The sequence below is a fragment of the Pinus tabuliformis genome, chromosome 3_1, assembly GCF_031772625.1.
Source record: "Pinus tabuliformis cultivar Carrire ecotype Pingquan chromosome 3_1, CPIR1, whole genome shotgun sequence".
NCBI lineage: Eukaryota > Viridiplantae > Streptophyta > Pinopsida > Pinales > Pinaceae > Pinus > Pinus tabuliformis.
In genome coordinates, this window is record NC_142301.1 from 113,920,340 (window position 1) to 113,992,428 (window position 72,089).

Here is a 72,089-nt window from a genome sequence, read left to right on the forward strand (position 1 = left end):
CATTCCCCATTTATGTGGATCATTAATGTGAGATTGGCGGCAGTTAGCCCCAAATCTAGTTCTGACTTCGTATCTTAATTGCCCACCGCCCGCTCCTTGTTTCTTTAAATGGAACATCTTGTCATGAATAGTTCCACCAATAGTCACCTCCCAGCCTATTCACGTAGCAATGTAACCCCTTATGCGCGGCCGTGACCCCTGTGACGTCCCGATCCTACGCGCAACCTCTGTTTCGCGCATCACTAATACAAACTCTTTTATAGTCCCGTGCTCTCTTTCAACTGCTTTGAGTGTTGAGACTATGCTTTCTACGGCTAGTTAGGTGGTCACACCATCAGTGCGAGGCTTCAAGTTACCTGCTAGCCCAGTCTGTGGGCACCCCTCAATTACCCTCACATCTGTCAGTGCGACACATTCCTCCTTGTATAGTGCGCTACCCTGTTTACTTTGTCTAGTAAGGTGCGGTTGCAGCCATGGTACCAGAGCTAGAAATTCTCGGCGGCAATATTCTGGCGCAGTGGTATGGCTGCCCATATGTTGTCTTGTCCTTCTGTGGACGTGTATTTCTTATGCGATTTCAGTTTCTAGTTCTCTGATTTCCGCATCCATTATCATGCTTCTCTGCTTTAGTCGTACCCGATCTTCTTCAAATTCGCGAAGCTCAAGGTTCCCTCACTAAATGGCTTCTTGAATCTACATATGTTCGTCCTCGCACTACTACATAATATCTTCACTCTGGTCCTCACGTGCTATCCCAATTATGGGAGTTATTGCGTGAGGATTCTTTTTTAAAGCTACAGCCTTGACTTTGCTCGTCGTCTTCAGAATCATCCTTGTGCTCAGGTTCTTGTGCATGGCCCTATAGGCCCATTAGACCACTGGTACGTGTAGGTCCCAATCAGTTCGTTCTGCTTGGTAAACATTGTTCATGATTCCGCATAGCCTTTTGAATGCTCCGACGTGGAATATTTGTGGTGCACGTCACTTTTCCTGCTGCCGTGTCTGGTATCCTTAGTCTGGGATATGCTTGCACAACACACGTCTGCACCCATTGACATAGGTGGGCGCGCAAGCTACTTCGTCCTAGCTGCCTGGCTTTTGTTCGACGCCGGGGGCTTCCGAATCACAAGCACATCCTCTTTCTACATTCACGCCAGTTTATAATGGTCTTCTGATGTGTATTCCACCATCGTGCGAGTGTTGCGCGCAAAGCCCATTCCAGCGCACTGTACCGCTGTTGTTCTGGTACTGCGCTTTCAAACTTGCTCAAGTATTCATCCACTGTTGTTACCCCATCATAGGTTGGTATTTCCCTTGCTTTTGTTGTCATGCAATGCGGTGATCTAATCATCATGTTGCAATTTAGTGTTGTCACTTCGTGCAGCCGGTTCTGCCAACATTCTACTTCTTCATCTGAATCCAAAGTACAGGAACAGTCGTGCTCCCATAAGATTCTCCCATCTGCATTCGAGTTCACCCGATCCTGGTCTCACGTGGTTATCTAGTAAATATAATCCATCTCATCGTCATGCACAGGTTCGGTGTAGCGCGCTCCTTCAGCTAGGTCCAACGAAACTACTATGCATAGGGACTTTTTCTTGAATATCATCTTCTACTTCTTCAGGTTGATGACTCCATTCATATCAGTGGCCTAGTCTATTCCTAGCCACGCAGGATAAGGATTGTTGTCATTAACAATCTCTATTACTTCAAAGTCCTTATGTGTGCTTGTGCCTTCTGTTGAAAAGTTTGCAACAAGAAATGCTTGTTGAGAATGCAACAAGATGATGGAGCTTAGTGGAAAGGAGTCGCCTTCACTAAGTGGGCCCGCAGGCAATTTATGGCACAAAGTCTATTTTTGGATCACAGCAGGAGTGATCACAACAGGAGCGATCACAACAGGAGTGATCACAGTAGGAGTGATCATAGCAGGAGTGATCAGAGTCTATTTTTAGACTGCTAGTCAAAAATAGAAAAGTTAAATATTATTGTCTCATAATAATATTTAGACTATAAACTTTATCTTATCCTCTTGGAGCACTTCAGTTTGAGCTATAGATGTGGCACATGCAGCTGTTAGAAGAAAATAAATTTTCTTTATGAGTCGGTTGAGCTATTTCATGCAGGACATCAGTTAGAACTCATGTGGTTGAGTTCTGTGGAGTTGGATGAGCAATTAATGGAGTTGTTTTCAGTTTGACTTAGTTGAACTAGTTGTATTTAGTCTAACTGGCCAATAGACTAAGTGATGAGTTGTGTGAATTAGTTATAAATTAATTCACTAATTATTAACTCATAATGCAACTAAAGAATACATCAGTTAACTCAGTGCATGTACAGTTCAGTGGAGACAGGTGTTAGAGGTTGAGATTGTTATTAGTTGTGCATGAGATTTTGCACATGCATGGATTGAGTAATGCCAATGACAATTGCACAGTATGGGGCCAATACCAAGTGAATATAGCCTCTGCTCACGTGATTCCTAGTGTGGGTGATTCTCTTGAGGTAAAAACGAGTTTGGTTCAGCCATTCTCATTCATTCTCAGCAGGTATTGTGCAGTGGAGGCAGGAAAGCAGCGGAGGAGATTTGGAGATCAGATCTGAGCTGTATTGTGTGTAACAGGTGGAGATAGTACTGAGTACTTGTGAGGAGTATTGTACTATGTAATGTTACATGTTCTCAATCAATATAATATAAAGATAGTTGGGGTTTTTAGCGAGATGCTTTCCCCGGGAAAATACTGTGTTGATATGTGTGATTGATGCTTCTATGTGCGCATGTTATTGTTTCTGCTTCTTTAAATTGATGATCAAACATAGAGGAGCTTATGTATTGTGTATGTATTCCGAAATAGTACATGATCAGGATAATCTTTGTTGAATATGTGTTCATTATTCAAAATTCCAGGTAGAGCTTCAGCATCAGAGTATGTTCCTAGCCCAACAAAGTGGTCAGTTGGGAGTGTTTTTGTTCCAAGTGTTGTTGGAGCAAAGTGGACCGGGCGGATGTGTTGCATGTAGAACATTCCAGAGTTACAGGATCGGGTTTGAGAGGAAGCCTTTCTTGTTGAGAGGGAGTGTTAAAAAGTGTGCAACAAGAAATGTTTGTTGAGAATGCAACAAGATGATGGAGCTTAGTGGAAACGAGTCACCTTCACTAAGTGGTCCCGCAGGAAAGTTTTGGCGCAAAGTCTGTTTTTAGACTATGTCTATTTTTAGACATATGGATCATGGTCTATGTGTTGCAGTTTGCTGTTTATGGATGATTGGTCATGTTGGGAAAAAATAGATGGACTTCTATTTTTGGATCACAGCAGGAGTGATCAGAGTCTATTCTTAGACTGCTAGTCAAAAATAGAAAAGTCAAATATTATTGTCTCATAATAATATTTAGACTATAAACTTTATCTTATCCTCTTGGAGCACTTCAGTTTGTGCTACAGATGTGGCACATGCAGCTATCAGAAGGAAATACGCTTTCTTTGTGGGTCATTTGAGCTATTGCATGCAGGACATTAGTTAGAACTTATGTGGTTGAGTTTTGTGGAGTTCGATGAGCATTTAATGGAGTTGTGTTCAGTTTCACTTAGTTGAACTGGTTGTATTTAGTCTAACTGACCAATAGACTAAGTGATGAGTTGTGTGAATTAGTTATTACTTAATTCACTAATTATTAACTCATAAAGAAACTAAAGAATACATCAGTTAACTCAGTGCATGGACAGTTCAACAGAGACAGGTGTTAGAGGTAAGTGAAAGGGTGAGTTGTGACTATCAGTTGTGCATGACATTTTGCACATGCATGGATTGAGTAATGCCAATGAGGATTGCGTAGTGTGGGCCAATATCAAGGAATTATAGCTTGTGCTCACGTGATTTTGGATCAGCCAAGGTAAATAGGAGTTTGGATCAGCCATTCTCATTCATTATCAGCAGGTATTGTGCAGTGGAGGCAGGCAAGCAGCGAAGGAGATTTGGAGATCAAATCTGAGCTGTATTGTGTGTAACAGGTGGAGATAGTACTCCGTACTTGTGAGGAGTATTGTACTATGTTTGTTACATGTTCTCAATCAATACAATATACAAATAGTTGGGGTTTTTAGCGAGATGATTTCCCCGGGAAAATACTGTGTTGATATACTGTGTTAATATACATCAGAGTATGTTCTTTGTGGGTCATTTGAGCTATTGCATGCAGGACATCAGTTAGAACTCATGTGGTTGAGTTTTGTGGAGTTGGATGAGCAATTAATGGAGTTTTGTTCAGTTTGACTTAGTTGAACTGGTTGTATTTAGTCTAACTGGCCAATAGACTAAGTGATGAGTTGTGTGAATTAGTTATTACTTAATTCACTAATTATTAACTCATAAAGAAACTAAAGAATACATCAGTTAACTCAGTGCATGGACAGTTCAACAGAGACAGGTGTTAGAGGTAAGTGAAAGGGTGAGTTGCGACTATCAGTTGTGCATGAGATTTTGCACATGCATGGATTGAGTAATGCCAATGAGGACTGCGCAGTGTGGGCCAATATCAAGGAATTATAGCTTGTACTCACGTGATTTTGGATCAGCCAAGGTAAATAGGAGTTTGGATCAGCCATTCTCATTCATTCTCAGCAGGTATTGTGCAGTGGAGGCAGGCAAGCAGCGAAGGAGATTTGGAGATCAAATCTGAGCTGTATTGTGTGTAACAGGTGGAGATAGTACTGAGTACTTGTGAGGAGTATTGTACTATGTTTGTTACATGTTCTCAATCAATATAATATACAGATAGTTGGGGTTTTTAGCGAGATGCTTTCCCCACGAAAATACTGTGTTGATATACTATGTTAATATAGACCAGAGTATGTTCTTTGTGGGTCATTTGAGCTATTGCATACAGGACATCAGTTAGAACTCATGTGGTTGAGTTCTGTGGAGTTGGATGAGCAGTTAATGGAGTTGTGTTCAGTTTGACTTAGTTGAACTAGTTGTATTTAGTCTAACTAGCCAATAGACTAAGTGATGAGTTGCGTGAATTAGTTATTAATTAATTCACTAATTATTAACTAATAAAGAAACTAAAGAATACATCAGTTAACTCAGTGCATGTATAGTTCAGTGGAGACAGGTGTTAGAGGTTTAGATTGCTATCAGTTGTGCATGAGATTTTGCACATGCATGGATTGAGTAATGCCAATGACAATTGCACAGTATGGGGCCAATACCAAGTGAATATAGCCTCTGCTCACGTGATCCCAGTGTGGGTGATTCTCTTGAGGTAAAAACGAGTTTGGTTCAGCCATTCTCATTCATTCTCAGCAGGTATTGTGCAGTGGAGGCAGGCAAGCAGCGAAGGAGATTTGGAGATCAGATTTGAGTTGTATTGTGTGTAACAGGTGGAGATAATACTGAGTACTTGTGGATATGATGTTGTCTTCAGTGAGGGAAAGGCTTTCCTACACAACAAGACAACTGGAGAAACCTGGAAGATAGGGGTTCGAGTCAGGAACCTTTATCAGTTGCATGTAGATGCATGCAAAGCCTTGAGCAGCAAGGCAACTAATGGAGACTTGGTGGTTCAGAGGGAGGGTATATTACCTCTCAACATGCAGAGCCAGAAGAAGTCTCAGACGATTGTGGAGGAACCACGATTGGTGCAACAGCTTCAGGAGGTTGTGGAGCAACCACAACAAGGGAAGCTGAGAGGAGATCGAGTAGAGACATCTACTCATGCAGAGACCTCCAGTAGGGGGAAACTTTGAGCCAGGTGGGCAGAGGGATCACATGCAGCCATACCTACAGGTAGGAGGTGGGGCGATATAGAGTGATCGTCCCAAGGAGGAGGGGCAAGATCCTTGAGGTACCCAACCTCTTGGATGAGAGCTTGCTACGGGAGCCCCGATGTGTAGTAGCAGGAACTGACTGATTGGGTAGAGACAAATGCGGATGGAGCGGCAGAGAGAGTGACTGTTACACTAAAAAATGTCACCATGGCTATTTACAGTTGGTATGGCTCTATCAACAGTCATACTACCCTCTTAAGCAAGTCTTATGCCTCTGCTATCCATGTCAAACTCCAAGAAAGAGAGAAAGTCTTTATAAATATGTTTATCTCTGGGTACGCAGGTTCTCTCAACCTTGCCTGCGGGTACGCACCTAATGTTCATGATGTCTGCGTCCAAGGACGCTCTGTATCTAAAGGGTCAGGTGCGTCCCTCTGAAAAGGTTAAAATGCGCAAGTTTTATCTTCAAAAACTTACTTGTGGTCATTTCTAGAGCATTCTAGAAGGTTGTTTGACGTGTATGAAGCGCCTCCAGATGGTTCATGCACCCCTAGCAATGAGGAACTTATACCATCAATAAGGGAGCTATCCCACCCAAAGAGGGGATTATCCCATTGATGGTGGACCTGATTAACTTCCTCTTGAGCACTATAAATACAGGCATTGGGCCAGAAGGAGAGAGGTTGAAAGTTATACATTTCTAAGGGTAAATGCTGCAGGAATTAGGACTCCCATTTAGAAGCTTGTGAGGAGAGATTGCCATCTTTTCTTGTTCTATTTGGAAGTGGGTGAGCTTTGTCAAAGTAGAGGAAGACTCTTGTGGACCCTGGAAGGAGCTTGCACAACACCAAGGCTCAGGTTGTAATGGTTCCTTTTGATTACCTTTAATGCAAATTGGTCCATTCTTCTCAATAACTTGTTGTTTATGAGTTATTTCATGTACTCCTTGGTCTATATGTTGAATATGCTTTGTTTTATGTTATAATCAGGTGCTATTTAATTGTTTGACTGTTGGTGATTGCAGGTTTTGGAGAAAAGGAGGAGCTCATCCAGATCAACAAAGCTTGGACTTCTACAACAACGTTTGGACAAAGGTAAGAACGAAACACTTGATTTCTCATATCATAATGCATGTTTAGAGAAGGATAGCTCTAGTTTGTTTTGTTTGTCATTAGAATGTCTTAGACTTCTAGGAAGGTCGGTTGTGTCCGCACTTTTGACTGATTCCGTGTGACAAATTGGCGACCATACTGGGGATTCCATTGATGAGAAAGGTCTTTTCCTTTGTGTGAACTTTGCTTTGAGAAAATTGGTTTATTTTTCTGGTTTTGGCTCTGTGACTTTGTCTCTGGGTGGGTTAGCTTAGAATTAGTTTTATTTTGGTTTTTCTTGAGTTTTTCAGTAGGACGCACCCTCTGAGTGCTGCACAGTGCGTCCCTGGACGCACTTTTGCTGTGTGCACAGAGCGGGCCCGCACCTGTGCTAACGGGTTGCCTGCGTCCCCTGCTAAAATTTGAAAAAATTCCATTTTTTGCATTTTTTGCTCTTAGATTTTGTTTTTTCTTAGTTTTTTCTGCCCAGATTCATTAGTCCCTTGTCAAAAATCTTCACCTGAACTTGTTTCGATAGCATTGAGTGTTTTAGTGGATTTCATCGAAGTATAAGCCCTAGGGTTTGATTTTGAGTAGGTCTTGTAGTGACTTTGGCGGTAGGAGTTGTCAAGCCTTAGATCTCTCTGGTTTTGTCAGCATTCTAAGAAGTCAGACCTGTCATAAAGTCTACCTGTGAGAGTAACTTACCATTGAGTTGTCTCTTGGGCCAATTTCGAAGTGCTTGTTGTTTAAGTCTTGAATTCCATTTTACAAAAAGAACAAAAGATTTGAGTTTTGTTTTGACTAGTCTTTTGATTCTGCATTAGCTAGTCCTTGATTTGATGTAGATCAAGTAAAACAACCTAGAATAATCTTTGTGAGCTTTTGCCTTGTTAGATTGCTTAGAGTAATTTCTCTTTTGATTTGCTTGTGAGTCAAGTTTTCATAGATTTTATAGCTTTTGAGATTGTTTTTTGTTAAGATAGGTTTATATGCTTTATTTAAAAGAGAAAATACAAAAACATCTCCTTTGAAAAGTTTTGTTTCAAGTAGCTTTGAAAAGTTTTGAAAGAAAAAGAGTTTTTCGTGCAAGTAAAGAGTGGTTATGTTTGTGTGCTTGAAAAGAAAAAGAGAATTGTTTCTTTGATTGTCTTTTCTAAGGAAGTTGTTTTCTCTAAAATTTGCATTCTCTCAACTCTCTTAGTTAAGAATTTCATTGAAAAAGGAAAGTAGCGTAAATCATCTTAGGTGCATCTTTGTAGTGGTTGGAGTCGAGTCTACACACCATTGGTTTCACTTCCACTACCTTTTGTCTTTAAAGGAAAACCATAAAAGTAACGCTTAAAGTAAAATCGAAGTAGTAACTTTTATTTACTAGGGCTCTGAAACACCAATTTAGATCAGGCTAGTGTCTTGGAGTAGGTGAGTAATTAACTCTCCAAGACAACAAAACCAAACAAGTAGCTTATCTTGTGATAGAATAAATCCAATTGTCTCACTTGTACTCTGGGAAAGCTCCTCTTAAAGGAGAAGCACGAGCTCGTGTCCGAACCAGTGAGGGGATCAATCCCCCCTCGTTGGGAACGACGCCAGACACGCACGTATTACAAACGGTAAACCTCGGATTAACCATTGTCGAGGAGCCAGGGGTCACTTGTCGGTAAACCTTGGATTATTGTCAAGGAGCCGGTAAGGGGATTGAGCTTGCTACTCTGCCCTTGCGTGCTGTCGGAGTTTAGACTGTTCCCCCAGGTGCATTTGTTGCGGTTGGTAACCTTAGTGACCATTATCTTTAGGATTCTACCGAGGTGACGGTGGAGGGAAGATCCCACTGTACCTGGAGCAGACGTCGGCTAGACTCACTTGGATTTTCTGGGGGGTTCACTTCACTCGAGACGGTTAAAGTGGAGGAACTTGGTCTAGTCTATTCATTAAGCAGGTTGCCGGGGTAACTGTTCCACCCGCCACTTCTGTACTGAATCCAGCGAGGTTGGGCTTCATCACCAACTAGCGCTTTCGGTCTAGAAGGCTACTGTTTGTGTTTGGTTTGACGCCCTAGATTCTTTAGGCGAGTGCTTCAAATTTGTTTGGTTCTTTAGAGACTTTAGGTGGTTTGATTTGAAATTCTTACTTTGTTTTCGTGTGTAGTAGTTAAAAGTTTTTAGCTGTGGCGGAATTACCGAGACAGTCCCGTAGACTTCGGGGCCAGTCTCCTGAAGTTGTTTCTGTGGCCGAATTGTTGAGAAGATCCCGTAGACTTAGGGGTGAACCTCCTCGAGACGAGTCCAGTCATCTGGAAGGTTTGAAGGTCCTTGTAACTCCTCCTAGTGGCAGTAGAGTAGGTTCACCTGAAGAAGGAGAATCTTCCTTGGTAGTCCATTCAGATTACCAAGGCTTAGAGACAGGTTATAATCCCGAAGCTGTTACAGTTTCTGAGCTTGTTGGTAGTTTTTCGTCTAGTGATACAGGCGAAGAACCAGAAATATCTGAACCCGTTACTCCGACTTCTAGTGTTCCTGATTCACCGAGAATAGAAAGAATTATCACCGAAAATCTTCCTACTGGTTTGATTGCTATTGAAGAACTTGTTTTGGAGGAAGAAATAGGCGTCTCTGATCCTGAAGATCAACTTACCCTTGATCTAAGAGAGCGTGAATCTATCTCTTACAGTCCTCCTAGAAGTACTACTTGGTACCTTTTGTTAACCAATTATTTAGACAACTTTGGGCTAGGTTTTTCTACACCTCGTACTCCTTTTCCACCTGGAGGTATTCATACTCCTGTAGATATGTCTGGTCAGTCGTCCGTGTTTACACAAAGTCTTGAATCTTTTTTACATGGCGGTCCTTCTGTTCCTACTAGGTATCAATCTCTTTCTGGTACCTTTGCAGGAGCATCTCCTCAACCCGTTGATCATGGGTTATTAGTTGGAAATAGTGGTAATGTACCATTGGGTGTAGGAGACATTTACATGATGTCGGGTTCAGTTCCCGTTTCCCAACCTCAAGGTGGCCAATTACCGCCTGGGGGGCAACCTCAGTTAATGCCTGGGGGGCAACTTCAAGGTACTTCATTCGTGTCTGGGGGGCAACCTCAAGGTCAGTACGCTCCTATGGGGCAATACTTACCTTCAGGTCAACCCCAGCCTCAATATGTACCCCAAGGTCAACCTCAGTACCAATATCAACCTCAAGGATGGCAACCTCAAGGATGGCAACCCCAAGGGTATCAACCCCAAGGGTATCAACCTCAAAGGTACCAACCTCAAGGTCAAGGTCAACCCCAAGGGTATCAACCCCAAGGGTATCAACCTCAAGGGTACCAACCTCAAGGTCAAGGTCAACCCCAGTACCCGTATTTACCTCAAGGTTATCAACCTCAAGGTCAATACTCAGGTCAAGGTTATCAACCACCTCAAGGTCAATCATATGGTCAAGGTACGGGAACTCCACCTTACAGTTATCAATCCTATCCTCAATCCGGCTATGGGTCTCAGTATCCTCAACCTGTTATGGGTCAATACCCTGGAATGTTAGTGTGGGATCCGTCACAGGGTCAACAGGTGTTGCAGCCAAGTATACAGTCGGTACCTCAAGCCGGACAACCTGTAGTTTCTGGTCCACCCCAGCAACCGCAACCTGTCTAGTCAAGTGTTCAAACCTCTGTAACTTCGGTAGTTACTCAGCCGCCAATTGCACCTAGTACTCCATCTCAAACGGCTGCTGCAACTACCACCACATCTACCATACTTACTTCTGGAGTATCGACGGCTCCGGTTTCTACTGTCTCTGTAACCACTCCTCAGACATCTTTACCATTGTCTGGATCTACGATTCAAACCACGGTCCAGATGCCTGTAGGCCAGCCTGGTATAAGTACGGTTGTCACTACTCAACCTCAATTTGTTCAACCTCCATACCAGGGACAATACCAACCTGGGCAAGCTGTCCAACAACCAGTTTACCAGTATCAACCGTATCCTGGGTACACTTATCAACAACCTCAGCAACCCCAGTACGGTCCGGTTAATCCTGGTTTTCCAGGAGGATATAATATCCCAAATGCGACTCCTGTTCCTAGTTATCCTGGATATCCTCCTCCTGGGGCCGGTATTGTGACCCAGAGTTTTAGAGATCCTAACCGGCAGTTACCGTTTATCGCAACTTTAGATTTACCAGACTTGACGCGCCTAACGAATGATCCAATTCAATATCTTCCGTTCTGGCCGTCAATGCCAAATAAGTTGCCCAGCGATATACCCAAGTTCGAAGGTAAGTCTGGAGAGGATCCGTCCAATCACGTGATGACTTACCACCTCTGGTGTGCTTCAAATTCTATCTCGGATGATTCGATCCGCTTACGTCTTTTCCAGCGTACACTCATTGGTCTCGCGGCCAAGTGGTACATTGAGTTACCACGGGCCTCTTTTTACAATTTTAGCCAGTTAGCTACCTCGTTCTTAACTCACTTTCAGTTGCCAGTCAGATACGATAACGGCACGGAGTTATTAACTTCACTAAAACAATCAACCTCCACGTATATTTCCGATCACATTCATGAGTGGAGACGTCGAAGAAGGCTAGTGAAAGTTTTTATCCCGGACCAAATCTTAGCTGAATGGTTTGTTAAATCATTATTACCAAGAATTACTGAAGATGTAGCTAAGGCCGGAGTAGTTACTGAGGAGCAAGTCATTGCTCAGGCGCAATACCTTGACTTAGTTTACACTCAGTCGGGTACATTACACGAGAAGATTCAGGATCTTCCAAAGTCGAATCAAATCGCTGCTGCTCCTTCGGGATCTCATGCCGCTGATGTATGATTGGTATCGTGAATACAAAGAGCAAGAAGAAGTCTTCCAAGGCTTCGACTACTCCTATTATCACTTTGCCCGATTCCCCGACAGGAGAGTCTTCTCCTGAACTTACCGCCGATATTCACGCTGTAGAGTCATCTACGGCCAAATCAAAAAACGGCGGGAAGAAGAAAGGAAAGAAGAAGGCTAAAGCAGACAAGGCTCCGAAGGAGAAAACCGAAAAGTCAGAAACCAATGACGAAAAGCGCAAACCTCGATATCCTTGTCTTATTTGTGAAGAGGATCATTTTACAAGAGATTGCCCTCATCGGGCAGAGGTTGTGAAAATAGTCAAAGGTTCTCCCACTCCTGCTGTGTTAAAAAATCCATTTCCGGAGCAGGAGAATAAGATGATAGGTTCTTCCTCGAATGCCAGTGAAGAACCCATTTTGATGATGTCTCATGTAAGGATTGCGACTTGATCGCAAGATTATGGTAGTAAGAATCCTGTTGACGGTAAGGAAGCAGAATATTCTCACTCTAACCCGTCAACCTCAGCTCCTGGTTCCGATCCACTACAGATCGAGAAACCTAACCCGGACTTAGTAATTAAACCGCACGCCAAGGGTGTACTTCGAAGGTCTGCTTTCAATCCACATGCGAGAGCGGCCCAGAATTACAACATTGTTGAGGACTTAGCTGTTTCACCCTCCGCAATGTCGGCGTTAGAAGTGCTGCAATCATGCCCAGCACAACGAAAATTGCTTTTGTCGGCTATAGGAGCTGTTGATGTTCAGGACCCGAATCTAATAATCTTCGATCTAGAAAATAGTACACTGCGTCTCCCCCATCAAATGGCTTTCCAAATTCCAGTGATAGTCAAAAACAGGCCTATTCATAGGACTGTGATTGATGAGGGAGCTTCTACGTGTATTATGTCGATTCAATGTTGGAGATCCCTTGGTTCTCCTTCGTTGAACTAATCCCCCACCATCCTTAAGGCCTTTGATGGCTGTGGGTTCCGTCCGTTTGGTATTCTACAGGAATTTCCTATAGGGGTAGAAGGTAAAACCGTTAGTCTGGATGTGGAAGTGGTTGATGCCCCTCTAGACTACAACCTTCTTTTGGGTCGAAGTTGGTCATATGCTATGACAGCGGTCGTTTCATCGGTCTTCAGAGTAATTAAGTTTCCACATAACGGTAAGATCGTGACTATTGATCAGCTGACATACTTTTCGTCCGACCCAGCCTCTTCAGAGAGTATCCAGCATGTCGGTAAGACGACAATCCCTTATAGGGACGTTGGTGTAGGTTTAGTTAAGGATTCCGGTTTACTGGGAACTTTTCCTCTCCCTCCACTAAGCGTAGAACCTTCATTTGCAACAATTCATATGATTACATCAGAAAACATTATTTATGATGATCCTTGGATCGTCCCATCTGACTCTGAGATAGACTCATTCGGTGATGCTATGCCCTTGAGTCCATATGAAATTGCTTATGAAGCTCTCTTGTCTTTTACCGACTCTCATTCAACCGAGATCGACCAAATGAATGTGGTCAGTGAAGAATCACTTTTCACCTCAACCTTAGAATGGATAGCGTTTCCCGAAGTCGTGTCATCTCACGAACAACTTCGTGAAATCCTAAGTGTAGACGATCTACCATGGGAGGATCTCCATCACAGATCTTCGTTTTTACCCAAGGATGATGCATTTGAAAATGTTTTTTCATCTATCTTTACCGCTGAATATGTCAAAGACGCTCAGGATCCAACGAAACATTCTGATTCAGAGTTGAATTTAGGGAATATTTCTCGTACTATTCCCATTGATATTTCAGTGAAGCCCGGAATTGAGGAGAACATTCATATAGGTGCCGCATGTACAGAAGAAGAAATCCAAACTTACAAGGCCCTATTCCAAGAATTCCGCGATGTGTTTGCCTGGTCTTACGAGGAAATGCCGGGAATCGATCCTGCCATTGTTGTTCATGAAATAAAGACCTACCCGGATGCTAAACCCGTCCGACAACGGTTGCATCAGATTCACCCTCGAAAAGCGGCTGCGATTAAAGCAGAAGTCGAAAAGCTGTTGAAAGCAGGTTTCATTTATCCGATCCCGTTAACGGATTGGGTATCGAATATTGTTCCGGTCAATAAGAAACAAGGAACAATAAGAATCTGTATCGACTATAGGGATATCAATCGAGCTTGTCCAAATGACAACTATCCTACGCCTTATATCGATCCTAGAGCTATCCTTCTCTAAACATGCATTATGATATGAGAAATCAAGTGTTTCGTTCTTACCTAAGGATGATGCATTTGAAAATGTTTTTTCATCTATCTTTACTGCTGAATATGTCAAAGACGCTCAGGATCCAACGAAACATTCTGATTCAGAGTTGAATTTAGGGAATATTTCTCGTACTATTCCCATTGATATTTCAGTGAAGCCCGGAATTGAGGAGAACATTCATATAGGTGCCGCATGTACAGAAGAAGAAATCCAATTACAAGGCCCTATTCCAAGAATTCCGCGATGTGTTTGCCTGGTCTTACGAGGAAATGCCGGGAATCGATCCTGCCATTGTTGTTCATGAAATAAAGACCTACCCGGATGCTAAACCCGTCCGGCAACGGTTGCGTCAGATTCACCCTCGAAAAGCGGCTACGATTAAAGCAGAAGTCGAAAAGCTGTTGAAAGCAGGTTTCATTTATCCGATCCCGTTAACGGATTGGGTATCGAATATTGTTCCGGTCAATAAGAAACAAGGAACAATAAGAATCTGTATCGACTATAGGGATATCAATCGAGCTTGTCCAAAAGACAACTATCCTACGCCTTATATCGATCAAATTATTGATGATTGTGCCGGAAGTGAAATGTTTTCCTTCATGGATGGTTTTTCGGGCTATAATCAAATCAATATTCTACCTGCCGACCAACCAAAAACGGCATTCATTTGTCCATGGGGGACGTTTGCTTATTGCAAATTACCTTTTGTGCTTAAGAATGCCGGGGCCACTTTTCAACGGGCGATGTCTTACGCATTTCACGACATTAAGCACATTGTGCAACCGTATCTCGATGATTTGCCTGCTCATTCTTTACGTCGAGCTGATCACCTTGTCCACCTACGAGCAATCTTTATGAGGTGTAGGCATTATCGAATTCGGTTGAATCCCCACAAGTGTGTTTTCTGTATAGAAACAGGTCGATTGATGGGATTTGTTGTTTCAAAAGCCGGCATTCGCGTCGATCCCTCGAAAGTCGAGGCTATCATCAAATTGCCTCCTCCTTCGAGTTTGCGCCAACTCCAAAGTTTGCAAGGGAAAGCAAACTTTTTACGCCGATTCATCCCAAACTACGCCGAGGTCACTAAAGGTTTTACACGGTTGTTGAAACAGAACGTTCAATTCTTTTGGGACGAGATTGCCCAACAATCTTTCGATGCACTTAAACACGCGTTGACCCATGCACCGTTGTTACATCCTCCCAACTACAACCAGGATTACTTCTTATACCTCGCAGCTTCGCATTCCACCATTGGAATGGTGTTAGTTCAAGAAGATGAATTCGGAGCGGAGCATGTGATATATTATCTCAGTAGGACCTTAAATCCCACTGAGCTAAAATATTCGCATGTAGAGAAATTGGCCCTGGCAGCCGTTCAAGCTGTCCAGCGTTTTCGTCACTACATTCTTCTCCGTAAAACTACAGTTATTTCGGATTGCAACCCTATGATTTACATTTTGACAAAACAACTGCTAGGGGGCAAGTACTCTAAATGGATCGTTATCCTGCAAGAGTTCGACTTGGAGTTCGAGAAGTCCAAGTCTAAGAAATCCTTAGTTTTTGCGGAATTGATGTGTGACTTCCCGCGTACTGACACAGAGAATGTGGCGGAAGAGTCCATTGCGGACGAATCTTTGTTTCTTATCAGTACTTTAGATCCGTGGTACGGGGATATAATCATCTATCTCCAAACCCAAACCTTTCGGCCTGAAGCTTCAAAGGCGGAACGTCGAAAAATTCGGTTTCAATCCCAGCAATACAAAATTATTGGAGATACACTTTATCGCCGGGGGGCAGACTTAGTTTTTCGACGTTGTCTAACTCACGAAGAGGCTGAGAGGGTTTTGAATGATTGTCACTCTGGAGCATGTGGCGGTCATATGTCTGGGTATGCCACAGCTCAGAAGGTGTTGCGCGCTGGTTACTTCTGGCCATCTATGTTTAAGGATTGTATCATTGCAGTCAGGAAGTGCCACAACTGCCAAGTGTTTGATCGAAAGATGCGCGCACCGCCTGCTCCTCTCCACCCTATAATTGCCATTGGTCCATTCGCCAAATGGGGTATCGACTTTATTACTTGTAACCCTCACTCGGCCGGGGGGCATGCGTATATCATCCTCGCGGTTGATTATTTCACTAAATGGGCCGAGGCGATGCCTACATTCGACGCAAGCGGCAAAACAGCTGCAGTTTTCGTATTCAATCATATTATAACTAGGTTTGGTGTCCCACAAGCAATCATTACTGACCATGGGAGCCATTTTCGAAACATCATGATGACTGAGCTTACAAGCCAGCTTGGTTTGCGCCACGACAGCTCTACTCCTTATTATCCGCAAGCCAACGGTTTGGTTGAGTCTATCAACAAAGTTCTGGTTATCATGATCCGACGAACCATTGGTATTCATCGGTCGAATTGGCACAACATGTTATTTTCGGCGCTATGGGCATACCGAACCTCAGTAAAAACCTCAACAGGGTTCACTCCTTTCCAGCTAGTTTATGGTTTGGAAGCTGTGTTACCCATTGAATGCGAAATCCCATCACTTCAAATGGCTGTCGAATTACTCCCAGCTACTTCCGAAGAGGAGAAACGTTTATTGTACTTAGCTAAATTAGATGAGACTCGACGTGACGCTGCATTGGCAATCGAGACTCACGCAAAGCGAATGAAAGCTCAGTATGATAGAAATGTGACCCCTCGAAGTTTTTCGGAGGGAGACCTAGTGCTTTTATATGATCAAGCTAACGATAAGCTAGGTGCTGGAAAATTTGTTCCTATGTGGCATGGACCCTATATTGTAAAGCGAAAGCTAGCAAAAGGGGCTTATGAGTTGGTAGATTTTGATGGGGACTCTTTGGGTAAACCCAGAAATGGACTTTACTTAAAGAGGTATTATGCTTAAATGGTGGGTATGGAGGATTTTTAGTTAGGTTAGGTTTTCTTTCTAGCTAGTATGATTGTTAGTTAGTCAGTGTGCTTAGCTTAGCGAGTGTGTTTTTTCGTCATTATTCTGGCTTATCTTGGTTTTGCTCTTGATATTGCAGATGTCGACGCCTCTCCAAACATACATTGGATTTGCTGATGGTGCTTGTCGTAGTACACGGAATATTTCTTCCGCAGCTTGGGTTATCTATTCACCCTCTGACGAGTTAGTTTCTATGCATGGGGTAAGCCTCGGTCAAACAACGAATAACATTGCAGAATACAGTGCAGTGGTTGAATTATTATCCGAATCTATTTCATTTGGAATTCGACGTTTGATAGTGAGGTTAGATTCTGAATTTGTTGTATTACAGCTTAATAGAGTTTATGCCATTAGGAATCCTGTGTTATTAAGGTTGTTTTTGAGAGTGCGTCTCTTGGAACGTGAATTTGATTACATTGAATATCAGCATATTCCAAGGTCCTTAAATACATTAGCAGATGCAATTGCTTCTCGAGTGTTGGACAGACATTTACAATAATCATGCAAGTAAATTTAAAAACATTTCATCATACATGTTAAACAAGATAAGCCGGTAATAGTGATATATATATAGATAGGAGTGTGTCAAAAAATATACATCGTCTTCAATCATAGGTCGAAAAACACCTTATGATCGGCAAAAATGATAGAGTACAAAAAAGTCAAAAATGTCACATGTGTCTACAAAGTGACTAGCCAATCACTGGTGGTGCTCCCTGTACGACACCACTGCACGGGCTGCCTTGCGCAAAAATCTCCTAAACGGTCCAGGGACCGCGACTACATAGCGCTGAAGTCTGATAGGAATATCATCCATAGTAGTCTCAGGTATATCCGCCGTCAGACGCTGTAGATCATGCTCCAACTCAGCTAGTACCTCTGCAGCCGCCGCGTCCTGTGGGGCCGGTACCGGTGCAACTGGATGTCTCCTCTCAAAAGGTCGGAGGTTGGCTGGACGCTGTGGACCAACATCTGCATTTTGAAAATTTTACTGTCAGTTTTGAGACGATATATATAAAAAACAAAAAGATACATAATTTGAAAACTCGTGAAAAATAAAGTACCTCTGTCGTCCCATTGTTCTCCCTGTGGAAGAACCATGTCCGGATCACCTCGAAAATCTACTCCGGCATACGGAAAGTCCTGAATCGCAAACACCTGGTCCTCTAACCAGTGAAAATAACTGTCAGTAAATCGAACAACTGCCGCACCCTCGTCCGGATGCCGGGCCATCACCATAACCCATCGTATCAGCTTTGGCTCCTGAGGACCCAAAATATCAACAGTGAGATGCTGAGGGATCAGCATCGGAACTCTCTCTAAGGCAAAGCTCACGACTATAGGCCCATATCCAAAGGTCTTTAGTTTCCCGGTCTTTGCCCTGGTCAGTTGAGCTTTCAAGTTAGCCGACACCGCATCACACCAGTTGAAGATGGTGCCTTGGAGACAGTCAATTGCCATCCGCATTTGGGACCCAGTGGCAATATGTAAAGTGGCTGAGCCACAAATCCTGGTCACAGTGAAAGCTAAGACCATGAGTTCACGCCGAGAGATGTATTTGATCTCTATGCCTTTCGCATGGTGTCGATCAGGTAGGCACCAATCTGCTCGGAGACTATCAAGGGATTGGCCACCCGGCCTAGTCCCGGCTAGATTGAGTTGCTCGCCTCTATTCGGCAAGCCAGTGAGAAAGTAGATATCAGAGGGCTCTATCTCGAGCTGTTGCCCCCCGATATAAAAGCATTGCTCTTGAACGTTCCATCTCTCGACCAGCCACTCCAAGAATCTTACCTGAGACCTCATGCCAGGTATGGCCCAGTATTTGTATAATCCACATCCTCTTAGGGCATCGAGGGAAGGTTGATGATTGATTGCAGCTTCATCAACCTCCTCATGCTCTCTTTCTCTCCAATCCAGCATGATAAGTGCCCTACACATGAACAAACAGGCATTAGAATAAATTTTGGGTAAATTCAATGGTTAATTTGGGAGCTTGGGGTTTCAAAATCCGCGTTTTGCGGAGGACGCACCCCGTGTTTGGCACACAGTGCGCCAGGACGCAGGTGGCCTGAAGGTAGCCTGCGTCCCCCGAACTTTTCCCTGTGTAGGAAAAAGTCGAGGGACGTAAGCCAGCCTTTAGGGAACCAGCGTCCCCCGCGGAGCGGTTTTCAAAACCCAAAACCCCCCAAAAATAAAAAATGAAACCTAAAATAAATTTCTAAACGGATGAAATTGACAAGGAGGATGTTGTGAAATACCTGGAGGAGACGGCGTTCGATTCTGACGGTCGGATTTTCCGCAGCGACCACGGGAAGTTTTTTGCCAAAAGCCCTTTTCTCAACCTCAACAGTAAAATGGTAAAAATGATATTGTAAAAAGTCTTTTTATAGGTTTTTTGGATGAATTTCTTCATTTTTCACCATGAAAGGATGTTTTTCAATGAAATTTTGCCTATCTTAAACAGGTATGAGTAATGTGTCGTTTTTGTGCAGGACAAAGGGATTTAGAGGGAAAATTGTCATTTTTCACGAACAAAAATATCAGAGTCATCTTTTAAGCCCTTTTCTGACTCCTAAAAAATGAAAAGATTGCCGAGCGTTTCTTTTACACTCGTTAAAACGGAATTAAAAGACGGTCCCCTTATAACTCTTTTCTGACCGTAAAATCAGGAAAAGATTGTCGGGTTTTTGTCGTTTCAAACTCGATATGGAAATAAAACGACGTGTCCTTGATCGCTTTTTACTTTTCAGGTCAGTGGCACTAATCATGAAAGTACTCCTTGGTCGCAAGATCAAGCGGTTCCCCCAGGTATTATTTTATACTTTTTCGGGCTTGAGGGACACAAATCTACGAAAAAGTTCAACTTGGAGTCTTCTTAAGTTTTTCAGACTCTCTAAAATTGAAAAACGCGGAGTTTCTCCTATACTGGGCTTGTTAAACATTTCACAGTAAAGGACCTGTTCAATTACAAACAGGAACGAACCACTCCTTCCTAGGGTTCGAATCAAAACAAGGTTGGACTCATCCGAAGGATGAGCTTATAATCAAGCATATGTTATCCTCCTCAAGCTTGTTAAAAATAAAGAGGTACTTGCCAGAAATGGTGGGGGAAAAGAGAGAAGAATGAACCTATTTGTTACCTTTTGTCTCAGAAGAAGCTTTAATACCACTCTTGAACACGACACTTTTCATTCACCTGGGTTGGGAAATTCTTTACCTCACAGTTGATCAAACCACTTTGAAAGTCTTCAGCCGGGTTCTGGGGATTAACTTTGAGTTATTTAGCACCAAACCATCTGTCGTTTCGTTATGTGTTCAAGAGGTCTACAAACAAAACTTTCATCTGCAAAATACTTGTCATCCATTTGACCATCCCTGAGTCAGTCCTTACAGCAACATTTCTTCAACTTGAACAATGATTTCGTGTTGTGGGCTTGCCTGCAACGGGTCACTTTCTATCGACATCAGCACATTATCTAGAGAGATGACTTAGAAATCGTCAGTACCTTGAAGTCTGCATGCATCAATGGCAGGTTTCTCGCCTTTGACGTCAGTTTACATCATTGACTTTCGATCGAAGGATTCCGTGAAATGTTCGACGTCAACTCATTCATTCACATCTCATGGATTGTACTGGGTACTTTGAGAACCATTGACATTACTGGTGGTCTCTCTCACGCTTGTTAACAGTTTACATCATTGACTGGTAATCAAGTGGTTTCTACCATGCTCGACAACAACTCATTTATTCGCATGGTTAGGATCGTACCAATTCGGGAAGTAGAAATAAAGACCCTGGATCTAGTTTCCACCATCCAGGCTGCGAGGAGTTTTGTATTCATTATCTAAGTAGACTAATCATAAACAGATGGCTGCGCCCATACTGTGTCTACAAAAGTCTATGATTATGATGTACTACAAGATCATTCCTGTATCAGAGTAGTTAGTCTGTTAGTTAAAGTTTTGATCTGAGTATGGGGATGCCTACCTCAGTGATGATATAATCTTATACATGTATTTTGTGTTGAAAATTGCAGGTTCTGACCAGGCTCTCCACGAGATAATACTTGAAATGATAAAGCGCTTCACCCTTCCTAGATAATACAAAACCCTAATCTATTCCAGGCTTCGCACTTTAGGGGGAAATCTGTTACACTAAAAAATGTCACCATGGCTATTTACAGTTGGTATGGCTCTATCAACAGTCATACTACCCTCTTAAGCAAGTCTTATGCCTCTACTATCCATGTCAAACTCCAAGAAAGAGAGAAAGTCTTTATAAATATGTTTATCTCTGGGTACGCAGGTTCTCTCAACCTTGCCTGCGGGTACGCACCTAATGTTCATGATGTCTGCGTCCAAGGACGCTCTGTATCTAAAGGGTCAGGTGCGTCCCTCTGAAAAGGTTAAAATGCGCAAGTTTTATCTTCAAAAACTTACTTGTGGTCATTTCTAGAGCATTCTAGAAGGTTGTTTGACGTGTATGAAGCGCCTCCAGATGGTTCATGCACCCCTAGCAATGAGGAACTTATACCATCAATAAGGGAGCTATCCCACCCAAAGAGGGGATTATCCCATTGATGGTGGACCTGATTAACTTCCTCTTGAGCACTATAAATACAGGCATTGGGCCAGAAGGAGAGAAGTTGAAAGTTATACATTTCTAAGGGTAAATGCTGCAGGAATTAGGACTCCCATTTAGAAGCTTGTGAGGAGAGATTGCCATCTTTGCTTGTTCTATTTGGAAGTGGGTGAGCTTTGTCAAAGTAGAGGAAGACTCTTGTGGACCCTGGAAGGAGCTTGCACAACACCAAGGCTCAGGTTGTAATGGTTCCTTTTGATTACCTTTAATGCAAATTGGTCCATTCTTCTCAATAACTTGTTGTTTATGAGTTATTTCATGTACTCCTTGGTCTATATGTTGAATATGCTTTGTTTTATGTTATAATCAGGTGCTATTTAATTGTTTGACTGTTGGTGATTGCAGGTTTTGGAGAAAAGGAGGAGCTCATCCAGATCAACAAAGCTTGGACTTCTACAACAGCGTTTGGACAAAGGTAAGAACGAAACACTTGATTTCTCATATCATAATGCATGTTTAGAGAAGGATAGCTCTAGTTTGTTTTGTTTGTCATTAGAATGTCTTAGACTTCTAGGAAGGTCGGTTGTGTCCGCACTTTTGACTGATTCCGTGTGACAGTGACAATGCAGGGAATCCTAGGACAGCGTATAGCATGCAGGCTGCAGCAATGTGAGAGGCACAAGTGTTTTACACAGTGCTAGGTGGCACAGAGAGGTGTGCAATGGTGTGAGATGCATGAAAATGTTGCAATAGCGAAGATGTTAGAGAGGGAGCACTTGTTAGCAGCAGGTAGAGCTTCAACATCAGAGTATGTTCCTAGCCCAACAGAGTGGTCAGTTGGGAGTGTTTTTGTTCCAAGTGTGGTTGGAGCAAAGTGGACTGGGCAGATGTGTTGCATGCAGAACATTCCAGAGTTACAGGATCGGGTTTGAGAGGAAGCCTTTCTCGTTGAGAGGGAGTGTTGAAAAGTGTGTAACAAGAAATGCTTGTTGAGAATGCAACAAGATGATGGAGCTTAGTGGAAAGGAGTCATCTTCACTAAGTGGGCCCGCAGGCAAATTATGGCGCAAAGTCTATTTTTAGACATATGGATCATGTCTATGAGTTGCAGGATGTTGTTTATGGATGAATGGTCATGTTGGGAAAAATAGATGGACTTCTATTTTTGGATCACAGCAGGAGTGATCAGAGACTATTTTTAGACTGCTAGTCAAAAATAGAAAAGTCAAATATTATTGTCTCATAATAATGTTTAGACTATAAACATTATCTTATCCTCTTGGAGCACTTCAGTTTGAGCTACAGATGTGGCACATGTAGCTGTCAGAAGGAAATACACTTTTCTTATGAGTCAATTGAGCTATTGCATGCAGGACATCAGTTAGAAATCATGTGGTTGAGTTCTGTGGAGTTGGATGTGGAGTTGATGGAGTTGTGTTCAGTTTGACTTTGTTAAACTAGTTGTAATTAGTCTAACTGACCAATAGACTAAGTGATGAGTTGTGTGAATTAGTTATTAATTAATTCACTAATTATTAACTCATAATGCAACTGAAGAATACATCAGTTAACTCAGTGCATGTACAGTTCAGTGGAGACAGGTGTTAGAGGTTGAGATTGCTATCAGTTGTGACTATAGTTGTGCATGAGACTTTGCACAAGCAATTTATTGAGTATGCCCATGAGAATGCCCAGTAATATAGCCTGTGCTCACGTGATTTCCATTGTGAGTGATTTTTTCCAAGGTAAATAGAACTTGGAACGAGTTTGGATTCATTCATTCTCTTGCAGGATTGTGCAGTGGAGGCAGGCAAGCAGCGGAGGAGATTTGGAGATCAGATCTAAGCTGTATTATGTGTAACAGGTGGAGATAGTACTGAGTACTTGTGAGGAGTATTGTACTATGTAATGTTACATGTTCTCAATCATTAATATACAGATAGTGTGGGGTTTTCAGCTGTATGCTTTCCCCGGGTTACATACTGTGTTAATGTGTGCATGCGATTGATGTTTCATTGTTTTTAATGCGGCTAAATTGATGGTCAACATAGAGGAGATTATGTGTTGTGCATGTATTCCACAATAGTGTATAATCGGGATAATGTCTGTTGAATAAGTGTTTATTATTCAAAATTTCTACGAATCTTAGATCAGAGGCGGTTGAGTTGTTGAGCTGGTGGAATTCGAATTTGCAGCAGTATTTTCTTGGTGTCAAAGTTGAAATGTCTTTCAACGGATTGCGATTGGAGTATGCCCTTGAGGGCAACTCAAACTATATTGCATGGAAGGACAGGATGGAGGTGGTATTAGATGATAATGGGTTGAAGGAGTTCATAGATGAGGATGTCCCAAAACCTACTGATGCTATTCAAGTCGGGGATTGGCAAAAGAAGACATCAAAGTGTTGAAGGATTCTGTTGGAGGGCGTGAGGGATCACATTGTGTCCAGCCTCCATGGAAAGGCTTCTCCATATTTGATGTGGAAAACGTTGACAGAATTATTCCAAAGCAAGAGTGACCAGAGGAAGTTGGCGCTCAAGGATAAACTCAGAAACATTAGGTGTGAGAATGGAGACAGTATGCCCCAGTATCTCACGAAGTTCACCCAATGCCAGGATGAGCTGGGTAGTGTGGGGGTAGCTGTTGAGGATGAGGATATGGTGAGTCTAGCACTCCTTGGCCTTCCTAAGAGTTGGCATAGCTACCAGGACTCGGTGAATGGAAGGGAGAAATTGCCAGGATGGGAGAGATTTTGGTCGGATCTTGTGCAAGAGGAGATTAGACGGCGCACCAGAGACAATTCTTCATCTATGCATGATGAGGAGAACTGTGCCTTAGCAAGTAAGGTGAAGAAGGGGAAGGGGAAGGTTTCTCTTTCCGAATCCAGTTCTTCCAATGATGGGAAGAAGGTTGACAAGTCGAAGGTGCGATGCTTTCGTTGTCATGAGTTGGGCCATTATGCTACTAATTGCCCAAAGAAGAAGTCCAAGAAGGGATCCGGGGAAGTATCTGAAGGTGAGGCAGCCTCACTTGCTTCACAGTTTGAGTTGGACTTCACACTCTTTGCATGCATGGTTTCATTCATGGTGGGAAGTGGTTGGTTTCTTGACAGTGGAGCTTCTTTCCACATGACCGGTGACAAAAGTTTGTTCAGTACTTTGGAGGAGAAAGATCTCCAGATACTCATAGGGATGGGTAATGATGAGAAGTATAGTGTCTCAGGTGTAGGCATGGTTATTTTTAAGAGGGAGCATGGAGCTCACCTTACCTTGACCGATGTCAAGTATGTACCAGGACTGAAGAGAAACTTGGTGTCAATGACGATGCTGGAAGACAGAGGCTATGATGTAGTCTTCAGTAAGGGAAAGGTTTTCCTTAGACACATCATCACTAGACAGGTGAAGAAGATTGGTTAACGGGTCAAGAACCTGTATGATCTTGAGGTTCAAGATGCATGCAAAGCCTTGAGCAGCAAGGCAACTGATGGAGACTTGGTGGTTGAGAGGGAGCATATATTACCGCTCAACATGCAGAGCCAGAAGAAGTCTCAGACGATTGTGTAGGAGCCACGATTTGTGCAGCAACTTCAGGAGGTTGTGGAGAAGCCACAACAAGGGAAGCTGAGAGGAGATCGAGTAGAGACATCTACTCATGCAGAGACCTCCAGTAGGGGGAAAATTCGAGCCAAGTGGGCTGAGGGATCACATGCAACCATACCTCCAGGTAGGAGCTGGGGTGATGTAGATTGATTGTCCCAAGGAGGATGGGCAGGATCCTTGAGGTACCCAACCTCTTGGATGAGACCTTGCTATGGGAGCCCCGATGTGGAGTAGCAGGAACTGATTGATTGGGTAGAGACAGATGTGGATGGAGTGGCAGAAAGAGCGACAGTGCAGGGAATCCCAGGACAGCGCATAGCATGCAGGCTGCAACAATGCAAGAGGCACAAGTGTTTTTCATAGTGCTAGGTGGCATAGAGAGGTGTGCACTAATGCGAGATGCATGGAGATGTTGTAGTAGCGCAGATGTCAGAGAGGAAGCACTTGTTAGTAGCAGGTAGAGCTTTAGCATTAGAGTATGTTCCTAGCCCAACATAGTGGTCAGTTGGGAGTGCTTTTGTTCCAAGTGTTGTTGGAGCAAGTGGACCGGGCAGATGTGTTGCATGCAGAACATTCCAGAGTTACAGGATCGGGTTTGAGAGGAAGCCTTTCTTGTTGAGAGGGAGTGTTGAAAAGTGTGCAACAAGAAATGCTTATTGTGAATGCAACAAGATGATGGAGCTTAGTGGAAAGGAGTCACCTTCACTAAGTGGGCCCGCAGGAAATTTATAGCGCAAAGTCTATTTTTGGATCACAGCAGGAGCGATCACAACAGGAGTGATCACAGCAGGAGCGATCACAGCAGGAGTGAACATAGCAGAAGTGATCACAGCAGGAGTGGTCAGAGTCTATTTTTAGACTGCTAGTCAAAAATAGAAAAGTCAAATATTATTGTCTCATAATATTTAGACTATAAACTTTATCTTATCCTCTTGGAGCACTTCAGTTTGAGCTACAGATGTGGCACATGCAGCTGTCAGAAGGAAATACGTTTTATTTATGAGTCAGTTGAGCTATTGCATGCAGGACATCAGTTAGAACTCATGTGGTTGAGTTCTGTGGAGTTGGATGAGCAGTTAATGGAGTTGTGTTCAGTTTGACTTAGTTGAACTAGTTGTATTTAGTCTAACTGGCCAATAGACTAAGTGATGAGTTGTGTGAATTAGTTATAAATTAATTCACTAATTATTAACTCATAATGCAACTGAAGAATACATTAGTTAACTCAGTGCATGTACAGTTCAGTGGAGACAGGTGTTAGAGGTTGAGATTGCTATCAGTTGTGCGCGAGATTTTTCACATGCATGGATTGAGTAATGCCAATGACAATTGCACAATATTGGGCCAATACCAAGTGAATATAGCCTCTGCTCACGTGATTCCCAGTGTGGGTGATTCTCTTGAGGTAAAAACGAGTTTGGTTCAGCCATTCTCATTCATTCTCAGCAGGTATTGTGCAGTGGAGGTAGGCAAGCAACGGAGGAGATTTGGAGATCAGATCTGAGCTGTATTGTGTGTAACAGGTGGAGATAGTACTGAGTACTTGTGAGGAGTATTGTACTATTTTGTTACATGTTCTCAATCAATATAATATACAGATAGTTGGTGTTTTTAGCGAGATGCTTTCCCCGGGAAAATACTGTGTTGATATGTGTGATTGATGCTTCTATGTGCCCATGTTATTGTTTTTTCTTCTACAAATTGATGATCAACGTAGAGGAGGTTATGTATTATGCATGTATTCCACAATAGTGTATAATCAGGATAATCTCTGTTGAATATGTGCTTATTATTCAAAATTTCTACACCTTCGATATCAATTGTTACCCCTTGCAACCTCCCCATGGGCAAAATCTTTTGTTGGTTCACCATTTGTAATTGAATAGGGGACCACTGTAATGGGGGCCTGTCCATGCCTTCCCATGTCTACTTTGGCAATACATTCGCATCCAAACCCAGGTCTAGGATTACCTGATCCATTTCATATTCGCCAATCTAAGCCGTCAATCTCATTTCCCTCCCAGTGTGAAATGTATGCTTCCCCAATTTCTAGACTACGTGCGGTTCTCCCGACCTCGCACACTGAGTTATCAGATCTTGTAGTCCCTTCACTGCCTTGTTGTTGCGCAGCAGTTTCATGCATGTCTCCAGAAAGGTAGTAAGCATAGAAGGATCCATCCCCGGCTCTGGTTGATCCTTAGTACCTGAAGTGGAGGCTTCCACGAAGCTCTTCTTAGCTTCCATGAACATCTCCTTTGCGCGTTCTATGTCAAACTCAGGTTCCTTTGTAGGAGCCTTGCGAACCCATGTATCTTCCTCGGGCTGCTCCCCCTTATCCTCCCCTGTGGTCGCACCGCTTCTGAGCACCATGTTCACATTTGGGTCTTCTTCGCGTGGTTCAAACCAGTGTTGTTAAAAGCGCGATTAAATCGCGTTTTTTTCAAAAAAGCGCGCTTTTTTCCCTAAGCCGATTTAATCGCGCTTTTTATGGGAAAAAAGCGCCTAAAATTTTTTTGCCGCTTTTTTCGTAAAAAAGCTCGGGGGTCCGTGGCAGCACGATTTATAATGAAAATTTGGATTTATTAATTATTATTTCATGATCTTTGTACAGGTTGGAGTCCCAGCGACTTAATGACATGGTCTACGTCTACTACAATCTTCGATTGTGGGTGAGGCAACTTGAGAGGACACCTGATGTGGATGCCATCTCATTGGATGGGATTGACACCACTGCTGCATGGAGGGTTGAGGCCAAGAGGCCTCTCATGGATTCTACTGATGATTGGTTAGTGCAGGATGAGGGGGAGGAGGAGGAGGATGAGCAGGAGGAGGAGCAGGTGGAGGAGCAGGAGGAGCAGGAGGAGGAGGTGACACTGCCTACCCGGGCTACCACTAGGATCAGTAGAGGACGTGGTCTACCTCATGTAGCTCATACTTCTAGTTCTTCAGCTTCTAGAGCACATCAGACTCCATTTCCATTTCCACCAGCACAGGTACCAGCATCTACATCTAGAGGGAAAGAGAAAGCTGTGACATTTTCTCGCAAGAGGGGCAGAGGAAATCAATAGGATTAGACTTTCATTTTATTGTATATGAGTCTATGACATTATGACATGATGAGATACATTATCATATTTTTTGTTGATATTTTGAGGCTGAGCTGGGACTCAGGAGTCAGGACTCAGGACTTACTATTCAGGACATGATTCAATGTTATGTGTGATTTTAGCGCTAGAAATGATATTAAACATCTTATATATTAGTTTTCTTATCATATTTATGTGTCAATGTATTTATTTTATGTTGTATATGGTTTAGATATTAAAAAAAATGAAAAAAAATGAAAAAAAATGAATATTTTTGTACCAAACGTTTTTTTCCTGCTTTTTTCCACTTTTTTCCCGCTTTTTCCAATTTTTTCCGCTTCATTCCTGGCGCCGATTTAATCCCTCTCGCGCTTTTAACAACATTGGTTCAAACCTCATCATTTGAATATTTTGAGTCGGAGGAGGCTGGAGTACCTCTTTCTCACACATTTGTGCGATCACCGTCAGGAAATCTACCATTTCATGATCAAACTAAGCACAGTATGAACAGGATACCCTCGTCGGGTTGGTACAATCGTGGGCGTAGTGCCCAGGTCCTCTGCAATTGTAATAAATTAATTGTCCACGGCCCCTTCCTGGTCCCATTCCTCCTCGTTCTCGACCTCGCTCTTGAAATCCAGTGCACGCCATCCCTGCCGTTGGGTCGAGGGCTCACATCTCTGTCTACATCTGATAGGCTGGGGTTCAATCCATCATTAACTCGTGGCTACGACAAGTATGCTTGTCGTGGTACACTGACCTCCAAAAATTACAAAACAGTTGCTGGGGAATCTGTGTATACTTCTGAAACAAATGACAATTATCCGTTGTGTGCTTTCCTCCTATTTGACAGATCGTGCACCATAATGCAGGTGTCACACTCGGCCCTGCCTGTGCCTCTGGTCTCAATGGCATTGGCCCCCCTCCTACCAAGTAGTTCGCGAATACTGGACAGTGATCCTTGTCATGGCCCTAGCCCTTGCATTTTATGCACCATACTTCCTCGCACGCCTCTGGCCGTGGTGCCCTATCCTGCTTCAAGTTCTGCATTTCCAGGCAGAGATTCTATAGTTGCACATGGATTTGTTGAAATCCCAACCCCGGATCTTGTATCGGTGTCTCATGCAACCTCATCACCATTTCCAACTCTTTGGCCTGGGTAGAAAGTTTTTGTTGCGACAATGTCGTCGTCAGGTTCAGTGTCAAAGATGCCACAAACCAGGCACAATTTTGTGCATCCATGAGCGTCATATTAGCCTCATGGATTGTACTCTTCATTCATTGATCTAGATCCTAGGGGGTCTCGACTAGAAGCATCGCGATATCTTTAAACCCGATGATTGACTGTGTCTCTGATTTTGGCTAACTAAATTCTCTGTTCAGTGCATTCTAGATCTCTGTTATTCCTGCATTTGGGTGATCATTAGAGTTCTTGATATACCATGTCAACACGCGATCCTGTAGTGCGCTCACCAATGTAGCCTTCTTAATGTTGTCGTTCGTGACCCATTGCACTTCCCACACTGCTCTTACCATGAACCAGAACTGGTCTGGATCCTTGTTCCCTACTTCTCTGAATATGGGTAGCTTGATCACGCTCACCATGCTGAACTACGGGGTTGGTAGAGGTGGAGTGGGTGGAGATGGAGGTGAGGGAGATGAAATGGGTGGTGGCATTGGTGGGGTTGGTAACTTCAAAATGTGCTATCTTATCAAACTGACCGCACTTCATGGAGAGACCCAAGCGAGCTCTTCCTCGCTCTCTCGCGAAGGTGAAGTTAAGGGGTTGTTTCCTAATCCCTCGCTACCTTTGTAGATCTTTCCGCTCCGTGTCATTCCAAACATTAATGAATTTGCATAACCCACTTTTCACATAACAACATCTTAATCCAGCTATTCAGAGATTTAATGTACTTACCTCGTAGTCCCTTGAGAAAATGTCATTTTGCTTCGTTGTAGCTCAAGGTTGTGTCTATTGTGAACTCAGTGATAAACCCCTCTATTATCTGGTCGAGCCAATGGTCCACAACTCACGCGATATTATCTTTTGATGCCTCTAGTCTGCACACTAATTCCGGATTCCACATTATTGGTTGGTCAAGCTTACACCTTCCCTGGCTGTCGGCTAACCTTGCGATCCACTCATACAATTCAAAAGGAAAAGATGTGAAGAAGATCTTGTGGATTTCTGTATACACGTAGCAATCCAACCACCTCTTCTCGAATACATGTGGAGTTTTGTTTTCCCGTGTCACAAACTCGTGAATCTTCTTATCCAACCACTCTTCAATTTCCTTCTTTGTTGGTTTCTAGTGGCACGACATCAGGCATCCCTTAGGCAGATCCTAGTCTTGGCAATGGAACCATTTGTTGGCTTGTTGGGGCCTGACCCAGGTTCAGAAGTGATTTAGCCAAACAAATCCCAGTACTAATGGCCCTTTTGGAAATAGTCTGTGGAGCGCAGACTAAGGTCTCACCTAAAGTAGTATGGGAGGGTGCTAGAACCAGGTTTCCACATCCTTGGGATATCTGATATGAGTGACAGGTATGCGGTTCGACCTCCACACTTACCAGATTTCATGCACTAGCGGGATCTTCACGCAGATCTAGTCACAGTGCGATCAGTATTAGTTACCCCAGTCTTCCTTAATAAGAGTTTGTTCGTTAATTACTTAGAATATTTCCATTCATAAGCATACATACAAGTGCATGCATATAAATAAACAAATATTATCAACACATAACATTCAAATACATATCTATGGACCAGATGCACAATATGTCAAACCAACTTATCTTTATTAATGATTCCTTTCAAGATCAATTCAATACAGACTCGACTTCACCCTGCGCACTCAGCTGCAGGGGTCTACACACTCAGCTGCGGAATCTACTAGACCTCTATGCACTCAGCTGTAGAGCCTCCACCTATCACTATGACCCAATACACTTCAAATTCACTTCTATCTTCTAACCATGCCTTCACCTCTATCTATTACTTGTCAAAACTTAAGACTCTCTTTACACGTAGAGCCTCGCTCTATTTATACAATCCTATGGCCCGCAGACCATGGGTAGGCCGACACACTTTACATTAAATTACATTATCTTAGGGCGGAAAACCCTAGACTCTCGCGTTCCGCGCCCGCATTTCGCAGGGTCTTTATTTTACACTTGACGAAAATTCGGGCCTCAAGCCCCAAAAACATGCTATGGGGAGATCTGCTGCCCAACGGAATTGAAGAAATGAAGTAAAAAACATTGGGATTGATGGAGGGATGCATGTTAAGGAGTGGAGGAGATGAATATATGTGAGGCAGGGTTCCCTTTGGATCTTTTCTTTGCTCCTTTCTTGTCTTTCTCACCCACTTGCAAATAACAATTATGTTTTTTTTTATTTTGTTATTATATATATATTTTTATTTTTATTTTAGAAAACACCTAAGCTGTGTCAGAGAGGTTTTCACCCTAAATATCTGCCCTGGGTGCCTCAAGGAAGGTTTTCACCCATGGATCTTCTTATCCTTTTCATTTTTCTCATCCTTGGGCTGCCTCATGAGGTTTTCAACCCAAATATGGGACTCAGGTGCCTCATGGAGGTTTTCACATGAATCCTTATTCTTTTTTTCCTTTATCAGTGACCTTTTTTTTCCGGGGAAAAAAACACAACTTTTTATTATGATAATAAAAAGTTTACATACAATTGTTCTTAAGCCATGCTGGGCTCATTAGTACATTCACAGCTCAACCCTCAGAGAGCTTTTCTGCTGATTGTAACCTGTAGTAGTCTTCCTCCCGAGAGGAGGATTAAAATCCATAAATCAAAATAGCAAGTGTAAACCGGAGTCTCCTTCAGAGAAAGAAAAAACAATCCCGTACAGTCAAAAAAGTATGTCCACCAGCAATATTAATGTTCAAAAAATATTAAAAAGAGGTCTGTATACTATGATCTATCTGCCGAATGATAAAACTACTAAGGAAAAATATATACAAAATATGTAACAGTATATAGAGAAACTGTAAATGGTGTCGTCAAAAATGGAGCTGATCATATTCTGAAATTACTGTTGCTGATCATAAGGAGGCTGGTCTGTTTTGTAAGACTGCCCCTGATGTATCTCTTCTATCGCCCAGCTGCCCAGATCCTGTTGTAGACCAGCCTTAGATAGCTGATCTGCTTCTTCGTTCCTTTCCCTGTAGATATGGCATAATGAGAACCTGTTAAAGAATGTCTTCAGATATAAAATCTCTTCAACAATTGTCATCAAAATTTGATTTTGACAAGCAGCTAAACCATTGATCCAATTTATAACATTAAGAGAATCCCCAAATATCTGAATAGAGTTGATGTTTTTGTGTTGTAGCCAGCATAATAGGAGACGTAAGGAAGAAAGTTCTGCAAAATTATTTGTTCCTGTACCCAGCCCAACCGAGGCTTTTAGAGTATGTTCTGAATTGATATGTATGCACATGCCTGCACCAGCCCTATTGTTTTGTGAGGCTCCATCAAAGAAACCACAAGGGATATCCTCCTGTATAATGATGTTATTTTGGTTTGTTCTGGATTTTTTTTCCTCAGGAGGAGGCAGAGCAGAATAAATGGCTGTGATATTAGAGGCAATAACAGAAGTCGGTGTGTTTTGATCTTGGAACAGACTCTTATTTCTCGCAAGCCACACACCCCAGCAGAAGATAATAGACAAGTTCCTCATATTCCCTTCCGAATAAGTTTGCCACCATTTCCTCCAAGTATCGCCCAGCGGATCATTTCCCCACTGTGCTTTTACCTTGAGAAAACCAGTGACCTCCTCCCAAATCTTCCTCGAGAAAGAACAGGTGGTGAAAAGATGATTTGTAGTTTCCTCATCAGATTTGCACAGAGGACATCGCCCTGGACCAGCTAAAAACCTAGATTGTAGAATTTCCCATGTTGGAGCCTTCCTTTTTAAAATACACCAGAGAAAGAGCTTGGATTTGGCAGGGCTTTTGAGTTTCCATAAAACTTTGGACCACCATTCCGGAACTCCCCATCCTATCTTTCCCAATAGAAAAGAATATCCCTCTTTTGGAGAATACCCCCCAGATTTGCTGTGAGCCCACATTAACCTGTCAGGTTCCTCTCTTATCCTAACATTGGATCGTTTTAGTTCTTTGATGAAGCCTATCCATTCATTCTTCCATCTAGCATTTAGCCCTAACTCTTCATCATCCTTCCAAGCCTGTCCCCAAATAGTAGACTGCCCAACTCTTTCCACCTGATTTATTGAGGTGATACCTTTGGACTCAAGATGTCGAAGAAGCCCTGGCGATAAGGCATAAGCTTCATTACACCCAACCCAAGGGTCTCTGCCAATCCTGATTTGTCTGCCATCTCCCACTTTCCATGCTAACCCTTGCTCAATCACTGAGAATGCATCCACCGTGGCCTTCCAAATTACAGAAGAGTTTTTTGCCTTCTTATTCTGACTCCTAATCCAATCTTCCAAAGGCATTGGATCTATATACTTCCTTTTAACCACCCTTGTCCACAGGTTTTCTATAGTTATAAGCCTCCAACCTGACTTTGCTGCTAACGAAGTGCTGAACTCAGGAAGTCTTTTAATCCCCCAACCTCCCCACTCTTTTGGTCTGGCCACTTTGTCCCATGCCACCCATGGTAAACCGGAGGATTCCTTAGAGCCTGCCCATAAAAATCTGCAACAAATTCTTCTGATTTTCTCCATTACACCTTTAGGAATCCAAGTTAGGGCAGCCCAGTAAACTGGGATGGCTAAAAAGACTGATTTAATAAGAGTCAACCTACCTGCTCTGGACAACCATCTATAGCTCCAATGTGAGATTCTGGCTTCAATTTTTGCTATGATCCAGTTCCAGTCTTCTTTTCTGTAAGCAACTGGTTTTAACCAAAAACCCAGGTATTTGAAGGGAACATCCAGAGATTGGCTAGGAAAAGGAAAAAGATCGGCCAAATGATTTCTTTCCCTTCTATCCACATCTGCCAAACAAACTTGTGATTTCACAGAATTTATCTGCATTCCAGTTGCTTTTAGAAAAAGATAAAAAATGCATTTTATCTCCTTTAATTCGCTGTAATTACCATTAGTAAAAATCAATATATCATCAACGAAAAGAAGATGGGTGATGTAGAGATTTATTGCTACCTCAATACCTTTTACCTTATCCTCACTTCTGGCTTTATGTATCAGTCTACTAAGCCCTTCAGCCATAAGGAGAAACAGGAGAGGGGATAAAGGACACCCTTGTCTGAGGCCTCTCTGGCTAGTAAAAAAGGAAGAGGCAGCTCCATTGACCAAAACTGCAAAGCTGACATTTGTAATGCACCCCATGATCCAGCTGACAAATGGATAGCTGAATCCCACATGAGTTAGAAGCATTCGTAGATAGAGCCAGCTTATCCTATCATATGCTTTGGAAAGGTCAATTTTGAGAACAACACCCTTCTTTTTCTTCATTTTGACACTATGGATTACCTCCTGAGCGACCCCTATAGCTTCATGGATTTGTCTGCCATCCAGGAACCCAAATTGTTCCATAGATATGTTCCTTGACAAGATTGGAGCTAATCTGAGGGCTATAACCTTTGAAATAATCTTGTAAATGCAGTTACACAATGAAATTGGTCTGAAATCTTCAAAACTTTCCGGCTCATTCTTCTTTGGTATGAGAGCAATAAATGTTGAATTAAATGGTCTATAGATGTCTCCTTTCAGTCTTGACTCTTCAACTACTTCAGTTATCTCGTCTCCAATTTGATCAAAAAAATGGAGAAACAATTCTATTGTCCAGCCATCAGGGCCTGGGCTTTTGTCTTTGCCCATAAGCTTCATAGCTGCTTCAATCTCCGCCTTAGTGACCGGAATTGTAAGATCTTCAGATTCGTCTTCCTCAATGAATCTGGGAAAACATTGCACAGTTTTAAAGACTTCTGCAATAGTAGCCTCTCCCTGATCAGCAAAAATGTTTTGAAAATGTCTTTTCCCTAAACCAGAAAGCTCTGGAAAGGACCTGACATCTCTTCCTTCTTCATCTTTAAGGAGCCATATAGTGTTTATTGATTTCCTTCCTTTTGCAAAATTATGAAAAAATTTAGTGTTTTCATCCCCAGACTTTAGCCAAATTGCCCTGCTCTTTATTCTCCATTCTTCTTCCCTTTCCAAAAGAATTTTGGTTTGCTGCTTCTCCAAAAGAAGGATTCTATCCTTAGATTCTTGAGATGAGTATCCGTCTGAATCCAAACCCTCCATCTGTTTCAGCTCCTCCCTTATACAGATCAGCTCCTCATTTTGTTTCAATTTCCTATCCTTTGCCCATGAAATTGTAGCTGATTTCAATCTTTTTAAATTTTCCATGAACAAAAAGCTTTTCTCCTCGCCTGCATTGTGTTCAGGGTGAATCCAAGTTTTTTTAAACAGATTGCTGAACGTTGGATCTTGTAGCCAAGCAGGATTAAATTTGTAAGGGGCGGGGGGTTTGTGAGGAGGAGTAGATATGTCTAAGAAAATCGGGAAGTGATCTGAATTCCCTATTTCCTCAACCCACTGTCTGATCAAAGGAGCTTTGGAGGATAAAGAGTCCGACAACAGGAATCGATCTAATCTTTTGGCAATCCTGTCTGCTCCTACCCTTCGGTTCCTCCAAGTAGGCTTTAGCTTGATCGGGAGAGGGTCAATAAAGTTATTCTCTGTGATGAGATTATGGAAAAAATCTGTAAGAGGATCTTCTCTCGCCGATGGTCCCCAAGCTTCAGCTCTACCCAAAGTAAAGTTTAAATCACCTCCCATAATCATCACAGGTGCTTTCAAAATAGATTTTGTCATCAATTCATCCCAGAAAAATTCCCTGCCTTGACATGGCCCATAGATATTTACTATGGTGATGGGGAAAAGGAAATCAGGGGATATTATCTCCATTCCCATAACATTCTTCATCCCCCAGTTATTGAGAACTTTAACCCTCCCTTCTTTGTACCCAATTGCAATTCCCCTCGAATGTCCAAAGACATCCATAGCACTGAAAGTCCACCCAGGCAGAAGGGAATTAAGCATAGTTTCAATCTCATAAGCCTTCCCCAGGGTTTCTTGCAGAAAAATAACATCTGCTTTTGAGTTGAAAATCCATTCTTTCAAGGCCAGTTTTTTAGGTTTGCTGGCCAAACCTCTGCAATTCCAGGATGTCAGGATCATTTGATTACTCCCTCAGGGGGATGTGCTGCTCTAAGAACCCCCGGGATGGAATATTGTTTACCATCTGCAACATCCATCTTTGCTTTAAGTTTCGCCTTGGACAGATCAGATTTCCGTCCACGTTTGTTTTTGGATTTGTTCTGTGAAGGTATCATTCCCAGCGCACCTAAAGACCCCTGAGTCACTTGGTTCCCACCCAAAGATCTCAGATTGTATGGGCAAGGAGTCCGGGTCACAGGGAGAGAGAGAGGAGGCCATTTGTCTTCACAATTTATATCCAGAAGCGGTAAGGTTTCAGTTAATGTTTCCACATCCGGATTTAACATTATATGATCCATATTATCAACATTATAATTTTCTTGCTCTTTATATGACGAAGAAGCAATATTATGATTTACATAAGGATGCTCAGGAGATATAAAAGAGGAGATAGGAGTCCCTGAGCACTTACCCTTCTCCGATTCGTCGGATTGGTCTTGATTTGTTTCCTCGACGAACCCTTTCACAGCTTCCTGGTCTTTAGCTATTTCCTCGACGACCCCTTCCACAGCTTCCTGATCTTTGCCATTTTCCACCGCCATTTCCTTAGATTGTTCGCATTCATCCGCTGGCCCTTTCTCTGTCTCCTCTGCCTCCAGATTCATTGGGTCTTGTGGCTCTGGCAAGTCCTGCTCCATCATCATCTGAACATCGTCTTGAACATTTACTCTGTGAGCAGTTGTCCTACGAAAATGTCTCCTTCTTCTCTTATGTGGACAATCTTTTGCCATATGCCCATACTCGTGGCACCAATGGCATCTAAAAGGCAAGTATTCGTAGTCTAAAATCTGCTCATATACATATTCATGGAATTGTAGATTAATATTTTTTGCCAGGCCCCCGCTCGGTTTGAGCATGACTAGAATGCGCGCAATTGCCCTATTTTTCGTTGTCAAGAAAGACATATCCGCATCCATGTATGCCCCCAACCTATTACCGATGGTTTTGAATACTTCCTCAGTCCATAGTAAGGAGGGTAAACCCGGAGCACGCACCCAAACAGGAAATACATCCGTGCGCTCCTTGATAGCATCAAACAAAGGAGACCATTTTTTTAACAGAACAGGTATGTTATCAATATGCCATATACGCTGCAGGACCCAATCCGCCAATTCTCTGTCATCAAATCTGAACTTGAACCAACCTTTTGCTAATACTAGGGCTTCGAAATGTACAGGTCTCTCTGACGTGAAACTTCTTTCACCCCATTCTTGAAGAAAATCAGATGTATATAGCTTACCTCTGACTCTGCCTACCAAAGTGCAGTCTGCAACCGCTAGAGCTTCTATCATGGACACCTCCATCCCCAGTACCAGATTGTCCGCTATCACCTGTGTTCCAATGGGTCTTTTCTGTTTCCTTGTCGCTCCTTTTTGCCTTGAGCTTTCCACCGCCGGTCTTCTTCCTTCACGATCCTCGTTATTATCTGGGGTTATCTGTGCTGAGCCCAATAGGGTATCTGATTCCCACAAAGGCGGGATCTGTCCTGAAAGACCCAAATCGTCATTCCCAGAGAACAAGTTATCCGCATCCAAGCCATCATTACCCTCCTGCCCACCTGCTAAAGAAACGCCGAGCTCGCTTGTTTGAGTCTCAAGTTGGCCTTGGGGTTCTCTTGGAAGGGAAATCCTCGTAATCGAGGTTGAAACTCCTGGAAATCTAGGTTGCTCGAAGCCTGCTGGAAACCCTAAATGGGTTATTTCTTCGAGCCCCTTAGGGTTTGTAAACCGAGTTTTTAGTGATTTACCCTTTGGGTCCGTGGGCAAACTGGCCGCATTCACCCCTCTCGATTCAGACCCTTTCTCTGGTTGTATAGGGCCGACCTCTGAACCATCATTCTGAACCACTCTGTCCGGCCCCTTGCCTTGGGATAAAACCTGAGGGGTCTCCGCCTGAGATACAGACTCCAGTCTAGGAATTTCTACAGACCCAAAATAGTAATCCACATTCTGAGAATTGATTTCCTTCCCCCACATGGAGAGAATATCTTCAACATCTGGGTCCAGTGCTAAAAACTCGGCGGGTTTAACCATGGTTGAAACTTCCAAGGTAAAAAGACTACCGACAGACCAAAGTGAACGGAGACAGCAGACAGTTGACAATAATAATGTTTTACATTACCGACCAAAAGAAAATGCCAAAACACGGTTTAACCTCCATCTGCCAGTTGCAATAGCTGAAAGGAAAGCTCCCGCGTCGGCAGCTGTGTAGGGCGTCAGGTCTCGTCTGCCTACCCAAACCCTGTTCGAGGTTCAGTTCTCTGACCAAGACTCGAAACCCTCCCCTGCTCCATTCCGCCGTGTTCAACCAGCTCGTACCCATACTTACCTTACATCAGTTACCAGTTATCAAAATTGAATTCTTTTATCAGTGACCTGATGAGGGAGGAGCTGGAACTTGCTCCACCATCATCACTGTATTATTGATGTTGTCAATGAACTCTTGTTTTGATAAAAGCCTCTTGTACATTTTCAATCGGTGTCGATTAACAAGCAATGGAATGGCTTCTTCATCAATAGTTTTGATTTGCACTGAACCATTGTCATGGCATCTTTCCACCAAATAAGGTCCAAGCCATCTTGTCCTTAGCTTGCCCTTGAAGTATTTATACTTGGAATCATATAACAATGCCCAGTCTCCCTCTTAAAATTTCTTCTCCTTAATGTGTTTGTCATGCCATATATTCCTTTAAAGCTGAACTATCTATGTATGTAGGAGGACCTGCATTCTTAATTCATCCAAGCCATTCGAATGTAATAACCTTTCTTTCTATGCATGACTAAGATCCAAATCTAGTTGGGCTGCCATCCTCAATGTGTTATATTCAAACTCATTGGAAAGCAAAGCCTTTTTCCCATAGACCAGTTCATAGGGTGTAAATCCAGTGGTGGTCTTCTGTGTTGTATTATAGGCCCAGGTGGCCTCAACTAGTCTCTCTGCCCAATCCTTCCTGCTGTTGCTCACTACCTTGGTTAAGATGTTCTTTAGTGCTGTTGGGTCCCTATAATACTAGTGATTACCCCATTACTATTGTAGTTATACCCCTTACAAAATAAAGTTGAAACAATTAAGACACCAGGTCTATTACAACCTTTATCCATTCCAAGCCAACGTTGGGAGGATGTTTCAATGGATTTTATCACAGGTTTACCCAAGTCTGAGGGAAAGAGTGTCATCATGGTGGTAGTTGACAGACTTACCAAGTATGCACACTTTTGTGCATTATCACATCCATTTAAAGCCAGTACAGTTTCTACTGCATTTATGGAAACAATTCAAAAGCTACATGGAAACCCAAAGATTATTGTAAGTGACAGAGATCCCATTTTCACTGGAAATTTTTGGACAAAATTATTTTCTTGTCTTGGTACTCAGTTAGGTCATAGCTCATCTTATCGTCCTCAATCTGATGGGAAAACTGAGATAGTAAACAAATTTTTGGAAGGATATCTTCGTTTCTTTGTATCTGATAAACAGAAACAATGGGTCAAATGGTTGCCTCTGGCTGAATGGTGGTATAACACTTCCTTCGATACAACAACAAAAATGACCCCATTTATGGCACTTTATGGGTATCAACCACCATCCATCACATCATATTTAAGAGAAAATTCTAAGGTTCAGGCAGTGGAACATCACATCGAACATCAACAACAAGTCCTCCAACTCTTAAAGGATAACCTCGTGTTGGCACATAATAGAATGAAACAACAGGCAGATCAACATCGCAGTGAAAGAAGTTTTGATGTAGGTGATTGGGTATTCCTACGGCTACAACCATATAAGAAAATGTCCCTCAATCAAGCTAAGAAGGATAATAAATTATCACCAAAGTATTATGGTCCGTACAAGGTGTTGCAAAAGATTGGTACTATGGCATACAAATTGGAGCTTCCTGCAGCTTCTCGATTGCACCTAGTTTTCCATGTTTCATGTTTAAAGAAGGTTATAGGTGACAAGCTCCCAGTTCAAACAATATTGCCAGAACTTGACGAGGAAGGAAAAATTATATTGGAACCGGAAGCAGTCACAAAAACAAGAACTCTACAGCTACAAAATCGATCAATTTCAGAGTATCTTATCAAGTGGAAGAACTTATCCATTGAGGATTCCACATGGGAGGATGAGAATTTTATGCAGAAGTATCCAGAACTACTCAAGCGTTGAGGACAACACTTTTTTGAAGGAGAGGGGCATGTTGGGTCCCTATAATACTAGTGATTACCCCATTACTATTGTAGTTATACCCCTTAATAATATTTTTGTGCCCCTATTGCCCCCATATTGCTATTACTGTGCCCCATAGAATCCCTCTATTGTTATTTTTGTGGCTTTATATTATTATTGTTAGGGTGGCTGGATTATATTGTGACTCCTTAGACTCCTATATATAGAAAGGAGGTTTTGTCATTTGAATCATCCAAGAATTGTTCATTTATGTAATGTAAAGGAGGTTGCCCCTTCGAAGAGGCTGAATTCTAAGGCGTTGATCTATCTTTTCTTGAGCTGGTTTCATAACAAGTGCCCTGTTGGTCACCTCCACTTGCCCATTATCTTATGGATGATAAGGAGTGGAGGTCCTATGCTTGATTTTGTGATGGCTGAGCAGTTCTTCAATCATGCTAGAGGTAAATTGGCTGCCTTGGTCTATGACTAGCTCTCTAGGGTACCCAAATTTGTAGAATATGTTCTCCCTTAGGAACTCAGCCACATTTTCTTCTGTTGATGCCTTAATTGCCTTAATTTCAGCCCACTTAGTCAAATAATTAGTGCACACAATGATGTGTTGTTTTATCTTTGAAGGAGGGTTGATAGACCCAATGAAGTCCATGCCCCACTTGTCAAATGGCTTAAAAGTCACTTGAGGTTGTAGGGGTGTTACACAACGTTTTGTCACTGTCCCTATACTCCCCATTCCTTGATCCTGGAGGACCTCTACAGTGAACACCGCATGCTTTTCCTTCATGGAGAAACTCCCATTATGTCCCTCTTCATGAGCAGATCATTTCCCTTTTGCACCATTTCCCCTAAAACTTCTGTGTTGCCCAATTTACAAGACCGTTGCTAATGGCCTTTGTCTCCCCTACGCCAATGTGCAGATATTAGCACTATTCCCCGCATCAACCGGTGCGACTGAGCTATGTTCTGTTAGAAAATTATATATTACGGAGCAATGGAACACATAAAATATTGCAGAAATATAAACACAGAGAACGCATAAAACAAGAGAAACACAGATATATGTGGTTCACCCAGTTTGGGCTACGTCCACCCCGAATAGCCAGTCCTTCCTTTCTATTATCCAGCAAAATGAAGAGACACAACCTACATCAAATCCGCTGTAATATCCTCTGTTTTCTCTCACAGTCTCACCTCTCAGTTTCTTGCTCACAGAATACACATCTATATCTCAGCCTCAAATTCAATGCCCTCATACAAAGAGAGGGGGTTGCCTTCTAGGGAAAAAAACCCTAAACTAAACATAAGTTCTACCGTCAGATCATCTGCCTAATGAACGGCCCAGATTGACTAGAAATTACTATACTTTTACAAGGTAATTTTACATTTGTTTTTAGCTTCGGGGGCGTTGTCCCCGAGCCCCCACCGGGGGACCGCTGGCCCCCGGACCCCCCAGCCGGGGGGGATCGGCCCCCCCGGACCCTCGCGGGGGGGACAAGTCCCCCCCGCACCCCCTCGCGTGGAGGGGTGTAAAAACTTCCTGGGGTATACATCCGGCTGAAGCAAATACCTCTGAACTATCATGCTCCACACACAACATGTTCCAGTCGTGTCGGTCCTGTTATGAAAAGTTTTTTAAATTAGCGCTGAAGCTCCCATCTCTAGAAGCTCCATAACGAAAGTCTGGTAAATGGTTTGGCCAGATGGGGTCAAGGATGACAGTTTGGGCTCCTTTCCCCTATAATGGTGGAACTACCTCAAGGGATAAGTCCTTCTCCCATGAGAAGAGGATCCATCTCCCATCCATCTTTTCTATATAAACCTCCCTTCTTCCCAAGAACAAACTAGTGACATAGTTAGAGTGTTGGCTGAGTGTGAGTATACTATTTTGGTTTGACAAGCAAGCTGTTACTAGTTGTAGCCATCTAGTTGTGTGAGGGAGAAGTTTTTTTTGGTTTGGATTGAAGCCTAAAGGGAAGAGTCTTTAAACTATTGTTTTTTGAAGCCATCATGAAGTGCTAGCAGAAGTGTGTGGGAACCTGGTCTTGTCAGAAGAAGACTGCGACATCAAGACGAATGGTTGTAATATCTCTTTGATATTAATATATGCAACTATCGATTGATTTCCTACATGTTTCATAATATTACATATTCATGTCTTGATTCTTCTTGACTCATTAAGTAGGTTGAATTGCAATTTGTCTATTATTATGTTTGTGTGTTGTTGTTGTCTACTTGTTTCAAGAGCTTGAAGAAGGAAGCAAGAGATTGCTGGAGCGAGCAAGTGAAGACATCATAAAGCACGATAAGCGACCAAGAGGTAGGCCCTCTTGATTGACCCTAACCTAAGGAAATCTTCCATAGAATGTACCTATTGTGGCTAGACCCATTATCGAGCTAGAGGATTCATTCGTGACCACACTTATAATTTTACTTCACCACAAATTGGTGACTCCGCTGGGGAGATCACATCTTTTTTTGTTTTGTTTTGGATTTCATGATTTCGTGAGAACTTTGCTAGTCTTGTGTTTTCCCTTTTGTTTTGTTGCTTTTCTCCTGCTTATTGGCTTAAGTCTAAAAATCATAATAACAGATCTGGTCCCTGTTTTGATTTTGTTTTTCTTAGTTTCCTCAAACACCGTGTTTAATCGGCTGATAGTCACGCCGATTAGTGCAAATTGCAGAGGAACAGTCGCATCTCTGGCGCTTGTTGTCAGTTAGGCAGTCATGTCGATTCCTGTAAGTGAATATTAGGGCTAGACCCCAATCTTGGCCAGTGTGTTCTGCTCTTGTGTTTTTGACTCTATGAGCCTTTTGATTGTTTTTATCCCTGATTAGAAAGCTACTTTTCATTTGGTTTTGCTTTCTTGTAGGCTTGTCATCTAGTTGTTTGATTGATTGAGTCATTGAGTAGCCAGCGACACTAGGACATCTAACTAGTCGTCCATTCAACAGCTTGTGGACTCATCGAGTCTGGTTATGGGTGTGTTTTCTCTTTGCATTTTTTTTGGTCCCTTATACGACTTTAACCTCTTTTTGCACAAGTTTGAAAAAGTTTTGTTTACTAGTTTGAACGTCTTTTTCTAACATAGATTACATTGTTGGTCTTGTGTTTGGCAAAGTTGGTGCTTAGTCAATCTGAATGAACTTCTCTTTTCATGTTTTCATCTGCTTGAAGAGCTCATAGTCTTGAAAATTTTCTCATTTAAAGATTGTATGCAAAAGTTTGTTTCATTGTTTTATGAGAAGATATGAAATTCTAGCCTGTTGCTTCATTATGATTCACATATCTTAGAAAATAGAATTGCATCAGCATTTGAAAAGGAAGAGAAATTTTTTAATTTCGAAAGGAATAATAGAAAATTCCTTGTCAAGAAATTAGGAATTGGAATGCATTTTTCATTAGTTTATTTTTTCAAAAAGTGAAAAAGTGGAAAATCATTTCATTTTCAGTTGCTTGATTTTTTTCATTTGATTGAGTAGTTTCTACCCTCTCTAGTTTAAGCATTCCATTGAATTGAAAGAGTCTTGTCCCATTTAATTGCATTTTAGGTTTTTCGAGTAGCATTGCTAGGACCTGAAAACTGAAACTTAACTCAAGATCAACTCTAAAATGAATTCAATTTACCTAAGGCACATTTGACATTAACGATCACATCTAGAAGGTCTAGGCAAGAGACGTGTTTCAGAATCTGTAAACCTAGCAGTTGTCATTAGCTTCAGCATTATACAGCGCTAGCACAGATTTTTTCTCCCCGTACCATCGCTTATATAATGGGAGACCCCACTAGGCTGAAATCCTTTTATCCTTAGGAAGCCGAGTCGGCTGCCTTGCAAACATGATACACCGAACACAACATTTGGGGAGATTGCCTTCTCGTACTTCTTGGTTCGCCAGGAGGTATTCTGCAGTTCACAGTTGCCTGGTAATCCTGTTTACCTAGATCATCCAGAGTAGTCATTTTATCTTTTTGACTCATTAAACTTAAAAGATCATCCGAGCACTTGTCCTTTTGAGCTCGTTTCCAATCGAAAGTGATAGATTCATCTTTGTTTCTTTCTCGACTCTTCAAAAACGAAAGAACATCAATATTTTATGTGTCTTAAATAATTGATTGCCCACGATCCAAAACACCCTGTTAGATTTTTGTACAAATCATGAGTTCCCTTAAAAGGAAATTTTTAAAGCCTTGAAGTTATTTGTTCTGTCAACTAAGGCAAGGTCATCATGGTTGAACCATCTAGTTCACCCATTTCCTCTTCCTCTCCTTTGTCTGAAAGATTGTCCGAGGAGCCACTTCCTGAGTTATCAGAGCCATTTGAGGACCAAAATGTTGAACTCGCAATTGTTTTGAGTGTTCAACCATTATCATCTCGTCCTCCACCTACTTTCGATTCAGGGTCATTTGCTGGTCTTGACCCAGAATCTCCAGATAATCCTGTTCGAACTCCAGAGAACTCACCGACCACTGACGGTCAGCTTGGACTAGTTATCTATCCTTTGAAACCTTTGTTTGACACTGTTGAGATATCACCACAGCGCCCTTACAGTCCATACGATCAACCGAGTGTTTCTTTGGAACTATCCCCTAGTGCACATTTGGATGTCTGTCGTGGTTTGTTTCTAGACATGGAACATGAGGGCGATGCTCTAGTCACTTCTCTGGATGAGCCCGAAGTCTCAACTCCACACACTGTTGAGGGAGAAGAATTGTAGCTGTAGTTCCCTCTTGAGGGTTTCCCTTATTCAAAAGGTATTCCCATCAGCTTACCTCCCAGCTATGTGTCTTTAGGGCACTTAGTTTTGGGCACATCGAGTGCCTCATCACTCTACCATAACTATGTTTGGGCATCAGGTGTCAAACCTACGTCAGGTCCGTTCGCCACGAACACGACCTCCCAACTAGTTGTTACTCCAGTCCCGGTGCAACCCACCGTCTCGAACACTCTTGTACCATCAATCCCATTTACACGTCAGTCACAACTGGTGGTTTTAAATATTGTCTCTACCAGTTCTTCTGTCCCGTTAGTCAGTGGCCAGATTGTGCCACCACCTTGGGGGGGGAATCTGAATGTCTTTATGGTGTCAGGTGCCACTAATGTGAACGGCTCACAAAATCACATGCTTGGTACAAACCATCCCTCTTCTGGTATTATTTACAACCCTTCTGACCCTACTGGATCAAGCAATGTCTAGTACCAACATGTTCAGAATCCTGGTGGTCTGTCTGGATCAAACACCGTTCAGTATTAGCAGCCTTATGGGGCTTAGGTCCATAACCAAAATCCTTACATTCCATATAGTTCCCAAGGACTAGTTAATCAACTTTAAACCATCCCATCCAGGCAGTACATCCAGCCTGGCTACGACCATATTCAGTTCGGTAATTTCCCGGGAATTGTTAAGTACCCTTGCAATAGCAAGGACAATGTTTGCAACAACAAAGGCAACCTTTGTTACAAAAAGGGCTTTCCACGCAACAGCAAGGGCAAATTATCTCGCAGCAAGGTCACCTGCAACAATCGCAAGGTCAGTCCTTCCAATAGTTGCAGCAAATCGTGCAGCAACATATGCAATATGCTCTGCATACCTCTCAACCCATACCCTCACAGGGCCATCCTCTGCAAACCTAGGGATAAATTTTGCAGCAGCAAGGCTAGCAAAACCAACCTGGGCAGCAACAACCCTTGTATACCTATCAACAAGGGCAACCCTTGTAAGGACAGGTTCAAGGTCAAGTACTGCAACAAAAGGTGCAAAATCCTCTTGTCCAAGGCCAACAGGTTTAGAATCCTACCGGCCAAGGGCACCAGGTGCAGAACCCCTACGTCCAAGGGCAACAAGCATATCAACCTTATGCCCAAGGAATGCAGGTCCAGAACCCTCTTGTTCAGGGACAACAGGCCTAACAACCCTATGTTCTAGGACAAAAGGTCTCGTACCCACATGTCTAAGGTCAACAGGCTCAACAGCCTTTTAACCCATACGTTGCCTATCAACAACCTATGCATGAACAATTTCAAGGTATTCCTGGTCCGAATCCTCCCTTTGGTCAAAGTAACCTATAATGGGGGAAGCCTCAGATGCCATATGGCCAAAATCCCCCACTGTGGGGTCAAAATCCTTACCAGAAGGGATGGGCTCCTCCTTATGGCCCCCCTTATCGAACTCCCATGCCTTTTAACACTCAATTACCTTTCTTGGCTACACTTGAGTTGTCAAATGTATCATGTCTCACAAATGATTTGATTCTTCATTTGCCGTACTGGCCTCCAATACTATCCAAGATACCAAGTGATTGCCCCAAGTTTGGTGGGAAAGCTAAGGAAGATCCTCAGGCTCACGTGATGACATATCACCTCTAGTGCTCATCGAATTCATACATGGATGATTCCATTCATCTTCATCTTTTCCAATGAACTCTTATGGGTGTCGTAGAAAAATGGTACATTGAACTACCTCAAAGTAATTTTCATGACTTCAATTCGTTAGCCATGTCCTTCCTCACGCATTTTCAGCTATCGGTTCATTATGAAACGGGCACCTATTTGCTCACATTGCTTAAGAAAGACACTGCGACGCACATCTCTGATCATATCCATGAATGGAGACGCAAAAATCGACTGATCAAGTTCGAAATAGCTGATCAGTTGCTCACTGAATGGTTTACCAAATCATTTGTAGCCCCAACTGCTTGCCATATAGCCATGGGTGGATGCATTACTGAAGAGCAAGCCATCACTCATGCCCAGTACTTGGACTTGGTCTAATCTCAATCTGACACCTTATACAAATTATTACCCAATGCTTTGCAGCCATCATCTAATCCCATGACATCGAAGTCACTCGATGTCCCTCCCATTGATGGAGTTATTGGTTCATTATCCCAGGCCCCTACATAAACATCTTCCAAACAGAAGACAGTCTCAAATGCTGCTCCAAACAGTTCATCTCAAAACCCTCTAGGCCCTGGTAAAACCTCAGAAGTCCATGCTGTCTAGTCTACCACAGCGGAAAAATCCTCGAAAGGAAAAAAGAAAGGCAAAGGCAAGGCTAAAGTTGATGCCCCAAAACTGGGTCCTCCCAAATTTTCCGTCAGCGAATCATCGCAACGTAAGCCTAAATATCCTTGCCTCATTTGTGAGGAGGATCGCTATACTAAGGATTGCCCACGATGATCTGAAGTTAGTTGATTGCTCAAGGGGACCCCTATTGTCCTCACAGATCCATTTCCATCTCAACATAATCAAATAATAGACCAACCTCAATCTTCTTCCTCTGGATCTCAAGTGTTCATGATGAGCACGCCCATTTCTGTAGCTACCTAATTGAAGGGTTATCAAACTCTAGCTCCCACAATAGGGAAAGAAAAATAAGTTCCACCTTCTTCTACCTCGAGTTCTGGCCCTCTGAAAATTGAGTGCCCTAACCCTAATTCCGCTCCACGGCCACTCTCTCGAGGTTTTCTAAGGAAATCCTTGTACAATCCCAATGCCCGAGCTACTTAGTATTACAATATTGCTGAAGATTTGGCTCAGGCACCATCAACTATCTCAGCTCTCGAGGTACTCCAAAGTTGCCCATCTGATCTAGGTGGATATTGGTGGCCACCCGCTAATTCCACTTGGATCCCCTCTAATGCTTCTTACAATTTTTTTCAGTTTCCTTAATTATAGCACAGTTTACTATTTTTAGCAGTTTTTCGGGTCCTAAACTTCCAGAGCCGTTTTGAGGCCCTAAACGACGTTTTTTGGGAAATCCACCGCCAACGACTTTTTCGATAAAAATCTTCTTTTTTGTCGTAGTCCTCGGAGAGATCTTTCCAACGGGCTATCATGCACGTCAAACGGAGATAGTATGACCAATTCGCGACCCCGGGAAGTTGATGTACCAACTTACCAAAAAACGGGGCCCACAATTTGGCGTTTCATCTTCTAGGGTTAGGTTTTGGAATGTGAAGGGTTTTCCATTGTTTCTCAACAATAAATAGGCCTTTGAGCCTCATTGTAAGACAGTTCAGAGGCATGTAGTCACCACATCTCTTCTCAGAGATAAGCTACCATCGCCCTAGCTGGTTTATTTCCATTTCTGTTTGTAAGCATATTTCAGTATTTTACAGTAATGAATTGAGGTATTATTTCCGCTGCATATCTATCTTTATGGTTATCTCTGTATTTTATTGCGTTCCTGTTTAAATCCGGATCACCATCACAGCGAAAATCTTTGCTGTCAGCTATCGGGGGCATCGATCCCACCGATTCTAATTTGATCTGTTTCAATCTAGAGAACCATGTTCTAAGATTCCCTCATCAGATTTCCTTTCTTATTCGGGTAATCATTAATGAAAATACAATTCACCGTACTATCATCGATGAAGGTGCTTCTACCTACATCATGTCAACCACGTGCTGGAAGGCTATTGGTTACCCTACACTGAACCAGTCTCCGAACACATTGGAAGCTTTTAATGGGCGCGATTTGCAACCCTTCGGTTTTTTACCCAACCTTGCCATCACCCTGGAAGGCAAGACAATGCAAGTCGAAGTAGATATTGTTGACACCAATCTCAATTATAATCTTCTCTTGACCGAAGTTGGACTCATGCCATGCATGTCGTGGCCTCCTCTTTGTTTCATGTGATCTATTTTTCCCATCAAGGGAGGATTGTCATTGTTGATCAGCTATCCTTGTTTGCCTCTTCCTCATCTGATGGCAACGTTTCATATGTCAAGCACTCTGGTGCTCCCTTTGAGAGTGTGGGGCAAGGTGTCTTTAAAGATTTTGCCTTAATGGGGATTTTTCCACTCCCACCTCCTTCTATTGCCTCCGTCAACATGATCTCGGCCAACTATGATCCCTGGGTCATACCTGTGCAGATCTAGTTGATGCTTGGGGTGACGTCATGCCGCTTAGTCCTGTCGAAGTCAATTACGTGGAAATTATTTTGGCTGCGAACTCTGCATCCTTTGATTCTCATATCTCGAAGACCTCTCTTGATATGTATTCTTAATCCCCCTATCTTGGTGGTGGGCTCCCGTATTGCAGCAATAATGCTGCAACTCCTGGAACTCCCTTCTTTAATTTTATCAACCTGGTAGTTCGTAACAAACTTGGAAGCGGCGGTGCTGTATGCACAAGTACTAGCTCTTGTCGCAGCTGTCACTTGGTCAGCTGGCACAAGTCCGCTAGGAGCTTAAGCCAACTTCTATGAGCTCTTAGAAGAAGCTTTTTAACTGATGGATGAAAGCTAAGTCAAAGGAAGCTAATCTACTTGCGGAAAGAAACTGAAAGCCAAAAAGTAACACAAACCCTAGCAAACCCTAATTCTCCCAGCTAGTCCTATTGATGCAAAGGAGAGAATGCAAATTATTGGAAGAGATGCCATTACTTCTATGAAGGTAAAATACATGTGCCTAGACTATCTCTATCTGAAGAAAACATCTTTTTGTATTTTTGAATAAGTTATTAGAATTATCATGCATGTGCTTTTAACTGGATTTTTACTGTGCAGGGGTGGATCAAGGAGGAGAAATGATTGGAAAAGGTTGGGAAGGTTCAGAGAGGGTCTAAGGAGTCCCTAACACCCTTCCATAGAGTTTCACAGAGTTTGGCTATCAAGAAACCTCATTTGTGAGCTTCTACAGGAAGTCTGCAGGGGTTCTACATGATGTTCTGGGATTTCTACAGGATGTTCTGTAATTTTTCTACAGGATGTTTAGAAATGGAATCTTGGAGCATGGATGGAGGGAAAAAGGTGGAGGAATGAGTATGGAGGTGAAATAGGGGTGTAAGGGAGTTCAAGACTTGGAGGATGGAGTTGAGGAGAAGGTGTAGATGGCTGGACTTGTTCCAAGAAGACTGGAATAATGCTGCATAAAAGGTAGGGTTATGAGGGCAATGTGGCAACTTGAGGCAAGAAACCAAGTTAGGAGATGGAGAAGATTGGTTTGAGGGAGTCTGGGCAGATAGAGAAGTGGTACACGTGCTCTGCAATTTGTGTTTCCAACTGAACCAACAAAGACATGCAAGAAAACAAAGATCTAGTTATGCTACCCTAATATGATCTGGCTAACAGTAACGAGAATCGACAACAACTTTATTTGCAAGGAAAGCATGTATATTAACTATGAAATGAAGCATTCAAAGATTTGAACATGTAACCAACCTCTGCAAATGAAAACAACACACTAAGGATTGCATGGTAAAGCAAACTAGTGTTTTTGTTTGGGACAACACGGTTACTTCAACTCCAGCCCCTGATCCAATAAGGAAGAGGTGAAACCAAAAGTGTTTGCTGACCCTTTTTTGGAGCCTTTTTCTTTTTATTATCCTACCAATCTATTCTAAACATGAAAAGCTACTCTAACCATCAAAAGAAATATAAATAACAAAGCAAGATTTAAATCTAAATAGCAGATTTTATTCTAAGAATGCAACAAAAACACATGAAAGTAAACAAAGGAGGTATTCGGCGCTTGATATGGGCCCAACCCCAAGAGCTATAGCCCCCTAAGAGAGATTTAGAGCTGGATTCATCTTTATTGAGCAAGAAAAGAAATGTTACATTCCAAAAATTGTCCACAAGGAGAACTTGAAAAATGTGCTGAAAGCAAAGCTAATCTACTGCCTAAAAATTGAACTACAAACTGACTACAAAATGAATACAAAAATGACTACAAAGTGACTAACTGAAATGAGGCCCTAAGCCCTCTTATTTATACAAATTGAGGACCCCAACAGTCCTCCTATACTTTAGGGACTCGGCTGCCCAAAACTTGTAGTTAACAACAGTCCTACTTGACTTGCTTGGCTGCCCTTGTTCTAATTGATTTGGTGGCCCTTGAACTCCGAACTGATGGTGGAGAATTCGAGGTAAGGGCCCATAAATGAAGGGAACACCTTCCTAAAAATACTCTCCACGAATTTGGCTGCCAAGTGCTCATTTCAACCATTGACTTTGTCTCCAAATTGACCAAAAAGGCTACACAAAGCACACATTAGACTTGTTGGCATAATGACTAACCCAATTCACTCTATTAGCATAAATATAATCAAAAACATGCAATAAACTAATGAGAATGGTGGATTAAGTCGAATTAGGAAGTTGAATGAGCCCAAATAATCATCCATTTTTGGGGCTCATCATCACCCCCCTACTGAAAGTGTTGCTCATCCTCTGAGCAACCAATCTATCTCCTCATATTTGATGGCCTTGGCGGCCTCCTTGTCATGCCAAGCTTCTGAAGTGATGTCCTCTTCTCTGTCATGAAACCATGCTTTTCTCTTTGCTTCTTCCCACTACTTGCTCCTTTTTCTAGAGAATTCTCAGCTTTGGTATGATTGTGCAAATATATTCAATTTGATGGTGGCAATGGTGGTGAAAGGAGATGAAATCAGTGGATGATGGAAGAAAAGAGTGGTTGCATGCCTCCTCAACAGACTTCAAGCTTCAAATCCCTCTTCATAATTGATTCTGGCTTGCCCAAAGGCTTCTACGGGATGTTTCTGGTAAAAATACAGAACTTCCTGTAGAAAGTCCTGTAGCTTCCTGTAGAAGGTTGAACCATGGCCAGATTGTGTCAAAACCCTGAAAAAATGTGTGTTCATGGAGGGGTTGAATGTGAGGATGCCTGGGAACTTGGTAGGGACCCTTCTGCTCGTGTTGGGAGGCCCCCTTTCGGCATTGTGTTCCTGCAACATCTTCAATGTTAACTCCCACAGCAGCACATTGACATTGGTGTCTCCTGTAATGTTACCCAAAAACCTCTAAAACAACGTAAAAGGAGCAAGCACCATTCCCATAAACCAAAACTTAAATGGCCCCTCTGAAAAATGGCAGCTGCATGCAGAGCCTCAGTCAATTCTCACTGATGAGTATATTGTCCGCACAAACCAAAGGCATGCATAGAAACCTATTATACCTGTTATAACAAAAAATGAGTATGACATGATGGGAATATAAAATTCTAGAAACAAGCTTTGTCATCTCCAGCTTGGTGAAGAAATAGAATGTGGCATAGAGAAACAAGTAAAATGCTGAGGAGCCTGCAGTCAAATAAGATCTCCACCACCAATTGTAATCTTCACTGCACAATTCGAAGTAGCATAGGACAATGGTGATCTCTGCACATGTAACAATGAGGATCAAAGAGACACTGAACAGGAACCCAAATATATAGTAGAACTGATGCAGCCATATTGAAGTTAATATGAAGAATAGTTCAATGAATACAGCTCCAAAAGGCAAAATGCCTCCAATTGGTATTGAAAAAAATTCGCTGCATATACCAAGATTGCTCTGGAATCTGCCTGGGGATTTTATTGGTCTTCACTGGATCTTCAATTGCAGGTTTCTTGTAGCCAAAATGACTGCCCACAAAGACCAATGGCACAAAAATTTCAAACCATAAAAGGACCAAGGCAAACATAGTCCCGAAAGGAACTTCACCAGATGATTTTTTCCCCATAACAGTGCATTGAGAATAAAGAAAATGAAAAAGGCAATGTCTGGAAACAAGAATGTTGTCTTCAGCGTGTTCCTCCTCTATTCTGTGCCCTTGAACATCTTATATAGACGTGACAATGCATACCCTGCAAACAAACCCATAAACACCCATAATAACAGCATAGCTGTTATTAAACCTCCATGGTTCGAAGGAGAAAGGAAACCAAGGACTGCAAATATCATTGTCACTGGTGTCATGGCAAAAAAAACTGAACTCCAGTGCCCACATAGACACAAAGTAAGCTTGCATTGGTTGGGACCCTGACCACATCTCCATGGACCGACTTCCATCCTGTTTCCTCTTGAGCCTCATCCTGTGTTTCTAATTGGTTGTACTTTGAGATATCCCGGTACAAATGTTCGCATCATGATCATTGCAACCATTCTGGAGAGAAATAAAACAATCATCAATGAGTTGATGATAGAGAACCAATTAACCGATTGTGCACACTTCAATTGAGGATGTGGAAAGTGCAGATGAACAGCAGTTCGTGAGTTTCAGCCAAGCCATCTTTAATTGCTGCGTGATTTGCGTGAGAGAGTGAAGTGGCCAAGTGTACGTGGCCACATGCAACTGGAAGTGTTGTTTATGAACTATGTGTTTTCCCCCTGTAATCACTGCCGTGAATTGAACTGAAGTTTAACCGGCCAACACTCCTGGTTGCTTTAATTTTCACGTAAGTCAGCCGTCCACGTGTACTGCATGAATTCCAGCTGAGTGCTAGAGAAGGCAATCAGCTTAACCTTGCTATATTCGTGGCTCAATTTCACCATTCCATTCGTTCATGCATTTCTTTAATTAGATTCATGCAATAGAGGAACAAGTTTTACTCACGTACCTGAAGTCAAATGGCTGCTGTGAAGTGCTTTTTGCTGCTGCATGCTCATATTCTGTTGCTGCATGCCTGGATCCTTTGGTTGCATGAGGGCTTGGCTGATGATTTTTGGTTTTTGTTCCTTGTGCAGGTGTCCTCTGACCAGATCTAAGCTGCAGGCATTTGTTTCCACGTTCAAATCTGCACCTTCAAGCTGCTGCTGCTGAATTTTCACCGGACCAGAACTTGTTTTCGCCATTGCTTCCAAACGGTGAACCGGATTGATATGAAACTTGCTGAGCATGTTCCTATCATCATGATGCACCTCCCATAGCAAAATCGTGATCAATAGATGCACAAATTTCGAGAAAAATGGAAAATGGCTGAAGATGTCAAAGATCAATTTCTCGGAAACCGTGCATCGGAATTGGCTGAAACTACTTGGCTAGGCTACTATCACCTATGTGCATCTCCCCATGAAACAAGTTTTGAAATGGATGCATGGATATGGAGAAAATGCAAAAATGGCTGAAGGAGATGGAGGCTGATTTCTTGGAAACCGTGCACCGGAATTGGCTGAAACTGCTCAAGCATGTTGCCATCACCCCTGTATGATTCTCTGTAAAATGGTTTTTCAAATGGATGCATGGTTTTCAAGTTAAGGCAAAAACAAATTCTGTTCTAGGTATTTTTGCTTCAAGGCATTTTGCAATTTTGTTGCATGGTATGAAAAATGAACTTGGGCTGTGATGCAGGTATGGAGATGATGGAGGAGGAGTTTGAAGATTGTAGGAGGACTTCTGAACCCTTGAGGAAGCTACCATGTTCGCCAAACCACCTTTTTGAAATCCATTTCTAGCTTCCTACAATTTCTACAGGAACTTCCTGTAGAAGCACAATGAGAAGCACAATGAGGTGGAAAAATGATGGAGCAAGGCGAGGGATGGACACAAAGGTTCTTGCAGGCCTAACCAACAGATTCCCACCATCAGATTCCCTTGTAAAATTGAATTTGGTTCGTCCAAAGGTTCTACAGGATGTTTCCTGTAGAAATTCAAAACTTCCTGTAGAAAACACAATTTTCATAAAAGAAGCACAATGAGGTGGAAAAAATGATGAAAAAGGGTGAGGAATGGAAACATGGTTGCTTGTAGGCATAACTAATGGATTCCAAGCTTTATATCCCCTTCCAAAATCAAATCTGGCTCACTTGAAGGTTCTACAGGATGTTTCCTGTAGAAATATAGAACTTCCTCTAGAAGGCACAAAAACTCCTTTGTCTTTGTTTTGAGTGATCCTCCTGACTTGCAATGTCATTGCTGCAACTGGAAATTATTCAATGGAAATTAGATTTATTTTTCTTTTCTTTTTCTCTTTTTTTTTGAAAACAACTAGGGCGCCTCATGGAGGTTTTCACCCTAATTGCCTGCCCTGGGCGCCTCCAAGGGAGGTTTTCACCCAGAGATCTTATTCTCTTTTCTCCTTTTTCCCAACCCATTGACCGCCTCATGGAGGTTTTCAATCAATGAGCCAATCTAAGCGCCTCCGAGGAGGTTTTCACCTTAGATTTTTATTCTCTTCTTATTTTCATTTTTTTTTTCTCTTTTTTCCTTTTTTTTTTCTACCCTACCCTACTTGAGAAACAAAATCATTCTCAAGTATAAGAACACTTCCAATGGAGCCATGTGCACATCGATATTAGAGACAAAATGATGTGAAGGCTCGAAATGCATGCTTTGACAAGTATCTGGATTTCAGAGACCAAATGATCTGACTTTGAAGGGATCAAACATAGCTGAGGAAGAGAGTACCGCTGCAACTTAGTGACCGTCTGAAACCATATCTCAATATAGCTCTGATATCCTTGGTTCTTTTGCTGACCTGGATCATGTTTCATGTCACCTTATAACATGACTTTCTCGTCTTCCTCTTTTTGCTGATCTTTCTCTTGAATACATGAAAGATTTGATGGTAACCATGAGGAAGCTTTCTCGATCTCTGATTCTGATCTCTTCTCTTCATCAAGTGCAGCCCATGGTTCTTTTATTTCCTCTTTCGAATCTTCTTTTGCTGGATGTGATCCTTCAATGCTTTCAAGATGATCTCTTTTTTGCAATGCTTTTCCTGAGCTATGGTGAAGATCATTGAGCTCAAGAGGAGTCATTTGGATATGTTGTGCCTCAGCTTTGCAATTAGGTTGAGCTGCTCCATTGTATGGTTTTGGAAATGGTGGTACGGGTAGTTGAGTGGAGGTGTGTAATTGAGATGGAGGTGGATGGCATTGTGATTGGGCAGGCATTTGGGGTTGCCTTGGTGGAGGAGGAGGTGATGGTTGCATTTGAGCAGGTGGTGGAGGAAAAGAAGCGGGAGGAGTGTTGTATTGGGGCCTCCACCCCTGATGAGGTGCATTCCACTGAGGCTGTGGCTGAGCATAAGAGTGAAACGAATGAGCAACTGGTTGGGCATAATATGGATCTATGAAGGAACAAGGAGGAGGTGTGAACCAGGAAGGATGAGCAGGGGGTCCCCAAGAAGGCATGAAAGTGGCTTGATAGGAGTCATAATAGGTCTCATATGTCCCTTGAAGTTCCTGCTGATAAGATCTAGGTTCATGTGGCCTCCTTTGGTTCATATAATAGAGTGATTCAGTGGCTCCTTTGGCTCTCTGATATGCAACTTTGATTCTAGGTAAGGAAGGGCACTGATCTGTAGGATGGTATTCTTCACATACAAAACACACTTCTATGGAGTACAATGGACATTCGTTCCTAGGATGCTTTCTAGTGCACCTAGGACAAAAAATGGCCAAAGCCCTCTTGGCTTCTTCTTGCTTCTTTTGGATCCGCAAGGTATCCAGTTGCATGGCAAGAAACTGCCTCATATCACTCTTGAAATCTTCGATCTGATTTTCAAATTCGTCTTTGGACAAGGTGTTGCTCCCAACATCTCTGCTTGTAGCCATTTGCTCCAGAGGAATGGTTTCTTCTTCTTCTTCCCTTGAGGTTCTTCAAATATGTCTTGTTGTCCACCTAAGGGTTTAATCACAGCCATCGAAGAAGAGAGAATGTTGGCTGTGTGAAGCAGTGGGGGTGTTGTGCAATCATTTTTCTAACTTATCTCTACTCCTACAAGGCATGAAATGAAATCTTTTTGGTTGATTTTTGCTTTTTTCTACTTCTACCTGCAAAACTGAAATAGATTGAGCTGCAACTAACTATCTTGCAAAAATGAAAATGTGGAATTGAAATGAAAGCAGGAAAGGACTAATCTATTTTGCTCAAATGAAATTGTAGGAATGAAATGCTAGTCTACGCTTGCGGAATTGAAATGCTAATCTACGCTTGCATAAATGAAATTGCGGAATTGAAATGCTAATCTATGAAAGCGGGAAATGCTAATCTACTTTTGCAGAAACAAAATTGCATAATGGAAATGAAATAAACTACTTAGTAGAAGATTGTAGTGGAAAATATAAGAATAGCAGCAATCACCAATACTCTGACACTTCCCCGGCAAAGACGCCAAAAAGGTGGTGGGCTCCAGTATTGCAGCAATAATGCTGCAACTCCTGGAACTCCCTTCTTTAATTTTATCAACCCGGTAGTTCGTAACAAACTTGGAAGCGACGGTGCTGTATGCACAAGTACTAGCTCTTGCCGCAGCTGTCACTTGGTCAGCTGGCACAAGTCCGCTAGGAGCTTAAGCCAACTTCTATGAGATCTTAGAAGAAGCTTTTTAACTGATGGATGAAAGCTAACTCAAAGGAAGCTAATCTACTTGCGGAAAGAAACTGAAAGCCAAAAAGTAATGCAAACCCTAGAAAACCCTAATTCTCCCAGCTAGTCCTATTGATGCAAAGGAGAGAATGAAACTTATTGGAAGAGATGCCATTACTTCTATGAAGGTAAAATACATGTGCCTAGACTACCTCTATCTGAAGAAAACATCTTTTTGTATTTTTGAATAAGTTATTAGAATTATCATGCATGTGCTTTTAACTGGCTTTTTACTGTGCAGGGGTGGATCAAGGAGGAGAAATGCTTGGAAAAGGTTGGGAAGGTTCAAAGAGGGTCTAAGGAGTCCCTAACACCCTTCCATAGAGTTTCACAGAGTTTGGCTATCAAGAAATCTCATTCGTGAGCTTCTACATGAAGTCTGCAGGGGTTCTACAGGATGTTCTGGGATTTCTACAGGATGTTCTGTAATTTTTCTACAAGATGTTTAGAAATGGAATCTTGGAGCATGGATGGAGGGAAAAAGGTGGAGGAATGAGTATGGAGGTGAAATAGGGGTGTAAGGGAGTTCAAGACTTGGAGGATGGAGTTGAGGAGAAGGTGTAGATGGCTGGACTTGTTCCAAGAAGACTGGAATAATGCTGCACAAAAGGTAGGGTTATGAGGGAAATGTGGCAACTTGAGGCAAGAAACCAAGTTAGGACATGGAGAAGATGGGTTTGAGGGAGTCTGGGCAGATAGAGAAGTGGTACAGGTGCTCTGCTATTTGTGTTTCCAACTGAACCAACAAAGACATGCAAGAAAACAAAGATCTAGTTATGCTACCCTAATATGATCTGGCTAACAGTAACGAGAATGGACAACAACTTTATTTGCAAGGAAACCATGTATATTAACTACGAAATGAAGCATTCAAAGATCTAAACATGTAACCAACCTCTGTAAATGAAAACAACACACTACGGATTGCATGGTAAAGCAAACTAGTGTTTTTGTTTGGGACAGCACAGTTACTTCAACTCCAGCCCCTGATCCAATAAGGAAGAGGTGAAACCAAAAGTGTTTGCTAACCCTTTTTTAGAGCCTTTTTCTTTTTATTATCCTACCAATCTATTCTAAACATGAAAAGCTACTCTAACCATCAAAAGAAATCTAAATAACAAAGCAAGATTTAAATCTAAATAGCAGATTTTATTCTAAGAATGCAGCAAAAACACATGAAAGTAAACAAAGGAGGTATTCGACGCTTGAGATGGGCCCAACCCCAAGAGCTATAGCCTCCTAAGAGGTGCAAAGCTGGATTCATCTTTATTGAGCAAGAAAAGAAATGTTACATTCCAAAAACTGTCCACAAGGAGAACTTGAAAAATGTGTTGAAAGTAAAGCTAATCTATTGCCTAAAAATCGAACTACAAACTGACTACAAAATGAATACAAAAATGACTACAAAGTGACTAACTGAAATGAGGCCCTAAGCCCTCTTATTTATACAAATTGAGGACCCCAACAGTCCTCCTAAACTTTAGGGACTCGGCTGCCCAAAAATTGTAGTTAACAACAGTCCTACTTGACTTGCTTGGCTGCCCTTGTGCTAATTGATTTGGTGGCCCTTGGACTCCGAGCTGATGGTGGAGAATTCGAGGTAAGGTCCCATAAATGAAGTGAACACCTTCCTAAAAATACTCTCCATGAATTTGGCTGCCAAGTGCTCATTTCAACCATTGACTTTGTCTCCAAATTGACCAAAAAGGCTACACAAAGCACAAATTAGACTTGTTGGCATAATGACTAACCCAATTCACTCTATTAGCATTAGTATAATAAAAAACATGCAATAAATTAATGAGAATGGTGGATTAAGTCGAATTAGGAAGTTGAATGAGCCCAAATAATCATCCATTTTTGGGGCTCATCACTTGGCACTTTGGAATCATCTGATCCCTTAACTGAGACCTTCCTTGTTGATGAAGGTATCATGGAAATCATGTCTCTCAAGGAATTGCCATTGGTCAATACCCATCATCGCTCCTCATTCCTGCCTCGCCTGACGGTCATGTCTACCTCTTTCGAAGAGTCCTCTTCTCCATTTCCACCACCGAATATTACTCATGAAGTATGATCGGAAGGAAATCTGGGTAATATTACCCAAACGTTGTCGATTGACATTTCTGTCAAACCCGGTGTCGTTGAACACGTTCATATCGGGGTATCTTGTTCTCCAGATGAGATCAAGACATATACTCGTCTTTTTCAAGAATTCCTTGATGTGTTTGCATGGTCTTATAAAGAAATTCCTGGCATTGATCCCAGTACCATGGGGCATGAAATAACAATGTATCCGGATGCGAAGCCCGTTCGCCAACGGCTTCGTCTGGTGTACCCTAGAAAGGCCGCTACTATTAAGGGAAGAGTCAAAAAGCTTCTAAAATTTGGATTCATTTATCCCATTCCCCTTATAGAAAAGGTGTCCAATATTTTCCCGGTGAATGAAAAACAAGGCACGATCCGCGTTTGCATGGATTATCGAGATCTTAATCGTGCCTGTCTTAAAGACAACTATCCTACTCCCTTCATTGATCAAATCATTGATGAATGTGCTAGGAGCGAGATTTTTCCTTTATGGACGATTTTTCTAGTTACAGCCAGATCAATATTGCACCAACTGACTAAGAGAAGACATCCTTTATTTTCAAATGGGGTACGTTCGCATACAAGAAGCTCCCTTTCGGCCTAAAAAATGTTGGGGCCACATTTCAGCGGGCAATGTCCTATGTGTTTCATGATATTCTCAACATTGTCCAACCTTACTTGGATGACCTTCCTGCCCATTCTCGTAAGCGACAAGATTACCCAAACCACCTTCGGCAACTTTTCTATGTTGAAGGCACTACAACATCCAGTTAAATCCACAAAAATATGTTTTCTGCGTAGAATCAAGACGAATCCTTGGCTTCATCGTTTCCAAGGATGGGATTTGCCTGGATCCGCTAAAAGTCGAGGCCATTGTAAACTTACCCCCTCCATCTTCACTGCACCAACTCCAGAGCCTCTAGGGAAAGGCCAACTTTCTTCATCGTTTTATACCCAACTACGTCGGGCTAGCTACAGGATTTACCCAGTTGCTCAAACAAGGAACACCCTTTGCATGTTATGAGATAGCCCAAAAATCTTTCAATGATCTTAAGATTGTCCTCATAAATGCTCCTTTGTTGCATCCACTTGATTATTATTGATATTACTCCCTTTACCTAGCCACAACCCCTAGTACCATAGCTATGGTGTTGGTTCAAGACGATGATGAAGGCGTTGAACACGTCATCTACTACCTGAGTCGGAATCTCCTCGACACTGAAATGCGTTATGCACATGTCGAGAAGTTGGCTTTGGCCGTTGTGCAGGTTGTTCAACATTTTTGACATTATATTCTCTTACGAACGACTACAGTGATTTCTGAATGCAACCCTATGACCTACATCCTGACTCGTCAGTTGCTGAGGGGTAAGTATTCTAAATGGATCGTTATCCTGAAATATTTCGGTTTCATCTCCACTACAGCCAAATCTAAGAAGTCACTTGTTTTCACAAAATTGATCTGTTCCCTTCCCTCCAAAGCTCTCCCTGCTAGTGCAGATGAACAACTCCCAGATGAGACCCTTTTCCTCATTAGCACCCTTGATCCATGGTACAATGATATCATTGTGTATCTCCAAACCTCCATGCTTCAGTCTGTATTGACCAAAGATGATCGTCGAAAGATTCAACATCATTCTCAACCCTACTGCATTATTGGTGATACTTTATACCGTGTCGGTGTCAATTCTATTCTTCACCGATGCCTCATGATTGAGGAAGTTGAAAGAGTTCTTAATGATTGCCACTATGGGGCATGTGGTGGTTATATGTCTAGTTATGCTAGCTTAGAAAATCCTTCGCATTGGTTATTTCTGGTTGTCCATCTTCGAAGACTGCATTCTCGTTGTCTGCAAGTGCTACAAATGCCAAATCTACAAACACAAGATGCAAGCCCCACTCGCTCACCTACACCCCGTCATTACCATTGGTCCCTTTTCCAAATGGGGCATTGATTATATGACATGTAACCCTCGTTTGGCCGGGGGGCATGGCTAAATTATCATTGTTGCGGATTACTTCACTAAATGGGTCGAAGCGATGCCTACATATTTGGTAGATGGTAAGACAACAGCTCAACTCGTTTTTAACCATGTTATTTCCAGGTTCGGCATACCCCAAGCCATTGTCACAGATCATGGCTCCAACTTCAGAGATTACATGATGGCAGAACTGACATCTGCATTGGGCTTGCGGCACAATGGATCGACCCCATATCACCCTTAGGCCAATGGCCAAGTTGAAGCCGTGAACCAAGTTTTGGTCACCATGTTTCAGCGTACTATTGGGATGCACAAGTCAAATTGGCATCTCATGCTTTTTTCAGCTCTGTGGGCCTACCAAACTTCAACAAAAGACACCACTAGTTTCACACCATTCCAGTTGGTATATGATCTAGAAGCAACATTGCTGATCGAATGTGAGATTCCTTCACTTAAGTTAGTTGTTGAACTCCTCCCTAAAACATCTCCTCAAGAGGAACGCCTCTTATATTTGGAATGACTGGACAAGACTTGTCGTCTCGATACCTTGGTCATCGAAGCACAAAAGAAAGGGGTCAAATCCAATTTCAACCAGTCGGTCTCCCCTCGCACTTTCTCTGAGGGTGATTTGGTCCTGCTATACGACCAAGCTAATGATAAGTTGGGGGCAGGCAAGTTCGAGCCTATGTGTCACGGGCCCTATATTGTAAAACGTGTTTTGCAGAAAGAAGCCTATGAAATTATTGATTATGAAGGAAATCCTTTCGATAAGCCCCGAAATGGGCTTTACCTCAAAAAGTACCATGCTTAGGTCATCTCACATGGTTACTTATGTACATTAGTGTGTGATTCATTTTTGTACAGTGTGGTTTTGTGTGGAAGTTTTCAAACAACTTTCTTGTTTACTATACTTTTCGTGCTTTGCAGATGTATGCATCTCCTCACGTCGGTTTCATTGATGGTGCTTGCCGAAGTACCCGGAACCTATCATCCACGGCATGGGCTATCTACAACCATAATGGTGAGTTGATTGATCTTCAAGGTATCTGCCTAGGTTGTACGACCAACAACATTGTTGAATACAGTGCGGTCATCGAATTGTTATCAGAAGCCATCGCTCTAGGCATCATAGAATTGGTTTTCAACCTGGATTCACAACTTTTCGTCCTTCAACTCAACGGGCAATATTCCATTAGGAACCCTCAAATATTACAAATATATCTCTGTATCTATCTGTTGGAAAGACATTTTGATTATATCACATATCATCGTATTCCTATACACATGAATACATTAACATATGCATTAGCTAATTACGTGTTGGATAGAAATTTAGGAAACATGTAAAAGATAAGAAAAACCATTTGTACCATAATAGACAGGAAAATATAACATATATACATATGTGAAAATGTTTGATACATCAAAACCCCAAAAAATAATATGTATGTCTCCAATAACATCAGCGGCTCGCAGGCCTTGTACATCGATGGCACGTAGGCCTCAAAAAATATGTAAGTATTGGACCTAGGAACTACTCGACATGGTGGTCATGATAGCATGAAACATATCTCACTACGCGACTCAATAATCGATGGATCCAATCTGAGACTCCCACTGTGTGCCTCTGGTACCGCCGAGGCATGTCTCCTATCCGAGCATACTCAGGGATACCATGAGTCAACCCATCAAGGTTCCTCACAATCTTCTCCTCGTTATCGCTCCCTTCCCGATAAGGGGCAACAATGTCAATAGGACGAGGATAGTGCCTGGCTATGGGGGACATCCCGGCTAGCTGCTCTGGTCCAACATCTGCATATAAAAGAGAAATGTTATAAGCATGCATATACTAAAAACAATTAAAAAAATCAAAATCAAAAAATTTGGTTTGGTTTTTTACCTTCCTCATCGAAGTCCTCCCCATTTGGCAAGGGCATATTCGGGTCTCCACAGAAATCAGTGTTGTTGTACTGCTAGTCCTCCATGAAGATTTTTTGTCGTCGTAACCACAAAAAGAATGTTGGTCGATAGGACATCTGCGGACCCCTAGCAATCCTGGGCATCAAACGACTCTAGCGGGCCATCCGCGGATCACATGGTGCAGGAGGATCAACCTAAGTCAACTGATACTGGAATAGTATCACTCGTTCCAAGAAGAAGGTCAAAAGTACTGATCCGAAGCCAAATTGCTTCAGATTTCCCACCTTTGCCTTGGACAACTAGTGCTTGATATTCATCTTCATAGCCTCTTCCTAGTTGAAGATTGTGGGAGCTGTGTAGTCTATAACATAAAGGAACTTTGAATTGTTAGTCTCATGTTCCATCTAGGACCCCACCACTCTGTTGATGGTCAACAAAAGCACCCTCAGTGTCAAATCCCATACACTGGTAATCTCAATCTCCCCGCTTTTGGATTTCAAGGCCTTGGGACAATGAGCAGAAAGCAAAGAAGATATGCTTGCCCCGACCGGATGTGACCCATACAAATTCACTGGCTCACCTCTATGAGAGAGCCTAGTGATGAAGTAAATGTCTAAAATTGTTAGCTCTAGCTCCTAGTCCCCAATGACAAAAATCTCACGATTGATGTCCCAAAGGCTTATCAAATACCGAAGAAATTCGGGTTGGGCCCACATCTCTGGTGTAAGGTAAAATTTGAGGAGCCCGCAAAACCTCAAAGCCTCTAGGAAATTTGGATCATTCATTGCCTGGGTGTCCACATATTCATGTTCTCTTTCCTTCCAATCCACCATTTTCAGTGATTTCTCTCCTACAAAAGCCATTTATTTGAGTCAAACATCAATTTTGGTACATAAAAATCAAAGTTTAATAGTCAGTTCTTGAAATTTGTTTTTTCCCTATCCATGGTGCCAACATGCTTGTTTTAGAAATAGTCACACCGGTCAGCACAAATGGCCATGCAAATGACCCTCGGCTGGCGTGATCCTGTGCCCAGAAATTGCGCCGATCGAGGGTGAAATTTTTTCTCAAAAACCTCCCTAAAAATCCAAAAAAATGGTTAAAAGCATAAATGAATAGCATGAAAATGGAGCTCAAGGCTTCGGTTGTTACCTGGAACTTACGGCTCATCGATTGGCCTCCTCGATCTCCCACAATTCACTCCAGAGAAACTAGGGCAAAAAGAGGGTAAAAGTATTCACTGCAAAGGTAAAAAGGTAAATGGTAAAAATATATTTAATTTTCCCTTATTTATTCATTTTTCATGAAAATATCAGGTCTTGTAAATAATTTTCACCTATTTTTCCTCAAGGACTCGATAATACACTTTGCTTGCTTGTGCAATGGCAGGTGATGGATGTTCGACAATGGTGATGAGTCATATTTTAGTGATTTTCTCGACTCGTTAAGCTCATATGTAAAGATCGCCGAGTATTTTTTCCCTTTTTGACTCGTTAAAGAGAATAAAAATGGGGGGTCCGCTTTCAGTTTTTTTCTGACCCTTTAAAAAACGAAAAGATGGTCGAGCCCTTGTCTTTTCGAACTCGTTAACGGATGTGAAATATCGTGCGCCCAGTATAAGTTTACCCCTTTTCCAAGCTAGGAGGCGCTATATACGAAAAAGGTACTCCTTGACTAGAATGGTCAAGCGGTTCTCTCAAGTATTGTTTTCTACCTTTTCGGGCTCGAGAGACACAAATGTACGAAAAGGGACCATGTAGAGTTTTCTTTTACGTGTCTTTTTCAAACTCTCTAAACATGAAAAAGGTATCGAGTTACACCTTTGTCAGACTTGTTAAACTATTAAACAACATCGGATTCATCACCATGACAAACATGAGCTTCTCCTTCCTAGGGCTTGTTAAACTTACTAGGTCGGATTTGTTTGAAGGATGAACTTACAATGCAAGAAAATGTTATCCCCTTCAAGCTTGCGATAAAAAATAATTGGGGTACTCACTAGAAATAGTGGGGGGGAAATTTGGAAATCTATCGAGTCATGTCGGCAGCTCACTCTTGAACATGGCATTCTTTGCTTCGTGTCAAGTTGGGACATCCTCCTTTACATCATTGACCTTCTTGGGTTTGGGCCATTCATTTTTTCCTTCCATCTGATCTCTGCTATGTCGCCATGACCACTGATCCTATGGATCCAAAATCTGCCAAACTTTCAGTTGTGTCACCGATATGTTCAAGAGTTGTCCTTCTACAGTTACACTTACCTCTGTTTCTCTATATCATTCAAAATCATTTTGCATCCTCTCATCTCGCATCGATGATGTGGAATTCATTATGGCCCTCCTTTGACGTGGTCAATTTCCATCGACATCATCTCATTAGTTGAGAAGTTGATCGAAAGACTCCCTTCCAGTACCTTAGATTTTGCATGCCTTAATGGCAAGTTCTTCGCACTTGACGACAAGTTCACATCATTGGCTTTCGATTGAGTGATTTTGCCAATGTTTGACTTCAGTTCCTGTATTCACATTCTGTGAATTGTGTTGATAGTACCTTGAGGGCCATTGTCATTATTGGTGGTTTCTCTCATGCTTGCTAACAGTTTACATCATTGACTGGTAATCAAGCGACTTTCTAACATGTTCGACATCAACACATCTATTCACATGTTAGAATTTGTACTTTGATCAGATCGTGTTGGAGCTCAAGACCCTAGACTCAGTCACAAAAGTCCAAGTTGCAAAGTGATGTGACATGGTTTATGATGATATGCATGTCTATTTTAGATGGTTGGCTATGACTAGACCATGAATTATCATATGTGATCCTTCTCATTATTGGATGGATGTGACCATACCTTGGTTTTGTTATGATCCTCTTTGACGGATGGCTGCGTCGATACCTGGATCCATTTACATGATCATTTTCTGGATGGTTGCGTCCATGCCACGATTCATGTATCATTTGACATAGATCTTAGTCTATGTATATGTATTTGTACTTTCTTACAGGTTTTCTAACAACAAACTGGTTCCCCTCACTAATTTATAAAGCATTTCATCCCTCATTTCGATTTGGCCTTCACACTTTAGGGGGAATCTGTTACACAACCTTTTGTCACTATCCCTGTACACCCCATTCCTTGATCCTGGAGGACGTCTACAGTGAACCCCGCATGCTTTTTCTTTGTGGAGAAACTCCCATTATTTCCCTCTTCATGAGTAGATCATTTCCCTTTTGCACCATTTCCCCTGAAACTTCTGTTTTGCCCAATTTACAAGACTAGCGCTAATGGCCTTTGTCTCCCCCACACCGATGTGCAGAGATTACCACTATTCTACACGTTGATCAGTGTGACTGAGCTATGTTCCAGTCGCATCGGTCATGTTATGGAAAGTTTTTTAAATTAGAGCTGAAGCTTCCATCTCTAGAAGCTCCGTAACGTAAGTCTAGTAAATGGTTTGGTCGGATGGGGTCGAGGATCATAGTTTGGGCTCCTTTCCCCTATAATTATGGAACTACCTCAAGGGATAAGTCCTTCTCCCATTAGAAGAGGATCCATCTCCCATCCATCTTTCCTATATAAACCTCCCTTCTTCCCAAGCACAAACTAGTGACATAGTTAGAGTGTTGGCTGAGTGTGAGTATACTATTTTGGTTTGAAAAACAAGCTATTACTAGTTATAGCCATATAGTTGTGTGAGGGAGAAGCGTGTTTTGGTTTGGAGTGAAGCCTAAAGGGAAGAGTCTTTAAACTATTGTTGTTTGAAGCCATCATGAAGTGCTAGCAGAAGTGTGTGGGAACCTGGTCTTGTTAGAGGAAGACTGCGACGTCAAGACGAATGGTTGTAATCTCTCTTTGATATTAATATATGCAACTATCGATTGATTTCCTACATGTTTTGTAATATTACATATTCATGTCTTGATTCTTCTTGACTCATTAAGTAGGTTGAATTGAAATTTGTCTATTATTATGTTTGTGTGTTGTTGTTGTCTACTTGTTTCAGGAGCTTGAAGAAGGAAGCGAGAGATTTCTGGAGTGAGCAAGCGAAGACATCATCAAGCAGAATAAGCAACCAAGAGGTAGGCCCTCTTGATTGATCCTAACCTAAGGAAATCTTCCATAGAATGTACCTATTGTGGCTAGACCCATTATTGGGCTAGAGGAATTCGTTCGTGTCCGCACTTATAATTTTACTTCACCGCAAGGGGCATTTCATCTCTTGGAGTAGGATTTCCCATCCTCTGGCATCGATCACACTAACTAATGTATTTTTTTACATCCTGATGAAGAGTAGGCCAATAATAGCCTGCTTTCAATACTTTGAATGTTGTCATCATTGCTGCAAAGTGACCTCCACAAGGCCCATCATGACAGGTTAGAAGGATGTCAAAGACTTCCTCTTCCCTTACACACCTGCTCAAGATTTGATCTGGGCCAAGTTTGAACAGATTGCCCCAAATCTAGGTGAAGGGGGTGCTCTTTCTGACTATCTTTCTCTTTTATTTGGAGGGAAAGTTTGGTGGAAACTGTGCTGATACCAAATAGTTTGCTATATCAGCAAACCATGGGGAGAGAACTGAAATAGCCAACAAATTCTCATCTTGTAACTGGTCATCCACCATTTCTTCTTCACCTGTAGGCAGATTCATCCTAGATAGAAATTCAACAACAACATTTTCCTTACCAAGTTTATCAACAATAGTTAGATCAAACTATTGTAATAAAAGAAACCATCTTATAATTCTAGGATTCACATCTAGTTTGTTCATTAAATATTTGATTGTATCATGATCAATATGCACAAATGCTTGATAGCCTGTAATGTAATGCTTAAATTTGTTTAATGCATGCAAACAACCAGGAGTTCCTTTTCGGTCACAGTATAATTCAACTCAGCTTTTGACAGGTTCTTACTGATAAAATAGATGACATAGGGAAATTTCTCCTCTTCCTGACCTAAGGCTGCTCCTATGGCTTTGTGTGAGGAATTAGCATGAATATGAAAAGGGAGGGCCCAATTTGGGCCTCTAAGGATTGGTGCAGTGGTTAACTTACCCTTTAGAATGTCTAAGGCCTCTTGACAACTCTTTGACCATATAAACTCAGAATCTTTGGCCAACAACCCAAACAAAGGAGAGACCAACTTGCTAAAGTCCTTTATGAAACTTCGATAGTATCCAGATAACCCTAAGAAACTCCTGACATATCTCTACTTTTGTGGAGGTGGGACCATTTGGATGATTTCAATTTTGTTTAGGTCCACCTCCAATCCTTGCTGAGATATTGAATGACCTAGCATAGTCCCTTATGTAATTAAGAATTCACATTTTTCTGGACTGAGAGACAGATTCATTTCAATGCATTTGTGTAATACTTTTCCTAGGTTAGTCAGGGCTTCTTGAAAATCACAGCCATAAGGTGTAAATTCATCCATATAGATTTCCACTGCATCATGTACTAATTTAGCAAAAATACTTAAGACTGCTCTGGAAAGTGGCAGGAGCATTACATATGCCAAAATGAAGGACCCTATAGGAAAAATTACCCCAAGGACATGTGAATGTGGTCTTATCTGTGTCTTTTGGGCAGATTTGGATTCGGTTGTACCCACTGAATCCATCTAGGAAGGAAAAAAACTTCTTCCCTGCCAGGCCATCTAGCACTTGGTAAAAGTTGGGGAAAATGATCCTTCTTTGTGGCTTTTTTCAATTCCCTGCAATCAACACAAATCCTCCACTTACCATTTTTCTTGGGAACCAACACTAAAGGAGAGACCCACTCACTGTCTGAGACAGGGTAAATGAATCCTGCATTTAGCAGTGTTTATAGTTCTTATTTGACTATGTCTTTAAGAGCTGGATTCATCCTCCTTTGTGGTGCCTGACTGGCTTGCAACCTTCTTTGATGTATATGTGGTGAGTGCACACTGAGGGGTGTACCCCCTTCATTTCCTTATAACTCCAAGCGAAGCTTCTAGGTGTTCTCTCAACATGTTGCATAGCTTTTCCTCTTCTAAAGCAGAACGATATGGGTTAATTTTCAAAGTTCTCTCTAGGCAAAATTCTATGGTTTTGACACAGAGTGGGTTGGAATTGGCCAAGCATAAGCTAGTTGGATGATGGTTCTTGGTTTCCCTTACTTCTTCTTCTAATGGTAGTGAAATAGGAGTTGGACTTTGGAGCAGGTGTTCAATTACGTCATCCTCATCTTGCTATCCTCCTCCTATGGTTGCTTCCAAAGGATAAAGTTGGGTAGAATAAACCTCATCTTCTTCTTCCTCCTCCAACCATAAAGGTAAATCATGCTCTAGAGAAGGTTGAGCGGGAGGGTATAGGACTAATTGTTTGGACATATGCCCATTCTTGATGGTCATATTCCCATCTCTATAGCTAATGTAAGCATCAGCTGTGGCCAACCATGGCCTCCCAAGGATGAGAGGGTAACCAGTAAGCTTAGCCTTAGGCTGGAGAACTAGGAAATCTGCAGGGTACTCCCAGGAGTCAATGGAGACCATCACATCCTCCACAATTCCCTCAGTGGTGATTGTGAAATGATCTGCAAGTTGCAGAATTGTTGTGGTCTTCGTCAATGACCCTTGGAGGTTGAGGTTGAGCATGGTGACATTGGTCATCACATTAATGGCAGCCTCAAGATCAATTAGAGTGTGTGGGACAATGGTGCCATTGATGTGCACATCTACTACAGGGCTTCCAAGGTCCAAATATTTGGACATATTACCTGCCCCATCATTAAGTCAGACAACTGCCCAATGACATTAATGGTAGGGGCATCTCTTTTTCTTCATCCTGGATGCTTGAAGCACTTCTCCTTAATCAACTTATTTTAAATAGGAACATATTTGATTACCTAGAGAAGGGGGATATTTACACATAGATTTTTGAATTCTCCCAAAAGTTCAGTTTCTTCTAGGTAGGATGGAGTGGTTGGGCTAATCTCTCAGGAAATGTTGGATTTAATTTAAGGTTGCTTTCCTCTCTTTCTTCCTTAACCTCCCTATGTGGAGTGGGAGGTTGGTTATCAGGGAGAATTCTCCCAGATCTTAGGTTGATCTCCTGGTTTTCTACAACATAAGCAGGGTATGATGTCTCTCCATTGTATGCTTGTTGAGCCTGCCTATTGTTTGGGTTCAAATTTGGTTGGGTAGGCATCTGGGGTTGCTTGGGTGGAGCAGAGTGCAAGAGTTGTGGTTGGGTAGGTGGTGGAGGCAATAGGGCTAGAACATTGTTAAATTGGGGCCTCCACCCCTGGTGTGGGGTATTCCACTGATGTTGTGGCTAAACATAAGGTTGAAATGATTGGTTGCTAGCTAGGATTGATACTAAGATGCATAAGACCAAGGAGGGGGTGTAGACCAGGAAGGATGAGAAGGGAGTCCCCAAGAAGGTATAGTCATGGTTTAGTTGGGGTTATAATATGCATCGGATGACCCTTGCATACCTTGCTAGTATGGTCTAGGCCCAAGAGGTCTCCTTTGGTTGATGTAGCAAAGCTACTTAGTGACATCTTCAGCTCCTTGATATACAACTTTGAGTCTAGGTAAAGAAGGGCACTTGTCTGTGGAGTGGTTTTCTTCATAGATTGAGCAAATCTTAATACAGTTCAATGGACATTCATTCCTAGGATGCTTCCTGGTTCATCTAGGAAAAAATATGGCCAAGCCTCTCTCTGCTTCCTCTTGCTTCCTTTTGATGTTCATGGTGTCTAATTGTAAGGCAAGCATTTGCAACATATCACTTTTGAAATCTTCCAGCATATTTCCAATTTCACCCTTGATGGATAAGTTGGAGGACGATGTAATGGCCATAGGTTGACTACCCCTACCCTTTTTCCTGGCTGCCCTAGAATGTTTTCTAAAGATAGTCTTAATATCCTCATAAGGTAATTGGTAGACATATCCTCCTGCTATCATATGTAAGGTATCCAGAAGATCCTCCCTTATTCCTCTAAGCAAGGCTAGCTTTAGTGACTCAGGGTCAAGTGTGCACCTGGCCCTTTTGTAACTGAGCTGGAATATTTCTTCATAGCCTTCTAAGGATTCATCCTAGCGTATGGTCATCCTGAAAATCTCATCTTTAGTTTCCTTTAACCTATAGTAGTCCCTATATTTGTTGTTAAAATTTTGTTGCATCTGAGCCAAGTTGTGATGGTATCTCCAGGTAAACCCATGAACCAGTGCAATGCTGCATCCTTGAGGGTAGATGGAAACAGTTTTAACTTTTTCTCATCATCTGTATAGTCATAGGTTCAACATATAATAGCAAACTAAAATAGGAAAGTGTCAGGGTCCTCTGTGGTCAAGCCATGGAAATGAGGTAGAGTAGAGGGGCTTATATTCTTCATCTTAGTGTCCCCATTGGTTTCCCTG

General features: G+C 42.2%; 1 protein-coding gene across 1 annotated transcript; it reads right to left on the reverse strand.

Moving 5' to 3' along the window:
• Positions 1-32,251: 32,251 nt before the first annotated feature.
• Positions 32,252-36,394, reverse strand: LOC149186037 (uncharacterized). The gene is made up of 3 exons (XM_089409211.1): positions 34,790-36,394; positions 33,994-34,219; positions 32,252-33,756 (listed from the first exon to the last, which is right to left on the reverse strand). Exons 1-3 carry the CDS (start codon positions 36,392-36,394, stop codon positions 32,252-32,254), a joined length of 3,336 nt encoding a protein of 1,111 aa, XP_089265337.1.
• Between the last annotated feature and the right edge of the window lie 35,695 nt (positions 36,395-72,089).

Bases quoted from the DNA above. Each gene is read 5' to 3' on its own strand.
- LOC149186037 (XM_089409211.1), bottom strand. From the start codon at position 36,394: ATGATCCTGACATCCTGGAATTGCAGAGGTTTGGCCAGCAAACCTAAA. The intron at 34,220-34,789 runs GTTATAGCCCTC...ACTGGAATGCAG, and splicing joins TTTACAAGATTATTTCAAAG to ATAAATTCTGTGAAATCACA. The intron at 33,757-33,993 runs GTAGGTTGACTC...CTTCGTTAGCAG, and splicing joins TAGATGGTTGTCCAGAGCAG to CAAAGTCAGGTTGGAGGCTT.